A 72,089-nucleotide genomic window follows, 5' to 3' on the forward strand; every position below is an offset into this window, starting at 1 on the left:
GGGGCGAGGCTGGCAGATGCGAGTCGTCATGTATCTTGTTGTATCACTAAAAATCCAAGGAGGCGGTCAGAATGTAATGGTCCGAAACACCGCTGCTACCAAATGTAACTTGCAATACTTTGGTAATAGAAACTCCGTGTACAAACAGCTAGATAAGGAGTTTATTACAAGCTCACAGTAAAACAGTCTACCCGACCAGGCTGCCCGATATCAACTGATGCAATAACGCCGTCTTCAGGCGTGGGAGAGCATGCTGACCTAGCAAATTTAGTGGGGGCATGTATATATTGGGGGGGGACATATATACATCGGGGGTAGACATATTGTGGAGGGGGTACACTAAAAATTTCAGATATTACTGTGGGAAAAAAAAAAAAGTACATAATATTGTACCTGCAGCATTATCTATTTTCCGATAGTTCAATTTCTTTTATCGGCATAATCATCCATCGACCTATAAAAGATTTCATGGATATTTTTGGCCACCATTACCCATTGCATACCTCTCCCTCTGTACATTGTAAGATTTTAAGAAAGGCTTTTTTATTTATGCTCTGTGAGACTGAGTTTGTTGCATGTTACCTACATATATTTATATTTAAATAAGATTGGTTTCTCCTAGACTTTCAAAAATAAATCCATCCTAGTTTTTCCCTTTTATTTATTTGATCATAATTATATTACTTTGTATGTTTCCTGGCCAATCATGGCATTCCCTCTCTAAGAACTCTGCACCCTCCCTCTAGTTTCCATGACACTATCTACACCCTGTTTACTTTGTTGATATGTCACAAATTTTGAACCGTAGACTTGCATAGTCTACATTACTGTGGATTTTGGCTGAGAGCTTTGGACTGAGAATCACAGTACAATTTGTGATGAATTTCCTCTTGTAATTAAGGTATCTTTTAACAGGAAGTATGAGAGACATGAGAAGATTTTGCATTCTTCCTTCATTGTCCTTCCTGCCAGAAAAAAAAAAAAAATGTCTTGTTATGATGGAGAAGAGATCATGAGTGTCCTGCACACACACCACAAAGCCAGCCAGGAGACAGGACGTGTGTGCTGGGCAATCCCCAGGTCCTGTTCTCTCCCCGTACTGTTTTTTCACCAGTCCATACCCCACTGACCGGGTTAATGTATGGCCCGGCCTGCACTATAGGCGCAGGAAATCGTTAAACGAAACGAACGAATGAGTGTCCTGAACTGCTAACACTAGACAGTGGGATCATGTAGGTTTGCTTTCATGATGAATTTTTGAAAGATGTGCTCTGAACTGTAGATTTTAGGCAGTAGTGGTGTGCTGTCAAAACCACTGTTAGAGTTGATTAAAGGAGGGGTCTCACTGTATGTGTACCATATATATATATATATATATATATATATATATATATATATATATATCTATAGATATATATTGTTACATAGCCTATGATTTCATCATCCTTTGTGTAATTTTAACGCACAGTATGCTGCATGTTTGATCACGAGCGTGTTCTGCCTCAGTTCCCCCCTTCTACCGTTATAGTAGAGTAAGTCGTCCTTTCTGTTATTCAGTGCGGGATTTTCAGCTCTTTGTCCCCATGGCTTCATTTGCGCGTCCTTCTTACAAGTTGTATCAAGCTCTGCTGGCCCCTATATAATGAGCTCAGTCTCTGCATCATCGCCACTTAGATCTGCTCCTCATTTTGTTCACATCTCTGTCCTCCCCTGTACAGTTATTATTATTGTGAATTTCTCAGGAAGTCTCCAACCATCTAGCAGCTGTGTGATTTGAGTATGAGTGTTGTTGCATTTTGTTCTTGTACTGTGTAGCATAGGTTTAATTTGTAGGTCTAGTGAAGTTTTTGTAATTCATGTAGGGTTCTTTATGTCAGTCATTTTTGGTAATAGTTTGTATCTGTAATTATTTATCTCGCATTAACTGAGCATTACCCAGTGTTTTTCATTTTATCAGGGCTGACTTAGATAAATTTACTCTTGCTAATTTCGTGTTAATAGAGGCTATTGCAGTAAACCATATATTTAACCTGTTTTTTGCCATTACATTATCCTTATGAGTCCTGAATGTTTTGTTGTTAGTTTGAGCATTAAACTTTAACTTGTAATTTTACCTAACTCTTTTGTTTTGAACCCGGAACTTTACGGGACAGTAGTGATTTTTAGCATTCTCACTTAAAGTGTACATTATCTTTCTCTGTTCCGTAACATAAATTTGGCGACCTCTCATCAGGATATTCAGGATATTATCATAAGGATATTGTTTGATATTTTGTGACTGTTACTTATTCATGATGTCTACTATTACTACACTTGATGAAGCCAAAGATTTTTTGTCAAATGTGCAAACAGTGTGTGATGTAGAAAACAGAACAAAGAATGAACTTAAGCTTGTTGCTCAACAATTGGGAATTGCTGTTCGCTCTCATCATTCTAAAGATCAAATTGTTGACATGATTAATGAAAGCTTGTTTAATGTAATTCCTCCAAATGAGCAAACGCAGATTGAATTAGCTAAGTTACAGCTAGCCCTGCAGGAGGCTCTTGTGAAGGAAGCTGAATTTCAAGCACGTGCTAAGGAGGCTGATGTTAAGGAGGCTGAGTTTCACGCACAAGTTGAACTTGCTAGGATTCAGGCAGACCATGAGTATCGCATGAAACAAGGTGGAACTGGATCATCTAGCTCTGATGATTTTGATGTGGCTAAAAATGTTAAACTTGTCCCTCCTTTTAATGAATCTGATTTAACAAAGTATTTTCAGTTGTTTGAGAGGGTAGCTACAGGTTTTAATTGGCCCAAGGAGTATTGGCCAGTACTCCTTCAAACTGTTCTCACCGGTAAAGCTCAAGTAACTTATGCATCTTTGCCTCAGGATCAATCTGATAATTATGATGTAGTTAAGAGCTTGATTCTTAAGGCCTATGAGCTTGTTCCTGAAGCTTATAGAGTAAAATTTAGGACAACTTACAAGCAAGATAAGCAATCCCATGTTGAGTATGCAAAAATCAAAGATTTGATTTGTTGGAGCAGTGGTTAAATTCTAAGAATGTGGATTCTGATTTTGAAAAATTTAAGCAGATGATTTTGCTGGAGGACTTCAAAAGGTGTATTTATAAAGATGTAAGCCTATATCTTGATGAGAAAAGGATAGATAATTTGTCTGATGCTGCAGTTTTAACTGATGAGTATGTTCTCACTCACAAGAGATATTCTAGAGAAAAAGGGAAAGCTGAGAGTAAGTACGTTGCCTCTACTCAGAGTACAGGTAACAGGAAAGAGAATAAAGATGATGTTTCTCAGGCAGTAAATACCAGCTTCACCTCTAGATTTCAGAAAAGTAAATGTACTTATTGTAGTAAGCTTGGTCATACTACGGAGAAATGTTTCAGGAGACAGCGTGATTTGAACAAAAAGGAGTCTTTAAATATTCAGTCAATTGGTCTAGTGTCCACTCTTGAGAGTTCCCAGAATTCTTTAACTGAGTTAACTGAACCTGCTTTGAGGGGTAACTTAAATTCTCATGATGGAGCTCCTCTTTTGAGCAGTAACGTGGGTGACACTCTCAAGAGTTCATGTGCTAATTTCCTGTCTGATGGTTTTGTCAGTCCTCTGGACAGTAATGACAGGAAATCAGTTCAAATATATCGTGATACAGGTGCTTGCCAATCCCCTATGCTGACCAGTGTTCTAGGCTCTAATGTTAATTCCTCTGATGAAACTGTAATCTTACAAGGTGTAGGGAATAATTACTTCTCTGTCCCTCTGTGCAGAGTGAATTTAGAGTCTGGTTTTGTTAATGGTTCTGTTATGGTTGGGTTGGTTGAGACACTCCCAATGTCAGGTGTAACTTTCTTACTTGGAAATGATATTGGTGGAAGTCAAGTGTGTCCAGCTCCTCAGTTGTCTAGTGAACCAGTGGCTGCGTCCCAGGATTGTGATGTCCCTGATGTGTTCCCTGCATGTGCTGTCACTAGGGCTAAGTCTAAAGTTACTGGTGATTTAGAGGATAATGATGATGATGATGTTATCCTAGCTGACACTTTTCTTGCTAATTTGGACCACTCACCAGATGAGGCAGTACCCCGTAATGTTGATAATTTGTCTCGTCAAGAGTTGGTTGAGTTGCAGGTTGCTGACCCTGAGTTGAAAGGTCTAGCTAACTCTGCTTACAGTGAAGAAGAGTCAGCCGGTGCTTCTACTTGTTATTATGTAAAGTCAGGAGTACTTATGAGGAAGTGGAGACCCCCAACAGCATCAGCCGACTGTGAATGGGAGGTTGTACATCAAGTTGTCATCCCTCGTGTTTGTAGGCAGGATATCATTAGAGTGGCTCATGATTCCAGTTTGGCAGGACACCTTGGAGTGAGGAAGACTGTGGCACGCATTTTGAAGCACTTCTACTGGCCAGGTATCTTCAGGGATGTTTCCTGGTATTGTAAGTCTTGTCACACCTGTCAAGTTGTGGGGAAGTGTAATCAGACCGAAAAGGTTGCACCTCTAGTTCCCATTCCTCCTTTTGAGGCGCCTTTCACCCGTGTGTTGGTGGATATTGTGGGCCCTCTTCCTAAGATTTCTTCAGGATTTTCTTAAGTGTTGACCATGATTGATATGGCTACTCGTTATCCTGAAACCATCCCACTTAGAAATATCTCAGCAAAGAACGTGGTTAAGGAAATGCTAGGGTACTTCACAAAGTTTTGTCTGCCCAAGGAGGTACAGTCAGACCGAGGAAGTAATTTCATGTCAAACGTTTTCAAGCAGTCTCTGAAAGAGTTGGGCATCACCCAGATCACGTCTTCAGCTTACCATCCCCAGACCCAAGGAGCGTTGGAGAGATATCATCAAACACTCAAATCGATGCTCAAGAAATACTGTTTGGAACATCAGAAAGACTGGGATAAAGGTCTTCCATTCGTTGTGTTTGCTGCAAGAGAATCTCCAAATGAATCACTGGGCTTCTCACCTTTTGAACTACTGTTTGGGCATGAAGTAAGAGGACCCCTTAAGTTACTCAAGGAATGCTGGCTGTCGGAGGAAGATGACGTCAACCTGCTGGAGTATGTGATGAATTTCAAAGAACGGCTGTCCACTGCTTTACAGCTGGCGAGAGAGAATTTAGGAGCTGCTCAGGAGAAGATGAAGACTTGGTATGATAAGAAGTCCAGGTTACGCCACTTTCAGCCAGGAGATCAGGTTTTGATTCTGCTACCAGTGCATGGGCAACCTCTTCAAGCCAAGTTTAGTGGTCCTTATTTCGTGGAGAAGAAACTCAGTGATGTCAACTATGTCATCGCCACACCAGATCGTAGAAAGAGCAAGCAATTATGTCACATCAACATGCTAAAGTTATATCACAGGCGGAACGAAAATAATCCAGTCTGCACTGTAGCTGTTCCACCCGAGTCTGCAAGTGAAGCTCTCCCATGCAGTATGAGCCTGAGTGATAGTTTGGGGAAGAATCTTGATATCATGAATGATCTCCAGACTAAGCTTTCTCATCTACCTCCCATGGAAAGGCAGGAGTTTTCGGCATTACTGCAGGAGTACCCGCAAGTGTTCCGTGCTACTCCAGGAAGAACCACTGTGTTGATGCATGATGTCGATGTTGGAGACGCAAAGCCAATTAAATTGCCTCCTTACCGTGTGAACTCAGTGAAAGTTCCTCTTATCCAGCAGGAGCTTGGCTACCTGTTGGACCACAAGATGATTGAGCCCTGTCAGAGCGAGTGGAGTTCTCCTGTCACTCTGGTCCCTAAGCCGGGTGGGTCACAGCGGCTTTGCATCGACTACAGACGTGTTAATCAGATAACCAAAACAGACACTTACCCTCTCCCTCGCGTGGATGATTGCATAGACAAGATCGGAAAGGCTAGGTACATAAGTAAGTTTGATTTGTTAAAGGGATACTGGCAAGTACCTATGACTGAACGTGCTAGGGAGATCTCATGTTTTGTAACACTAGGAAAGACTTTTGCATGTTCTGTAATGCCATATGGCATGAAGAATGCACCAGCCACATTTCAGAAGCTCATGAATGTTGTAACAGAGGGTTTGGCAGGGTGTGTTGTTTATATTGATGATGTATTAATCTTCAGTGACAACTGGAAAGATCACCTATGCCATGTCAGTAAATTTCTTGACCGTTTAGTTCATGCTAATCTTGTAGCTAATTTATCAAAGTGTGAGTTTGGTCAAGCTAAAGTTCAGTACCTTGGGTATGTAATTGGTGATGGACATGTTGCACCACCAGGAGCTAAGGTTCAGGTTATAAGTGATCTTTCCAGACCTAAAAGTAGGAAAGAGCTACAAAGATTTTTGGGAATGGTAGGTTATTACAGGAGATTTGTTCTTAACTTTTCTATTCTTGTATCACCACTTACAGACCTACTGAAAAAGGGAGTTAAATTTGTCTGGACCGATAACTGTGAATCCTCTTTCAACAAACTTAAAGCTATTCTATTAAGTCAGCCAGTGCTCGCTACTCCAAATTTTGCTAAGCCTTTTAAGATGTCTGTTGATGCAAGTGATACAGGAGCTGGGGCTGTTTTGCTGCAAGAGGATGATCAGGGTATTGAACACCCTGTATCTTATTACAGTAAGAAGTTCACTCCACCTCAAAAGAACTACTCCACTATTGAGAAAGAGCTTTTGGCCTTGATTTTGGGTTTACAGCATTTTTCATTTTATTTGTGTTCTGGTTTTGACCCCATAGTCATTTATACCGATCATAACCCACTGAAATTTCTTAGTAAGTTTAAAGATAAAAATCAGAGATTGACAAGATGGAGTCTACTTCTTCAGGAGTTTTCATTAGACATACAACATGTCAAGGGGAAAGAAAATGTTATTGCAGATTGCTTATCTAGACTTTAGACAGATTGTTTTAGAGTAATAAGAAATTTCCTTTGTAAATTTCTTTTTCTTTGTGGGGAGGTGTTACATAGCCTATGATTTCATCATCCTTTGTGTAATTTTAACGCACAGTATGCTGCATGTTTGATCACGAGCGTGTTCTGCCTCAGTTCCCCCCTTCTACCGTTATAGTAGAGTAAGTCGTCCTTTCTGTTATTCAGTGCGGGATTTTCAGCTCTTTGTCCCCATGGCTTCATTTGCGCGTCCTTCTTACAAGTTGTATCAAGCTCTGCTGGCCCCTATATAATGAGCTCAGTCTCTGCATCATCGCCACTTAGATCTGCTCCTCATTTTGTTCACATCTCTGTCCTCCCCTGTACAGTTATTATTATTGTGAATTTCTCAGGAAGTCTCCAACCATCTAGCAGCTGTGTGATTTGAGTATGAGTGTTGTTGCATTTTGTTCTTGTACTGTGTAGCATAGGTTTAATTTGTAGGTCTAGTGAAGTTTTTGTAATTCATGTAAGGTTCTTTATGTCAGTCATTTTTGATAATAGTTTGTATCTGTAATTATTTATCTTGCATTAACTGAGCATTACCCAGTGTTTTTCATTTTATCAGGGCTGACTTAGATAAATTTACTCTTGCTAATTTCGTGTTAATAGAGGCTATTGCAGTTAACCATATATTTAACCTGTTTTTTGCCATTACATTATCCTTATGAGTCCTGAATGTTTTGTTGTTAGTTTGAGCATTAAACTTTAACTTGTAATTTTACCTAACTCTTTTGTTTTGAACCTGGAACTTTACGGGACAGTAGTGATTTTTAGCATTCTCACTTAAAGTGTACATTATCTTTCTCTGTTCCGTAACAATATATATAGTATTCAGAGTAGCAGATTATTCAGAGTACAGTTATGAAAGCAGAATCAAATTAATCAGAGTTAAATGTCAGATATCTGCTAGAATTTTGTTTCTGTTTCGTAATGTGACAGATGCCTCACTGCCTAGCTAAAATCAAGTTTTTCGTAGCAGTAGTGACTGTGATGATAAACTACACTGTGTCAGGCTTTACCACTCAGTAGTACCTAGCTCAAACATCACAGAAACATGTGTTAAAAATAAGAGTGCTAGATGTTGCCACTACCTAACTTAGCCAAGTATTTTTGTAGAGTGAAACTGGATAATCATTGGACTCCCCAAACTAATTATTAATATCAAATCCAGGAGGTGATAGGTGGGGGCGCCCATCATCCACTCACTTAGTGTAGTGGTACTCTGTTTTTTTAGGGTACCTCTATATTGAGTGGCAAGCCAAATGATTTCCTTAATATCCTTTAAACCAGGAAATCATTTACAACGCTGGGTGGTAAGCTTATAATCAACTGATACGTGTTCCTTACGTGACAGCAAGTGGGTTGGCGGAGGGTTAGTGCCCCTCCCCGGTGACGACTAAGGACCGAACAAAGGACATGATACGGATGGCGACGTGGAATGTAAGGGGTGCGATTGATGAGGTGAAAGAGAGAGAGATTGTCCAGGTGCCTGAGGGTGCGAAAGGGATGTATGTGGATTAAATGAAACTTAATGTGGAGGAGAGAGTGTGAGAGAATGGGATTATGGATGTGGTATATGTGCAGGAGTACGTGAGAATGAGAGGGCAAAAGAAGGAGTGTGTGTTGTTGTGAATAACAATGGAAGGAGAATATAAGAGAGTGTGGATCAGTTGGCTCAAGGAATGTGTAGATACGATTGAAAGTTTGACTACAAATGTGGGCGATTGTGTGTGTGTGTGTGTGTGTGTGTGTGTGTGTGTGTGTGTGTGTGTGTGTGTGTGTGTGTGTGTGTGTGTGTGTGTGTGTGTGTATGCGCCAATGCAAGCTCGTGCAAGCAGAGTGAGAGATGAGTTCTGGACAAATATGGAAGTGTGCATGGAAAAGTTTGAAAGGAATGAGTGTTTTTGATTGGTGATATGAATGGTAAAGTAGGGAATGTGAAGGTGGATGGAGTAGTTGGTGAGTGAGGTGTGCCTGCTGAGATAGATGAGAATGGCAGTGCTTTAGTGGACATTTGTGCTGGGAAGAGGTTGCTGGTAGCTAATACCCTCTTCAGGCACAAAATAATCCACAGGTATACATGACGAGTGATGAGAAGGGTGGGTGGTGAGCCAAATGAAAGGAAGGCAATGATTGATTATGTGTGTGTGGATGAAAGGATGCGAAGATGTGTAATGGATGCCACTTTGTGGCGGTCAGAATCATGATCGAAATAAAGTGGAGAAATAGACGAAGGGAATGACAGGATGAAGGAGTAGTTGCAAGGAGAGTGGAAAGGTTACAAGAGGATGAGAAAAAGGTAGAATATAAGAGAGAAGTGGAGGTACGATTGGGTAAATATGAACTGGAGCAGATGGGGGATGTGGAAAGTGTGTCCAAGATATTCGCAGAAGAAATATGTGCAGCATGTGAGGTGGTGTGTGGGGTGAAGAGAAGACGAAAGGGGGTGCAAGGAACGGCATAGTGGAATGAAGAGGTGAGACACGTTGTGGCACAAAAGAAGAAAACATATAATGAATGGATGAGAAATAGGGGCGTGGAAGAAGTTGAGACACGGAAGAGTGATATGCCGACTCCATTCCTTCTTTACCCCTGCACAATTGTTGACTCTATAGACGGGTTTTATCCGCCCCTGTGTGAAGTACAACTCTCATATGTGGGGAGGTTCCCCACATACAGCTCTTCTCAATAGGGTGGAGTCAAAAGGCTTTCCATCTCATTAACTCTTTTCTTATTGACTCCCTTCAACCTCTGTCTCTTCGCTGCACTGTTGCATCTTTACCTCTTTTCTATAGCTACTTCAATGGTCGCTGCTCCTCTGAACTGTCTGCATGCATTCCTCCACCTCTACGACGGGAGCGTAGCATCCATCTAGCAGTAAACTCTCATCCCTATTCTGTCCAACTCTCTAATGCAAGAGTTAACCGTTACTCCCAGTCCTTAATTTCTGCAACAGGTCACCTCTGGAACTGTCTCCCTCTGTCTCTATTTCATGCTCCCTATGATCTCCAGTCTTTCAAACGCAGTGTGTCCAGGCATCTCAAAATGATCAGCTCTTGAATTTGGTTCTCTCTTGTATCTTGTTTTTCTCTTGGAGGGAACAGTTATTGTGGGCTCATAGCCTTTGGTTCCTTCTTCCTCATATAAAAAAAAAATGTAGAAAGGAAGTGAGAGGTGAAATAATTAGTGAGCGAGAGTAAGAAGAGAGTGGATGAGGAATTTGGAAGGAAGTTCAGTGTAAAGTGGAGGGACTGTAAGAAAATGTTCTGGAAAGTGGTAAAGAGAGTTAGAAAGGGTGGCAAAGAAGTCAGTAGGGGAGAGAAAGATAAAAATGGTAGATTACTAGTGGCGAATGGAGAAAAAGTGAGCAGATGGAGAGAACACTTTAAGGAACTGTTGAACATCGAGAATGAAAGTAAAGCGAGTATAAGTGGATAAGGAATGGCTGGAAGGAGGGAGGTGAGATGACATGAAGAAATCAGTAGGATGGAAGTTGTGGAAGCAATGAAGAAAGTTAAAATGGGAAAAGCCCCAGGAATTGATGGAGTGTGTGGTGAAATGCTGAAGCATGGGGGAGAGATAGTAGTAGAATGGATGTGGAAGATGTGCAGATTGGCCTGGGAGGAAGGTAGAGTCCCTGAGGATTGGAAGTCAGGTATAATTATTCCCTTGTACAAAGAGAAAGGGGAAAAAGAAGTGTGTGGTAGTCATAGGGGCATTTGTCTTCTTAGTGTAATAGGAAAAGTATATAGTAGGATACTTATTGACAGAGTTAGGGAAATAACAGGAATTAGTTCGAGAAGAACAGGGAGGTTTTAGGAAAAGAAGAGGTTGTGTAGATCAGATATTCATTCTCAGACCTTTCGTGGAAAAGTTTCTAGAGAAGGGAAAGAAATTGTATGTGGCCTTCATGGATTTGGGAAATGCATATGACAGGGTGGATAGACAAGGACTGTGGAAAATCTTAAGATTATGGATTAGATGGGAAGTTGTTGAATGCTGTGAAGAGTATGTATGAGGGTGCTAAGGCTGCAGTGCGTGTGGATAGTGAACTGAGTGAATGTTTGTGTTTGAAGGTTGGGTTGAAACAGGGATGTGTCATGTCTCCATGGTTGTTCAATCTGTACATGGATGGGGTAATAAAAGAGGTACAAGGTAGGGTAGTGGATGTTGGCGTGGCCCTAGTGAGAAAGGGTAGTGTTTGGAAACTCCCTGTACTATTGTTTGCAGATGATACTGTGTTGTTGAGTGAAGACGAAGGGGAGCTGCAAGGCTTGGTGGATGAGTTTTGGAGAGTGTGTAAGAAACGGAATCTAAAGGTGAATGTAGGGAAGAGTAAAGCTATGGTCTTTGAGAGAAGTCAGTGAATGTATAATGATGTTGGGTGATGAGGAAATGGAAAATGTGAGTACGTTTAAGTACTTGGGTAGTGTGATGAGTAAGGATGGAAGTTTGGAGAGTGACGTGCTTGAAAGGGTACAACAAGGAAGAAAGGTTGCTGGTTCCTTGAAAACAGTGATAAGAAACAAGGAAGTGAGCATGGAAGTGAAAAAGTTACTACATGACAGTATTGTGATACCAACTCTAACGTATGGAAGAGAAGCTTGAATATTGTTGGAGGAACACAAGTCTAGAGTGAAAGCAGTGGAAATGAGTTATTTGAGAGGAGCCTGCGGAGTCATATGGAGAGCCAGACTGACAAATGAGGATATAAAGGAGCGTTGTGGTGTGGATGTGGATGTGATAGGAAGCGTTAGGAGAAATACATTGAGGTGGTTTGGCCATGTGGAGAGGATGGAGGGTGAGAGACTGACGACGAGAGTGTATGTGGGTGAGGTGGAGGGGGAGAGAGAGAGGAGGAGGCCAAAGATGAGACGGAGGGATGGAGTGGAGAGGTATAGGAGTGAGAGGGGTTTGAGTTGGGAGCAGGGCATTGAAATGGTCGGGAACAGGGCGACGTGGAGGCGATTTGTTTGTGGCCACCCTGTATGGGATTGAGGCGCCTGGCAACAGATATATAGATAACATTTTAAGGCTTTCGGGCTGACTGACAGTTTAATTTCTCAGGTATATATTAATTTTCATCCCTAAAGCCTTGTATTCCATTGCCACTCACTAAATGTGGATATTGTTTTACTTACGTTCATCGTCCACTGATGTTTTATTGTCATATTTGTCGATCCTGGGAGCTTCGTGTGAGGAATTTACCAGATCCAGTTAGACAGGAATAAAGTACAGTATTTCTCCTGTCCATCACTTCCAAGTTTTGTTCTGCGCTCCCTTACTACAACAACAACTTATATTTTTTCTCAAGGTACACCAGGAGATTATTTTTAATTTAAGAAGGACCTTAAGTGAGCTGGTGTGTTGAGTATTAGTGCCTGGAATTATTAGGAATTTTATAAAACTACTTCATCCGGCTGATGGACTTAAGCAGTATTTATATTTATCTTCATACTTCACAGGATCTGTATGTGTGTTTGGTTCAGCTTGCACTACAGTGTTCCTACAAATTGTTTAGCAATGTAACAGTAATAGCACTTGATATTTTACAGCAAAGGTCACCACTACTGCTTGTTGCACCTGGCGACCTCTTGCCTTCCCACTCACCTTTTCCATTAAATAAGTAAGGCTAAAATTCCAGCCTGATTGTATAATTAAACACGAATTAAGATGCCGTGGGAAATATCAGACGTTCCCTGCCCTCACAAAACCAAACTCATATCACTCTTATTCCTATGCTCGTTTTCTCAATGGTTAAGAAAGCACCCTAACACCACTTCCTTAGCGATTTATTTATGGATACGAATGGTTAATATCCTTTTGTGCATTGTTGATACGGAGTATGGCGACATAAGAAGGATTTATATAACGCAGAAGAGAAGAGTAAGGTGTAATAAAATAAACCGCTCAAGAAAAGGTGTTACGGAGCTTCCTTAACCGCCTTCAGGTTTGGAATGTTGTTATTTAGTGATTCACTGAGGTTTGTTTTATCAGCAGTGTTACGGAACAGAGAAAGATAATGTACACTTTAAGTGAGAATACTAAAAATCACTAGTGTCCCGTAAAGTTCCAGGTTCAAAACAAAAGAGTTAGGTAAAATTACAAGTTAAAGTTTAATGCTCAAACTAACAACAAAACATTCAGGACTCATAAGGATAATGTAATGACAAATAAACAGGTTAAATATATGGTTAACTGCAATAGCCTCTATTAACACGAAATTAGCAAGAGCAAATTTACCTAAGTCAGCCCTGATAAAATGAGATACCAGATAATACTCAGTGAATGCCAGATAAATTATTACAGATACAAACTATTATCAAAAATGACTGACATAAAACCCAACATTAATAAAAAACCTCACTAGGCCTAAGAATTAACCTTATGCTACACAGCACAAGAAAAAAGCAATAACACTTATACTCAAATTACACACAGCTGCTAGATGTTTGGAGATTTCTTGAGCACTCACAATAATAATATCTGTACAGGGGAGGACAGAGATGTGAACAAAATGAGGAGCAGATCTAAGTGGCAATGATGCAGAGACTGAGCTCATTATATAGGGGCCAGGAGAGCTTAATACAACTTGTAAGAAGGACGCGCAAATGAAGCCATGGGGACAAAGAGTTGACAATCCCGCTCTGAATAACAGAGAGAACGACTTACTCTACTATAACGGTAGAAGGGAGGGACTGAGGCAGAACACGCTCGTGATCAAACATGCAGCACACTGCGCGTCAAAATCACACAAAGGATGATGGAATCATAGGCTATGTAACACCTCCCCACAAAGAAAAAAGAAATTTACAAAGGAAATTTCTTATTACTCTAAAACAATCTGTATATGGCATTTCAGAACATGCAAAAGTCTTTCCTAATGTTACAAAACATGAGATCTCCCTTGCACGTTCAGTCATAGGTACTTGCCAGTATCCCTTTAACAAATCAAACTTACTTATGTACCTAGCCTTTCCGATCTTGTCTATGCAATCTTCCACACGAGGGAGAGGGTAAGTGTCTGTTTTAGTTATCTGATTAACACGTCTGTAGTCGATGCAAAGCCGCTGTGACCCACCTGGCTTAGGGACTAGAGTGACAGGAGAACTCCACTCGCTCTGACAGGGCTCAATCATCTTGTGGTCCAACAGGTAGCCAAGCTCCTTCTGGATGAGAGGAACTTTCACTGGGTTCACACGGTAAGGAGGCAATTTAATTGGCTTTGCGTCTCCAACATCGACATCATGCATCAACACAGTGGTTCTTCCTGGAGTAGCACGGAACACTTGCGGGTACTCCTGCAGTAATGCCGAAAACTCCTGCCTTTCCATGGGAGGTAGATGAGAAAGCTTAGTCTGGAGATCATTCATGATATCAGGATTCTTCCCCAAACTATCACTCAGGCTCATACTGCATGGGAGAGCTTCACTTGCAGACTCGGGTGGAACAGCTACAGTGCAGACTGGATTATTTTCGTCCCGCCTGTGATATAACTTTAGCATGTTGATGTGACATAGTTGCTTGTTCTTTCTACGATCTGGTGTGGCGATGACATAGTTGACATCACTGAGTTTCTTCTCCACGAAATAAGGACCACTAAACTTGGCTTGAAGAGGTTGCCCATGAACTGGTAGCAGAATCAAAACCTGATCTCCTGGCTGAAAGTGGCGTAACCTGGACTTCTTATCATACCAAGTCTTCATCTTCTGAGCAGCTCCTAAATTCTCTCTCGCCAGCTGTAAAGCAGTGGACAGCCGTTCTTTGAACTTCATCACATACTCCAGCAGGTTGACGTCATCTTCCTCCGACAGCCAGCATTCCTTGAGTAACTTAAGGGGTCCTCTTACTTCATGGCCAAACAGTAGTTCAAAAGGTGAGAAGCCCAGTGATTCATTTGGAGATTCTCTTGCGGCAAACACAACGAATGGAAGACCTTTATCCCAGTCTTTCTGATGTTCCAAACAGTATTTCTTGAGCATCGATTTGAGTGTTTGATGATATCTCTCCAACGCTCCCTGGGTCTGGGGATGGTAAGCTGAAGACTTGATCTGGGTGATGTCCAACTCTTTCAGAGACTGCTTGAAAACATTTGACATGAAATTACTTCCCCGGTCTGACTGTACCTCCTTGGGCAGACCAAACTTTGTGAAGAACCCTAGCATTTCCTTAACCACGTTCTTTGCTGAGATATTTCTAAGTGGAATGGCTTCAGGATAACGAGTAGCCATATCAATCAGGGTCAACACATAAGAAAATCCTGAAGAAGTCTTAGGAAGAGGGCCCACAATATCCACCAACACACGGGTGAAAGGCGCCTCAAAAGGAGGAATGGGAACTAGAGGTGCAACCTTTTCGGTCTGATTACACTTCCCCACAACTTGACAGGTGTGACAAGACTTACAATACCAGGAAACATCCCTGAAGATACCTGGCCAGTAGAAGTGTTTCAAAATGCGTGCCACAGTCTTCCTCACTCCAAGGTGTCCTGCCAAACTGGTATCATAAGCCACTCGAATGATATCCTGCCTACAAACACGAGGGATGACAACTTGATGTACAACCTCCCATTCACAGTCGGCTGATGCTGTTGGGGGTCTCCACTTCCTCATAAGTACTCCTGACTTTACATAATAACAAGTAGAAGCACCGGCTGACTCTTCTTCACTGTAAGCAGAGTTAGCTAGACCTTTCAACTCAGGGTCAGCAACCTGCAACTCAACCAACTCTTGACGAGACAAATTATCAACACTACGGGGTACTGCCTCATCTGGTGAGTGGTCCAAATTAGCAAGAAAAGTGTCAGCTAGGATAACATCATCATCATCATTATCCTCTAAATCACCAGTAACTTTAGACTTAGCCCTAGTGACAGCACATGCAGGGAACACATCAGGGACATCACAATCCTGGGTCGCAGCCACTGGCTCACTAGACAACTGAGGAGCTGGACACACTTGACTTCCACCAATATCATTTCCAAGTAAGAAAGTTACACCTGACATTGAGAGTGTCTCAACCAACCCAACCATAACGGAACCATTAACAAAACCAGACTCTAAATTCACTCTGTACAGAGGGACAGAGAAATAATTATTCCCTACACCTTGTAAGATTACAGTTTCATCAGAGGAATTAACATTAGAGCCTAGAACACTGGTCAGCATAAGGGATTGGCAAGCACCTGTATCACGATATATTTTAACTGATTTCCTGTCATTACTGTCCAGAGGACTGACAAAACCATCAGACAGGAAATTAGCACATGAACTCTTGAGAGTGTCACCCACGTTACTGTGTGGTAGGAACCCATATTATATTTACAAATCATAATAGATAGATAGATAAATAGATAGATAGAAGCAGGGAGTCAGATGATGAGAGGTGTTGTGTCTGCGAGAATCGAGCAGTGCTAAACATGCTTACACACTCTGACGCGAGGAATGCTTGAGACAGCGTCTAGTGGCCATATACACACATACACATATGCTCACACACAGGCTACGGGAACTTTCCATCCACGAGGTACACACGTGACACACCCCTGCTATACCAGAATTTAGGAAAGAGAGCTCAGACGGAGATTAGCCACCGAACAGGCAAGAGAGCAGTAGACAGGCCTCAGAGGAGACAGGTGACGGGAGAAGGGCTTGGCAATTTGAGAGAGAGACAGATAACGAGACAGGGAGGTAGCTACCCGGGACTTATACTCGTCCGTGTGAGAGACTTGTTAATATTTCCAAGACAAATAAAAATAGTCCCATACTATTCTTTACCTCTCCTGTCACTACATGACATTTGGTGGGGAAGCTACCACAAGATATAAAAGCCGCTCGACCACAAGTCTAAAATATACTTCTCTACAAGTAACTACAAAGTCTTTATGACATTTGGTAGCAGCGAACGTATACGAACCTCGTCTACGAATCAACATTAAATTCCTACAAAATATCAAGATTGAAAACAAGAATATCTCTCTCAACCAACAACAAAACCAGCTCCTGACGCTTCTCTCCATTCAGCCCCCTCCGTCTCCCAGATCATCATGCTGATGCAGAGGTCAAGAGATCACACGACGCCTTGCAAGTAGCTTAACGACAAACCAGCAAATCTGCGGACATCGTCTCCGAATTAAAAGCAAATTTCTACAAAAGCAACCAAGACTCTACAAGATTAGCTTCAGTTCTACGGTGACTCACTACAAAATACAGCCTACAGTGCAAATAGTCTACAAGTCTTCATCCTACAACGAGTAAATCACAAGAAAAAAGGACCAAGAATACATCAAGAAAGAAAGAAAACTAACGCATAAACAAACAAACAAACGAAGAGTGAGAGACGACTCACAACTCATAACCACCAGACCTCACCCTCCTCTTTCTGCTACATCCACCCAACCCCCACCGCCTAAGCAGGTGTGAAGAGGTCAGGACGACGAAGCAAACACCAAGTCCATATTCACAACTCATCTTACTCACCCGTCTTCACTCAAGTTACTCATCGCTACTCATTCACTCACCACAGCTACCAGTGTGGGAAGCCGACGTCACCATGTGCTGAGACGACAGCACGCCAATCAACCCGTGAAGGACAACGCTATCACCACGTGCAACACCACTCACACCATTCTCACCACGGTAAAAATTAGTGAGTTACATAGTTACTTCATTTATACAATACACAGTGATAGACAGTAAGCTTCTGCACAAACATATAAAACGTGTTGTATAGTTACAACTTAAATTCATATACCTACTTCAATTATCTTCATAATTCAATCATTAAATACTTGCACCAACAATAAATATTCTACACAGTATATATATTCATTCATTTATTATAACAATTATTTACTACCAACGAGTGTTACCATTTATACCTACATAAAATACGTGTTTCATACATACAACTATACATTATTATATCTACAAAGTAATAAAGAAAATATACCATCACAGTTACTCAGTGAGCGATTAAAAGAACTGTATTAAACATTTATTAATTAAAGCTACCTAGTGGAAACATATAAATTAAGTTACAAGGTAAACTAGAGAGAAAAAAAAAAAGGCCAACACAAATGACGTTAGCAAGAGTGAACATCTTCAACACAATCGTGAAGACAATGATTTCCACACAGTGCTGACACACATATTACTCACGATAGGTACAGGTGAACAACAAATCAGTGTGTATAGTTAATACTGTATATATGTATATATATTTTTTTTATATAAAATAACAAAATATGGGACTATATAATATCATTTTCAGTAGTATCTGTGCAATATAAACTAAACTTTAAAAAAGTATCCCAAGGAAATTAACCAGTAATTATGCAACCATGAACAAAATGGAAAAAGCGTACACAAGCAAAGAAAAACAAACTATAGAAAATCAATACATAAAAAAAAAGAAAAAAAAAAGAAAAGGAAAGGAAAGAAAGAAAGAAGAGTGAGAAGGAAAAAAGAGAAATAGAGAAAGATCACATAACAAACAAATGAAAATAAGTGTAAGTGTTACTACATATGCCAAAATACCACATAAACTACAAACAAAAAAGCAAATTGTGTCTCCACAAACAAGTGGCATGACACATCATCACTATCATCGACCGCAGCATATGTTAGGACTGCAGTTATTACAATTATGTTACTCCATATTACAATAATGTAACTACAAACGATATGTAACAATTATGTAACGACAAACGATTACATTATGTTACACTTGTTACAATTATGTAACTACAAACAATATGTACCAATTAATGTAACAGTTGCAGTAACAAGATGTAACTTTTATGTAACTTTAACTACAATTTTGTAACTACAAACGATATGTAACAATTATGTAACGACAAACGATTGCATTATGTTACACTAACTACAATTATGTACCTACAAACGATATGTAACAATTATGTAACGACAAACGATTGCATTATGTTACACTTTGCCAATTAACAGTTGCATTAACAAGATGTAACTTTTATGTAACTTTAACTACAATTATAAGGCCAAGACACTTACGTAAGAGTTGCATTAACAAAATGTAACTACAATTATAAGGCCAACACAATTATGCATTAACACAATATTTTGTAACAATTCATAAAATGTTACAATTATGTAGTACCACAATGTTAGTACAATATTATGTCATACAATTATAGCACAATTCTGTATTACCAGTATCATCATACAAGTTAGGTGAAATATTAGACATTACTAAAGTGATAACTCTATGTAATGTATAACCTAGCAGTATTACCATTGCACAATTATATGCGTAATATTACTGAATAATCACTATTTACTATATTATATGTATACAATATTCATACAATTTACTTTTACAATATTATGTATTTCACTTAATTAGCTTATAAGTTCATTATAATGTGTATGTAGTATGTATTAATATATTATAACTATTAAATGTCGATGGTACGCCATTTTTGCGCGGCCGAGCAGTGTGGTAGGACCCCATATTATATTTACAAATCATAATAGATAGATAGATAAATAGATAGATAGAAGCAGGGAGTCAGATGATGAGAGGTGTTGTGTCTGCGAGAATCGAGCAGTGCTAAACATGCTTACACACTCTGACGCGAGGAATGCTTGAGACAGCGTCTAGTGGCCATATACACACATACACATATGCTCACACACAGGCTACGGGAACTTTCCATCCACGAGGAACACACGTGACACATCCCTGCTATACCAGAATTTAGGAAAGAGAGCTCAGACGGAGATTAGCCACCGAACAGGCAAGAGAGCAGTAGACAGGCCTCAGAGGAGACAGGTGACGGGAGAAGGGCTTGGCAATTTGAGAGAGAGACAGATAACGAGACAGGGAGGTAGCTACCCGGGACTTATACTCGTCCGTGTGAGAGACTTATTAATATTTCCAAGACAAATAAATATAGTCCCATACTATTCTTTACCTCTCCTGTCACTACATGACATTTGGTGGGGAAGCTACTACAAGATATAAAAGCCGCTCGACCACAAGTCTAAAATATACTTCTCTACAAGTAACTACAAAGTCTTTATGACAACTGCTCAAAAGAGGAGCTCCATCATGAGAATTTAAGTTACCCCTCAAAGCAGGTTCAGTTAACTCAGTTAAAGAATTCTGGGAACTCTCAAGAGTGGACACTAGACCAATTGACTGAATATTTAAAGACTCCTTTTTGTTCACATCACGCTGTCTCCTGAAACATCTCTCCGTAGTATGACCAAGCTTACTACAATAAGTACATTTACTTATCTGAAATCTAGAGGTGAAGCTGGTATTTACTTCCTGAGAAACATCATCTTTATTCTCTTTCCTGTTACCTGTACTCTGAGTAGAGGCAACGTACTTACTCTCAGCTTTCCCTTTTTCTTTAGAATATCTCTTGTGAGTGAGAACATATTCATCAGCTAAAACTGCAGCATCAGACAAATTATCTATTCTTTTCTCATCAAGATATAGGCTTACATCTTTACTAATACACCTTTTGAAGTCCTCCAGCAAAATCATCTGCTTAAATTTACCAAAATCAGAATCCACATTCTTAGAATTTAACCACTGCTCTAACAGATCTTCTTTGATTTTTGCATACTCAACATGGGATTGCTTATCTTGCTTGTAAGTTGTCCTAAATTTTACTCTATAGGCTTCAGGAACAAGCTCATAGGCCTTAAGAATCAAGCTCTTAACTACATCATAATTATCACATTGATCCTGAGGCAAAGATGCATAAGTTACTTGAGCTTTACCGGTGAGAACAGTTTGAAGGAGTACTGGCCAATACTCCTTAGGCCAATTAAAACCTGTAGCTACCCTCTCAAACAACTGAAAATACTTTGTTAAATCAGATTCATTAAAAGGAGGGACAAGTTTAACATTTTTAGCCACATCAAAATCATCAGAGCTAGATGATCCAGTTCCACCTTGTTTCATGCGATACTCATGGTCTGCCTGAATCCTGGCAAGTTCAATTTGTGCCTGAGCCTGTACCTGTGCCTCTTGAATACGAGCATTTGCCTCATTAACACGAGCCTCCGCCTCCTTAGCCTTAGCCTCCTGCAGGGCTAGCTGTAACTTAGCTAATTCAATCTGCGTTTGCTCATTTGGAGGAGCTACATTAAACAAGCTTTCATTAATCATGTCAACAATTTGATCTTTAGAATGATGAGAGCGAACAGCAATTCCCAATTGTTCTGTTTTCTACATCACACACTGTTTGCACATTTGACAAAAAATCTTTGGCTTCATCAAGTGTAGTAATAGTAGACATAATTAATAAGTAACAGTCACAAAATATCAAGCAATATCCTTATGATAATATCCTGAATATCCTGATAAGAGGTCGCCAAATTTATGTTACGGAACAGAGAAAGATAATGTACACTTTAAGTGAGAATACTAAAAATCACTACTGTCCCGTAAAGTTCCAGGTTCAAAACAAAAGAGTTAGGTAAAATTACAAGTTAAAGTTTAATGCTGAAACTAACAACAAAACATTCAGGACTCATAAGGATAATGTAATGGCAAATAAACAGGTTAAATATATGGTTAACTGCAATAGCCTCTATTAACACGAAATTAGCAAGAGTAAATTTATCTAAGTCAGCCCTGATAAAATGAGATACCAGATAATACTCAGTGAATGCCAGATAAATTATTACAGATACAAACTATTATCAAAAATGACTGACATAAAACCCAACATTAATAAAAAACCTCACTAGGCCTAAGAATTAACCTTATGCTACACAGCACAAGAAAAAAGCAATAACACTTATACTCAAATTACACACAGCTGCTAGATGTTTGGAGATTTCTTGAGCACTCACAATAATAATATCTGTACAGGGGAGGACAGAGATGTGAACAAAATGAGGAGCAGATCTGAGTGGCAATGATGCAGAGACTGAGCTCATTATATAGGGGCCAGGAGAGCTTGATACAACTTGTAAGAAGGACGTGCAAATGAAGCCATGGGGACAAAGAGTTGACAATCCCGCTCTGAATAACAGAGAGAACGACTTACTCTACTATAACGGTAGAAGGGGGGGACTGAGGCAGAACACGCTCGTGATCAAACATGCAGCACACTGCGCGTCAAAATCACACAAAGGATGATGAAATCATAGGCTATGTAACAGCAGTTACAGACTTTCAGTTTTATGGTGACTCCAGCTAAGATATTCAATTTTAGGGTGACTCCATCGAGGTCATAAAACATCAGATACAAAGTCTAATAATGTATAAGAAAAGACATTCTTAACACATTTGTATCCCAAAAGCAAAACACACACATCAAATTTCCTGCTTGTTACCTCCGCCCAGGGGGTTGTTTTCACCCCCGTCCGTTTGTTTGTTTGTTGGTTGGTGTGTGAGCAAGATTACACAAGAACTACTGGACGGATTTCCACGAAACTTGGTAGAAGACTGGACCTTGGCTCAGAATACTCTCCATTAAATTTTGGTGCGGATCCGGATAAAGATGCGGATCCAGATTTTTTTTTTTTTTTCACTTTCTTTAACATTGCAAGATAGGGCGTTGGCGGAGGTATGCAGTCTACTGTGTGCCATTCTAGTATGTGTCCTGCGTAGGATGCAAAGAGAACATGTACCCTATTCCATTGTTCTGAATAAAGACAATTTTTTCCCCACTCTAGACAATGATTAGCAGGAATTTAATGTAGTGTCTTTATGCATGTGTTGGAGAACCTGTTTGTTTACATCTCACTAATATATTGTATCATTATAATGGTATAGTTAATAAAGATTATTTTTTCCTTTCTTGAAATGCACTCGTTTTTAAAGGCTCAGAAAAAATAAAAAATAAGATTGCGAAGGGCACGTATCAGGTTTATATAATTTCACTAAAATTATTTTTTTTTTTATTTTTTTTTTTTATGTGTCCGACTCTGGGCATAGGCTTCGCAGTCTGCTATCAAGGCCCAGCAGTCCTCCTACATACCATACACCTCTACATGTCACCACTTCGGCGCTAACACCCATCGTCCATATTGAATACATGCTAGGGCTGTCTCATACAGGACTGGTGTATTGGTATTAGCGGGGGTATTTTTACTACATGTCGACGGGTCTTCTGGTAGATCAGTAAAGCCTGATTTAATGAAATTCAAATCCTTAAACTGTTCCCTGCCCCAGCCGGGATTCGAACCTACGTCCGTTAGGACTGCAGGCCACCTCTCTACCGATTGAGCCACCGATTTACAGCATGCCTGGAGAGTAGTTTCAGAAAGCTAGACTGGGAAAACAAAGGAGCAAACATAGATGGAGAAAAGCTAAACCATTTAAGATGTGCAGATGACATTGTCCTAATGTGAGAAACAGCAGAGACATTGCAAGAAATAGTAAATGACCTGAACAGAGAGAGTTTCAAAGTAGGGCTAAAGATGAACCAGAGCAGAACTAAAGTAATGTTTTATCCAAATACACCAAAGACTGTCATCAGAATATGTGAAGAAATTCTTGAAGAAGTTGAGGAGTACAAATACTTGGGGCAAATACTAAACCTAACGAAAGACCATGATAACGAATTAAGAATACGCATTGCAGTTGGATGGAAAGCTCCCGGTAAACACAGAGACATCTTGAAAAGCAGCTTGCCATTATGCATGAAATGAAAAGCATATTACGAATGCATAATTGCAGCTATGACGTATGGTTGTCAGATCTGGAAACTGACAAAATTGATGGAAAATCAACTAATCCGAGCTCAAAGAGCAATGGAAAGGTGAATGTTTGGAATATCGTTAAGAGAAAGGAGATCAGCTTGAGTGAAAGAGCAGACTAAAGTCAATGACATTATAAAAGTTGTAAAAGAACAGAAATGTAGGTAGACAGGTCATGTAGCAAGAATAAGGGATAACTGATGAAGCAAGAGGCTGACTGGTTGGACTAGGGATTGTAAGTATAGTAGGAAAAGGTCAGACAGGAGGTGGAGAGATGAGATAGGGAAGTTTGCTGGCAATACATGGCAGTGAGTGACTCAGTCAAGAATTCGTGGAGAAGGATGGGGGAGGTCTTTGTTCAGGAGGGGACTTGTAATGGCTAATGATATATATATATATATATATATATATATATATATATATATATATATATATATATATATATATATATATATATATATATATATATATATATATATATATATATATATATATATACTGTGTATCATCAGCCATTACAAGTCCCCTGCTGAACAAAGGCCTCCCCAAACCTTTTCCACGAATTCCCTGACTGAGACAATCTCTGCTATGTTTTACCTGCAAGCTTCTGTATCTCATCTCTTCATCTCCAGTCTAACCTTCTTCTGCTATGCCTACATACAATCTTTTGCACTCCAGTCAGTCAGCCTCTTGGTCCATTCGTTATCCCTTTTTCTTGCTATATAACCTGCCCGCCTCCATTCCTGTTCTTTTATAACAACCGTTATGTTTTTGACTTTATTCTGCTCTCTCACCCAAGTGGATCTTTTCCTGTCACTTAAACATATTTCCAACTTCTACCTTTCCATTGCTCTTTGAGAACGGATTAATTGATTTTCCTTCTATTTGGTCAGTTTCCAGGTCTCACAACTGTACATCATAGCTGGAATTATACATTCGTTATGTACTTTTCACTCCATACGTATTGGCATGCTACTTTTCATGATGTCTCTAGGTTTACCGAAAGCTTTTCATCCAGTTGAAATGTGTCTTTTTATTTCACTATCATGGTCTTACATATATATCTATATCTACGTCTATATCTATCTATCTATTTGTATGCAGTACATATACTGTTAAGAAGTGGGATTTGCCAGTTAGGTGCTCGAGAAGCTTCTCGGTGTTTCCCATACGGTAGTTCCGGTACCGGTACGAGTCAAAGTTGCCAGTTTGCCTGCTGTTGGTGAGCGTAGTTATTTCGTAATTTGTACATTAATTTTTGTGCTCATTTTCCTTATGTTTTATTGACTGGTATGTGGTTGTTTCTTAAATGATGTAACTGAAATTAAGTTTGTTTGGTAAATAATTTACAGTGTTATGTAATGTAAGAAAACTCTTGCATGTTCTGGTTGTCTGTGAGTTGGTAACTGTGCTCTCTCTCTGGAATACACCAGAACTGTAGAAAAATGTAGATAATTCTAGAACAATGCAAGCTTATATAAGGATGGGGAAGAGACTAGAGCAGGATTAGTTGTTTTTCAGTTCAGTTTGAGTGTAGTGCCAGTGTCAGTGCAGTGAAGTTTGTATATATATATTCGGTACTTGTGAAAACAGTGAAGTGTTTATTGAAGTTTGTACATCATCGGTACTTGTGAAAAATAGTGAACGTTGTCAAGCATAAAGTGTAACTGCGGTTAGTAAAGTGTGTATAGCTGCAGTGCTTGTGAGAATAGTGAAGTTGGAAAGCACTCAAAGTAATAATTTGGAAATTAAAGACAGTGAACTTAAGAAGCCAGTGTTTATTTACGACGCCTGGGCTGATCTTATGTGCAGTACACCTAAAGGCTGACCATAGGAAGAACAACTCACTGGGCAACGTACTTCCTGTACTGTAGTACTGCTGTTGGAGCCTGTGGCAGCGTGGGACGGGGACGTAACAATACCTTCCACTGGCAGGGGTATGCGCTCTCTGAGAATCTGCGGCAGAGTAGTCTAACACTATGAAATTAATTTCTTCTTTCAGCAAAGTGTGACAAAGGTTAATTTATGAAGCATATTTTATATATGTGTTGGCAGAGGCATGCACCTTCTGGGTGTTTCCTGCTTAACTTACTCTCACTGAGTCTACAACCACGTCGCATACACTGGTAATGATAGCAGTGTCATAATTACTGTATGAACAGAGTAATATATATATATATATATATATATATATATATATATATATATATATATATATATATATATATATATATATATATATATATGATCAGAACTTTGCTCTCCCACATCAGTTTTAGGCTAAAATTCTCAGAGATCATCAGTTCCCTCAGACCTTGATACTGGACAAGACTGAAATACTGTCTAACTTTTTCTCTAGTTTGTTTACTGTTCCCCTTACTCTAATGTGAATCGTCACTTTACCCAGATTCACAGTTTCATTACGCTTGTTTTTAATCTCAATATAGCTTCATCATGGCTCTGTATCTTCACTTTGCCCTCCTTCCTTCATTATATTACCCGTTTTCACTGTGCTACCGTGTTTCTCTACATTCATAGTGCCTGCCATCCTTTCCTAGACTCCCTAGCATTAGTTAATATCTCTGCCTTCATTGTAGTGCTTTATCACTGTACTTCTCAGCCTCCTCTGTGCTTCCTGAACTTTACTAAACTTCGAGCTTTCCTGTCTTCACCCTTCCTCAAAAACACGAGGCACTACTAAGCAACCCCTTGAGAACCACGTATAAAACCTTACCTAAAGTAAAGGTGAAAGACAGATAGATGGAAAGGAATGACCCTTTCCTCTTGATGTAGTGACACTGTACTGACGCCCAGTCCCATTATGAACACTGTAAACAAATGTATGTGAACCAAACCTACTGACCATATGGTACATCTCTCTCTCTCTCTCTCTCTCTCTCTCTCTCTCTCTCTCTCTCTCTCTCTCTCTCTCATGCACGCAAATTATAGTATGTATAAACTCTTCTCAGAAATTTTTCCAGGGGACAATTTGCTCCCCCACTGGCTACTCCAGTGATTGCAGCGGCTGACCTCCCGGCTGACAGAGGGCCTGGAGGGCGTGCGGGCGTGCATGGATGACCTGGTGGTGTTTTGAGTGACATAGGAACAGCATATCCACTCACTGCATCACCCGTTGAAGAGACTCCCCCAGACCCGTCTTACCATCACCCTGGCATAGTGTGTTGGAGCAGCATATCCACTCACTGCATCACCTGTTGAAGAGATTCCCCCAGGCCCGTCTTACCATCACCCTGGCATAGTGTGTTGGAACAGCATATCCACTCACTGCATCACCTGTTGAAGAGACTCCCCCAGGCCCGTCTTACCATCACCCTGGCATACTGTGTTAATACTGTGTGTTCACCCCATCCTGGCACAGTGTGTTCACCCCATCCTGGCACAGTGTGTTCACCCCATCCTGGCACAGTGTGTTCACCCCATCCTGGCACAGTGGGTTCACCCCATCCTGGCACACTGGGTTCACCTTAATGAGGTATTAGTCTACCCTGGTTCACTGCAACATTTGTAAACTTGTTTGCTGCGACAGCCATGTACTTACTAACAGCTTCAGTTCATGTGTATAAAACCTGAAATCATGTAACGTTTCCCATGACAAATACAGAGTTAATAATTCAGGTAAAAAGAAACTCATTTTGAACGGTATGGTATATTTTGTGGCAATGCAGAACACACACCAATTAAATTAGTCTTGTTTTGAAATAAAATGCTAGTCTGATATTAATACACCATACATCAAGCACAATAATATCCAATTATAAGCCCCTATTATTAAACATATTATGCTATAAAATCCATCACAAATTACATTAATTACCATACATCAAACACAATAATATCCAATTATAAGCCTCAGTTATTAAACATATTATGCTATAAAATCCATCAAACATTACATTAACTACTTTCCAATTCATTGGTATTGTCACACTTTTTTTCTTCAGCAATGGCAAATTCCTACCCCTGAAAGTCCTAAAATGTCATTCTTTACACTTTGTCATAACCTATAAACTATGACAAATATTCCAGTGAAGGATTAAGCTGTTATACTGTTTTATACTGTTCAACAGGGTAAACACAAATGTCATAAGATTGAAAACTTTGCCGTATTAAGCAATATAATAAGGACAAAATGGAAGCAGTCACTAGGCATATATTCTGCAACGGCTGGATATTACCACATAAATTTACCACATTATGCATACAACTGTCCAGGTCATTATGTCTGGCACCAGACTTGCCTATTAAAGACATTGTGTAGACAATCATTAAGAACAGTATGTTCAGAAAAGATTGGATATTATCACTTAAAATATCACATCATGCATAAAACCGTCCAATGACATAGTGTAAGCAATTACTAAGCATATTACATGTATGTTAAGGTTGGATATTACCACTTAGAATTATCATATCATCCATAAAAGTGTCCAGGGACATAATGTAAGCAGTCACTAAGCACACTATATGTACATTAACCCTCCTCAGGTAACCCCAAAATTTTACCCTACCCCATGTAACCTGGGGTACAAAAGACCCTAATCTTTAAAAACTTCACCAAAAATATTTACAACCTTTTTTGAAACAACCAGGTATACTCAAGTTCTGTAGCCGTTTTTCTTCAATTTGGTGCAAAATGTATGAAAATATACGGTAAGTGAAGAAATAATTGAAAATTACAAAGAAAGACATTGAAAATGGTTATACCTGAAATTATTGGTTGCCAGACCAAAACTGAAATGTCCCACCAGTTTTCTATCATTGCCTGCTGTAGACCAATGGCCAGAGTATCTCTAAAAAAGCTAGAGAGAGAGAGAGGGAGAGAGAGAGAGAGAGAGAGAAGTACATGTCATCACTGATAACTTTAGGTATGGAAGACATATAGGACAAAAAAAGTTACACAGATAAGGTAACCTCCGGTCCAGTGGCCCCAAAGCCCCTTAGCACGAAAAATAGAGCCAGATCCCGAAATGAGCCGATCACCTCCCTAAACTACTCTACTAGTCAGGAAGGTAGAGGGAAAACCAGATCCCAAGACCTTATAGTAATATATAAAAAACACTAAGAAAAGTAGCTTGGGGTCTGAGGGACACCAAGTTACCTACGGAGGGTTAGGGTTGAATATTACCACTTAAAATGATCATATCATGAATATAAATGTCCAGGGACATAATGTAGGCAGTCACTAAACACATTATATTAAGACTGGATATTACCACCTAACATTATCATATCATGTATAAAACTGTCCAGGAACATAATGTACGCAATCACTAAGCACATCATATTATGGCTGAATATTACAACTTAAAATTATCTTATCATATATTAAACTGTCCAAGGACATAAAGTAAGCAATCACTAAGCATAATACATGTATATTAAGGTTGAATATTACCACTTAAAGTTATCACATGATGCATAAACCTGTCCAGGGCCTGGATATACTAAACTTCCGTAGTGAAGATACGGACAATTCTTCCGTATCTCACCCAGGTATGGAAACTTTCGCTACAGTGGAATTTACTACTCGTAAACACTCTCCTGCCAGCTATGACGATCGTGGCCCACGGTGGGTCGCAGGCATCCTTAAACTCACCTGTAACTCTATGCAGGGTAATATTTCATAGTATTTATTTCAGAGTGTGCTTTATAAATGACGTACTTGCATAAAATATTGTTGCATTTAACCACCAATACCCTTTGATTTTTTGGGAAGGAATGTAACATATTGTGAAGCTTCTGGCTGATGCCTAAGAGTCTGATCGTTTTTTTTTTTTTTTTTTTTTTTTTTTTTTTTTAATAGCTTATTTTGTGCTGTGAATTTGCGTTCAAAGATAGTTTACATCGATTTGAATGGAATTTTGAACACTATTTTTAAATGCTGACTATTTTGGAAAAACTGAGTGAGACCATTATCCAGTATCATTGAAGCCAAAAAGTACATACAGAATACTTAGCTCAGATTATGCTTGAGTTACATATATATTCTAACTGAACACTTAAATATTGTATGAATGTGTTACTAAAGTTTATTTTTTACCCAGATTCTTCCAACAGGAAATATTTAGCCTATGTAATGAACTATGGCTGGTAAATTGAGATGGTGAAGAAAAGTGTAGCTTGGTAGCTGACATGAATGGGCCAGTCACAGCTCACCTCACTAAGCCTTATTTCATTATACTTAAACACACTTTAGGTACTCTGATTTACTAACAGCCAAACTACTAGAGTATCCTCATACATGATAAATTATGTCATATCATAAATTAGATAAGAATCAAGGCAGCCATGTCTCCATCATATAGTATAAGGGACACCCCTTTGTCCCATATGTAAACAAGTCAGCCGCCCTGCCAAGTGTTTGGTGATTGGTCGCTGCCACTCACCTCAAATAACCGACACAGTGACTGACTACAGACGTCTGTGAGGACACAGTGACGTTAACTCAGCCCATGATAATCCATAGCACACAAAGGCCTCAGAGCTATGAGAAAATACCATTGTTGAGAATTCATATAACTTCATAGTATGTTGGCCATACGAATGTCCGTATCAAGGTGGCATTAGTAAATATGGGCCCAGGTCAAGTGTCTGGCGCCAGGCTTGCCATATTAAAGACATAATGTAAGAAATATCGAAGCATATTATACTCTGAAAAGGCTGGATATTACAGTACCACTTAAAATTATCATATCTTGCATAAAAGTCTGCAGGGATATAGTTTATGCAATCACTAAGCATATTTTTTTTGTTTATTAAGGTTGGATATTACCACTTAAATTAGCACACCATGCAAAAACCTGTCCAGGGACATAATGTAAGCAAACACTAAAATAAAACTGTCCGGGGACATACAGTAATGTAAACAGTCAGTAAGCACTATATATTCTGAATAGGCTGGATATTACCACTTAAAGTTATATCTTGCATACAACTGTGAAGATCATCAGGTGTAGCTCCAGACCTGCCATATAAGACATGTCAATGTACTGTCAATCTCTACACATCGAATCCAATCAAGACACCCATATTCTGCAATGGTGGAAGTTGTAAAAGTTTTGGTATCTGGATGGCAACTTGCATGCCAGGAGTTTTCCAGATTAGTAGGCAATTTACTGCATTGCCAGACCCAAGTTAGGGAGTATAATGTATGTGTTTCTATGATACATACAGGTACTGTAAACAAGTACTTATCATGTGTTGCCTAGGTGATAAAGGGAGTGTAATGTGTGTTTTTATGATACATACTGGTACTGTAAACAAGTAAGTACTTATGTGTTGCCTGGGTGATAAAAGGAGTGTAATGTGTATTTTTATGATACGTACAGGTACTGTAAACAAGTAAGAACTTATCATGTGTTGCCTGGGAGATAACTGATACAACTTTGCTAAGGTGTGTGGATGCAGTGCAGGGTTGGGGAAAAGGAGAAGGTTTGTTAATGAACAACTGGGAAGGAAAGTTTAACAATTAGCTTAAGTACCACTGATGTAGAATATGCCACAACGTTCATCTTGTCCGATTATTATCAGTGCCACTCCTTCCTTCCCTCCTCCAATGGTGCAAGTGGCCGCTCAGAAAGGGTGTCCATCACCAACTTCTTTCATATTTGGAATTGCCTGATCCAGATGGCCGTAGATTTACTGTGCAAGTATTGTTGTATTGAGCAGTGTCTGTAATAATCTCTAGTTACATTTGATTACTTGACATGTATGATGCTAATGTACAGTAAGCAACAATAATCGTGTCGTGAAATTTGGTGAAAACATAAGCTAACGGGCTAAGCGTCTGGTACAATCCGCCGTCTGTCGTACGGACGGTTCATAATGTTTCACGAGTTACATTTAATCTTCGGACAAAACCGCGACACGACTACTGTTGCTCACTGTACATTAACACCAACATATAATAATATTATATTTGTTCTTGCATGATGCAGGAGCACGATGCAAGGCTCCTGCAGTCCACAATACTTAAAAGTGGGTGACCAGCCTACACCCCTGATATTACAGGATCAAAATAACGCAACAGTCCAGTTCACAGTTACTTTCCCATCGTCAGTGTGATCACTCAAATATCAAAATATTCAGATGAGATTTTGCTACTGGTGCAGCACTTGTATATTTGACTTAGGATAACATCAGACCATATGGATCAGCTGAGTGAAATCCCGGCAGCCAAAAACACAAAAACAATATGACGTAACATCACTATTGCTGGTGCATGTAGCAATATTATTTAGGAAAACAAATGATTATATTCCATGAGGATATATAGTAGCATTCAAAAGTTAACAGAATCCTTCACGCTTCAACCAAACTCATTTGCAAATACAACAAAGGTTTTTTCTTACAATCATTCAGAGTAAAATCCGAAGGAACGCGTTGGTGGTGATGTGCAGTGGGGAAGTGCTGCTGTGGCTGCACACTCTCCCGCGCTTACACCGACAACATTAGGCCTCCCAACGACTGAGGTCGTCCCTGTCCAAGAGAGTGTGGCGTTAGTGTGATGGTGGCTGTGGTGGTGGTGGTGATGAGATGCAGGTGATTGTGATGATGGGATGCACGTGATTGTGATGATGGGATGCACGTGATTGTCTTGATGGGATGGTGGTGATTGTGGTGATGGGATGCTGGTGATTGTGGTGATGGGATGCTGGTGATTGTGGTAATGGGATGCTGGTGATTGTGGTGATAGGATGCTGGTGATCGTGGTGATGGGATGCTGGTGATTGTGGTGATGGGATGCTGGTGATTGTGGTGATGGGATGCTGGTGATTGTGGTGATGGGATGCTGGTGATTGTGATGATGGGATGAGGGTGATTGTGATGATGGGATGAGGGTGATTGTGATTATGGGATGCGGGTGATTGTGATGATGGGATGATGATGATTGTCTTGATGGGATGCTGGTGATTGTGATCATGGGATGCACGTGGTTGTGATAATGGGATGATGATGATTGTGATGATGGGATGCTAGTGATTGTGGTGATGGGATGCTGGTGATTGTGGTGATGGGATGCTGGTGATTGTGGTGATGGGATGCTGGTGATTGTGGTGATGGGATGCTGGTGATTGTGGTAGTGATTGCAATGAAGGGATGCAAATGACTGTGATAGTGATTGTGGTGACTGGATAGGGGTAACTGTGGTAGTGACTGTGGTGACGGCAAAGAGGCGATTGTAACAGTGATTGCGATGATTGGATGGAAGCAATTTTGATAGTGCTTGTGGTGCTACGAAAGATGCATTGTGTTAGTGACCGTGGTGATAGGATAGATGCACTGTGTTAGGGACTGTGGTGATAGGATGGATGCACTGTGTTAGGGACTGTGGTGATAGGATGGATGCACTGTGTTAGGGACTGTGGTGATAGGATGGATGCACTGTGTTAGGGACTGTGGTGATAGGATGGATGCATTGTGGTAGTGACTGTGGTGATACAGTAGGAGAGATGCATTGTGGTAGTGATTCTTGTGATAGGATAGATTCATTGTGGTAGTGATTGTGGTGATAGGATAGATGCATTGTGGTAGAGACTGTGGTGATAGGATAGATACATTGTGGTAGTGACTGGTGATAGAGGAGTAGACTGTAGCACTAACCAAGCAGGGCAGTACTCCCAAGGTGGATGGAAAGGTGATGACAGGGAGAGCTGGAGCTCCCATTTCATCAGCCCTCGAGGCTAGTTCCTGACCATCTTCTTTTGTTGAAGTTTTTCAGTGTTTCAGTAACACAGAGAGTAGGCCAGCATGCTCTCCAATACAATTTTCTCTGTCAACACCAGTCTACATGCACAGTACACACTACATTTCCTTTTCAATTAAAAAAAAAAAAAATGGCACAGAATAACCAGGCTTTGGAGTCCCTGGGGGGGGGGGCCATAAATGTCCCCACCATCCCCCCCTCTCCCGGTGACGACTCAGCGAGATGCCTGGAACCACCATTTGACTCACTTCTTAATTTCTGCAACATTCGCGGCCTTTCCTCTAAATTTCTCTCTGTCGAACACTGCCTCTCCTCCTCTAAACCTCACTTTCTCGTCCGGACAGAGACTCAGCAGTCTGAGGCAACTGACAGCAAACCCTTTTCTGTTACCTCCTACTTTCTCTATACTCATTTCAAAACCAAAGGTGGCTGTTGTGTATACAGTATGTACACAACGACTTATCTTGCTCTCGTGTTCCATAACTTGATTCTTCTGAATTCTCTACTCTCTGGCTTCGGCTTTCCTGTCATTCTCTGACCAAATATATCTGTGATGTTTACTTATCTCCTAATTTTACTGACTATGAAAAATTCTTCGACTATCTTACTTCTACGATGGAACACACTCTTTCCACTTCTCCTTTCTCTGAAATCTCCAGTCTAGGATATTTCAATGTTCACCACCACCTTTGGCTCTCCTCTCCTTTCACTGATATACCTGGTGAACAAGCCTACTTCTCTTCTAACCTTAATGACCTAGAGCAGCTTGTACAGCACCCTACCTGTATCCCTGAACGCCTTGGAGAGAACTCCGACATACTTGACCTCTTCCTTACAACTAATCCTTCTGCTTATGCTGTTAATCTTTTCTCTCCGTTGTGCTCGTCCAATCACAACCTCATTACCCAGACCTGTCCTATCACTCTGGTACGGCCTGTGGACCCCCCGAAGAAACGTCGACTGTGGCACTTTGGAGCTGGGGGTTGGGAGGCCCTCAGGCAGTACTTCTTTGACTTTCCCTGGAATGATTATTGCTTCCATGGCCGGAAGCCATCTGAGTGTGCTATGTGCATTACGGAGGCTATTCTCTCGGGCATGGAAGCATACATTCCTTTCTCATATCTTTTGACTAATGCAAGAAAGCCTTGGTTTAAACACGCTTGTTCTAATGCTGTCCACAACAAGGAGAGGGCCTATAAAAGGTACCAGAGCCAACCCACCCCTGAATCACATCTTTTTTATGTTTCTGCCCGGAATCGTGCTAAGTCTGTTCTTCACTTTGCTTAAAATAAATTCATCCATACTAAATGCTCTCAACTCTCCAACTCGAACTCTTCCCGGTCCTTCTGGCACCTTGCCAAAAACCTTTCTAACATCTTTACCTCATCATCCTTCCCTCCTCTTTTCTACTCTGATGGCTCTGTGGCTATTTCTTCTACTGATAAAGTAGATCTCTTTGCTCAGACTTTCTCCTCCAATTCCACCTTAGACAATTCCGGTGCTGTTCCTCCATCACTTCCCCCCCTCTGACTTCCTCATGGCTGACATTAAAATATCTTCAGCTGATGTATTTTCTGCCATCACTGGCTTTAATACTGTCAAGGCATATGGGCCTGATGGAGCCCTTCCTGTTGTCCTCAAGAACTGTGCTTCTGTGCTTACATCCTGCCTAGGTAAACTCTTTCACCTCTGTCTTTCAATTTGTACCTTTCCTTCTTGCTAGAAGTTTGCTCTCATTCAGCCAGTCCCAAAGAAAGGTGACCATTCCCAACACTCCAACTACCGTCCAATTGTTTAACATCATGTGTCTGAAAAGTTTTTGAGTCAATTCTTAACAGGAAAATTTAAAAGCATCTTTCCTATCACAACCTTCTTTCTGATCTTCAGTATGGGTTCCATCAGGGACGCTCCACTGGAGATCTTCTCACCTACCTTTCAGATTCCTGGTCATCCTCCTTTCGGGACTTTGGCGAAAGCTTTGCCATTGCATTCGACATCTCAAGGGCTTTCGATCGATCTGGCATAAATCTTTATTTCCAAACTGCCCTCTTACGGTTTCTATCCTTCTATCTGTGCCTTCATCTATAGCTTCCTTTCTGGTCATTCTATAGCCGCTCTTGTAGACGGCCATTGTTCTTCTCCTAGATCTATCATCAGGGGTGTTCCTCAGGGCTATGTCTTGTCACCAACTCTCCTCCTTTTATTCATCAATGACCTTGTAAACTGTACATCTAACCCTATCCATTCGTATGCTGATGATTCCACCCTTCACCTTTCCATTCGGTTCCCGCAACGTCCGTCTCAGCAGTTACTTCAACAAACAAGGGATGAGGCTATGGCACACCTACTGACTGACTTGGCTCGTATCTCTGGTATAAAAATAATCTTGTTTTTAATGCATCAAAAACTCAGTTTTTACACCTATCAATCCGACACAATCTTGCACAGGAGTAACCACTAACGATTAATAATATCCAGCTCGATCTTGCATCACCCTTGAACATGCTTGGGGTTTCATTCACTTGGGGCTTACCTTGGAAAGATCATATTGCATCTCCTGTAAAATCTGCTTCCAAGAGATTGGGTGTGCTATGCCGACTCCCTACCTTCTTTACCCCTACACAGTTGTTGGCTTTATACACGGGTTTTATTTGCCCCTGTATAGAGTACGACTCTCATGTGTGGGGAGGCTCCCCACATACAGCTCTTCTCAACAGGGTGGAGTCAAAGGCTTTTCGCCTCATTAACTCTCCTTCTTTACTAGCTCCCTTCAACCTCTGTCTCTTTGCTGCACTGTTGCATCTTTGTTTCTTATCTATCGCTACTTCAATGGTCACTGCTCTTCTGAACTATCAGCTTTCCTCCCTCCACGTATACAATGGGTGCGTAGCACCCGTCTAGCAACAAACTCTCACCCCTTTTCTGTCCAACTCTCTAATGCAAGAGTTAACCGTTACTCCCAGTCTTTCATTTATGCAGCAGGTCAGCTCTGGAACTGTCTTCCTCTGTCTGTATTTCCTACTTCCTATGATCTCCAGTATTTCAAACGCAGTGTGTCCAGGCATCTCGAAATGAACGGATGTTGAATTTGGCTCTTTTGTATTGTTTTTCTTTTTTTCTTGGAAGGAACGATTTGTAGGCTCTTGGTATTTCGTTCCTTCTTTCCTGCATAAAAAAAAAAAAAAAAAAAAAAGGATTGAAGCACATTGTGGTAGAGACTGTGGTAAAGGATGATGTTGACTGTGATGGAGAATGTGGTGATGGAATGAAGGTCATGGAGGTGGGAAATTATCCTCTGTGATGGTAGTAGTGGGTGTGGTCAACTACAACACTGTCTGCCACTAAACCACCGCTACCATTTAATTCTACTATCATGGTGCTGCTGCCATACAAATAACTACTGAAATACTGGAGTTTATCATAGCCTATCTATCTGTCTATGTATTACCAGACCCATTAATCCCGTAAGAGGTAGTCACAAACATATCGCATTCATGTCGACCTGTCCCCCGCCATTTCACTTCCCTGCTCCCAGCGCACACCCCCCTCTCTCATATACCTCTCCACTCCATCTCTCCATCTCATCCTTGGCCTCCCCCTCCCTCTCCCCCTCTTTACCTCACTCACATACACTCTCCTCGTTAGTCTCTCACTCTATCCTCTCCACATAGCTAAACCACCTCAGTGTATTTCTCCTAACACTTCCTATCATATCCACATCCACACCACAATGATCCTTCACTTCCTCATTTGTCAACCTGTCTCTCCATGTGACTCCACATGCTCCTCTCAATTAACTCATTTCCACAGCTCTCACTCTTGACTTCTGTCCCTCCAACAACGTCCAAGCTTCACTTCCATACGTTAGAGTTGGTATCACTATACTGTCATGTAGAAACTTTTTCACTTCCATGCTCACTTCCCTGTTGCTCATCACTGCTTTCAAAGAACCAGCAACCTTTCTTCCTTGTTTTACCCATTCAAGCACTTCACCCTCTAAATCTCCATCCTTACTCATCACACTAACCAAGTACTTAAACGCACTCACATTTTCCATTTCCTCCTCATCCAGCCTCACTGTACATTCACTGACTTCACCTCTCTCGAAGACCATAACTTTACTCTTCCCTACATTCACCTTTAGATTCTGTTTCTTACATACTCTCCCAAACTCATCCACCAAGCCTTGCAGCTCCCCTTCGTCTTCACTTAATAACACAGTACCATCTGCAAACAACAGTACAGGGGAGTTTCCAAATACTGCCCTCTTTCATTAGGGCCGCTCGAACATCCACTGCCCTACCTTGTGTCTCTTTTATAACCTCATCCGTGTATAGAATGAACAACCACGGACACATGACACATCCCTGTTTTAACCCAACTTTCAAAGAGAAAAATTCACTTAGTTCACCATCCACACGCACTGCAGCCTTCGCACCATCGTACATACTCTTCACAGCATTCAACAACTTCCCATCTACTCCATATATTCTTAACACTTTCCACAATCCTTGTCTATCCACCCTGTCATATGCTTTCTCCAAATCCATGAAAGCTGCATACAACTTCTTTCCTTTCTCTAGAAACTTTTTCACTAAAGATCTAAGAATGAATATCTGATCTACACAACCTCTTCCCTTCCTAAAGCCTCCCTGTTCTTCTCCAACTAATTTCTCTGTTCTTTCTCTAACTCTGTCAATAAGTATCCTACCATACACTTTTCCTATTATACTAAGAAGACAAATGCCCCTATGATTACCACACACTTCTTTTTCCCCTTTTCCTTTGTACAAGGGAATAATTATACCTGACTTCCAATCCTCCGGGACTCTACCTTCCTCCCAGGCTAATCTGCACATCTTCCACATCCATTCTACTACTATCTCTCCCCCATGCTTCAGCATTTCACCACACACTCCATCAATTCCTGGGGCTTTCCCAGATTTAACTTTCTTCATTGCTTCAACAACTTCTATCCTACTTATTTCTTCCTGTCTTCTCACCTCCCTCCTTCTCCCAGCCATTCCCCAGCCACTTATACTCGCATTACTTCCATCCTCTACGTTAAACAATTCCTTAAAATGTTCTCTCCATCTGCTCACTTTTTCTCCCTTCTCCACTAGTAATCTACCATTTTTATCTTTCACTCCCCTGCTAACTTCACTTCCACCCTGTCTTACTCTTTTCACCTCTTTCCAAAACATTTTCTTACAGTCCCTCCACTTTTCACTCACATAATGCAACTCAGAGATGAGTGAGGCTGGTCACTCTCATCTCAAATGCCGGGACCAAAATGCCTAGTCTCGGGCTCCTATGCTCTTCGTGGAGCGACATAGGATTGGAAGATGGATAGATGGGTTTCAATAACTGCATGATTATAAGATTGCCAAAATAAAGTATTATACATAGTTATTTGCACAGATTAATTTAAAAGCAATGTTGGGTCTGGTTAGTACTTGGATGGGTGACCGCCTGGGAACACCAGATGCTGTTGGCATCCCTACGTGTCAACTGGGGTTGGTGGAGGATTAGTGCCCCTCCCTGTAAAAACAAATAACTCTAAGCCCTTGGCCACCCCGTTTGGGATACATGGCGTCCGGCAATGAATGAATGAATTAAAAAATGGGGCCTTACTAAGTTTATCAGATGGCCTAGATACGTGCAAAATTTTGAATTCCATTAACAAAACAAAACACGTTCAGGTAAAGTTTTACGAGTACAAACGCCCAAAGAAGTGAGGACCTGATTCCCAGCATCTTTCGCTCAGAAAGTGGTATCTGGCAATTGCTGCCGCCCAGTTATATGTCCTACATTGCACACCGGAAAGAGCAGTATTTAGGTGAACACCAAAAAGCAATATATCAATGTCCTTACCTTGTATATCTCGCATTACGGACGAGTAAACCACAATTTACTAAAGTTGAGGCTTAGCCATACGAAAGAATGTGAAACGCACAGCCTATCGCTCAACGGCTTCAGGCTAAGTCTACTAATACCAAGTCGGATCACTTCCATCTAAAACGGGTCCAAGCTGGCGCAGGGAGTGGAGCATCGGAGTGACGTCAGCTTGCACGAAACCCAAGTTCAGTTGACGCCTGACCGTGGTGGTGAGTGGGTGTATGCTGAACTCTCCAGATCATGACGCATTTTCAGTCCGAAGTGAGGGAAGGGACTGAAATGTGTGAAGGAAGGCGTACGGGTGTGAGGGAACCTACTGCAATGTTATACGGTTAAACGAGTCCACACTTCTTCCCCTTCTTCGTTTTCCTTTATTATAAATGTTTAATTTGAGTCTGCCCTTTTATACATTTTCTGTTACTTAATCCGACTGACGTCACACACAAGCCACGCCTCCCTGCGCACTGAGGGAAAGTGAACCGACTTGGTATTACTAGACTTTGGGGTTCAGGGTTAAAATGCGGAGAAACTCTCGTAATACTTATTTTACATCCTAAATCAACAATACTGAAGGAAAAATGTCCCACAAAATAAAACACACAGAAAATGGTAATGTCGAAATCACGAGTGCCACAAAATCAGAAAAATAAACACCTAAAAATACATAATTATCCACGTTTAATGCCTGATGATATTTACGCGGGAAAACCCGTGAACGCAGTAAGCAAGATGAATCAACATGATACTACAGCCTGTCAGTGCAAGCAGATTATTGCTCTGTATTTAGCAAATATTCCAGCAAGACAGATATCCCAGAAGCTTAACATCAAGTAGAGGACACTTAATAGACAGATAAGTGATATAGAGAGGTAAAACACTGAAAAACTGCCAAATGAAGCCCCTCGTAGCACAAGACCAAGACAGACAAATTATTGCATGTGCCCAAGAACAACCCCTAACCACCAGTGTTGCTGTCAAGAAGCAAATTGATCTGCCGGTATTAAGTTAAGTTAGTGAAACCAGTGCAACTTTTGGGAGAAAACTGGTCATTTTATTCACACGACATCTAACATGTAATAAAATATGTAGAGCAGTTTCATGAAAGAACTAAACACGAAGAGGATAATCAAAAGCAACAGTGCGACAATGCAGAGAAGACGAAAAGGATTGTTGGGGTGGGTGGGTGGGGGGGGATCGCGACAAAGGCCGAGACACCCACCCATAACCATGGCATGATACAGACTGCCTGACGTAATGCCTTCCGTGCAGTGTTGCCAAAGGAAAACCATAGATATCCGCTAGATTGGTCTCAAAAGTAATAAAAATCCGCATAGCAGGGAAATTAAGGAGAGCAGTGCTAGACAGGCCTTTAAAAGAATGCCATATACACAGAAAATATATACATTTTTACCAGCTTGATTGCTTTTATCCATCCATCCATCATCCAATCCTACATTGCCCCATGAGGAGCGTAGGAGCCCGGGGATAGGCAGTTGGTCTCGACATTTAAGATGAGAGTGACCAGCCTCACTCATCCCTGAGTGGCATTACATGAGCAATCAACCCCAACCACCCCTTGGATATAAACCTTCACCGGTTCAATCCGATTGGAGCGCAATAATTACCCACTAAACCACCAGGTGCCAAAATTTGGGTATATGGTTACCACCCAGCGTAGTAAATGGTTTCCTTGTGTACAGGAAACCATTTGGCTTGTCACTCAGTGTAGAGTCACCCACAGGCAGAAGGAAAAGGAAAGAATGAAGGAAAGAAAGACAGAAGAGGGAGTGCAAAGTCACCTGTTGGCAGAAGGACAAGGAAAGAATGAAGGAAAGACAGAAGAGAATGGAAGGAAAGAAGGATGGAAGAGAGGAAAGGGCAGACACCCGAGAGCAGCACTACATCGAGTGAGTGGATGGTGAGCGCCCCCACCTACCACATAGATTGCTTTTAAAAACTTTAAATTTAGCGATAAAATTGCTGCATTGGTAACACTGCTGGCATGACTCGTGACGACGAGCGAAAACGTGCCAGATGTCGCTTTTTACTTAATTATTGTTATTGGCCTAAAAAGAAATAAACGCTAAACTTAACTAATATTTTCGCATCATTAGTTTTTTTTTACACCATAAATAATGTTTGCAGGGCAGGCAAATACTGTTTCTGTCTCCTAACTCCCAATCAAGTGAATGTTGCCAGACCCTGGGAGTTTGTCCGAAACTTAAGCGAGACATCACTTGTTTGGGCGATACCTTAATTTTTTCCCCCATGTTCAGGCAAATTAAGGTAAATTATGTCATTACTTCAACATCCTGTCAAATTTAACCTAGTAAAACTGAAATGCGTGGCTTTGACCGATACGATTCTCCGGAATATTCCGGAGAATACCGCAGTATCCCCGACATCGAGGCGGACCAGGAGCAGTGGAGTCCGCCCTCAAGAATGCCGACACCCCCACTCGGACCCCCCGGGGTAGCCGCCGCCAGCCACCACCACTCCGGGCAACAGCGGCGTACGTCAGCCCGGGCCGTGCGCCCTTGTGACACTCAACCACCACGCCGCCGCCACCGTAGGCGAAAGACACTACCTTCGTGTGGCGGAATCACCGAGTTAGCTAGGGGTGGAGTCAGAAACTATACTCCAGTCAGCGCCCCTAAGGTAGAGACGATCTATGGTCGCTCTAATAGTGTCAAGGTAGAGACGATCTATGGTCGCTCCCATCAAAACCCGGTAGAGACGATCAATGGTCGCTCCCATAAAAACAAGGTAGAGACGATCTATGGTCGCTCCCATAAAAATCAGGTAGAGACGATCAATGGTCGCTCCCTGAAAGCTCAGGTAGAGACGATCGACGGTCGCTCCCTCAGCACTCCGGTAGAGACGATCAATGGTCGCTCCCATAAAAAAAAGATAGAGACGATCTATGGTCGCTCGCATAAAAATCAGGAAGAGACGATCAATGGTCGCTCCCTGAAAGCTCAGGTAGAGACGATCAACGGTCGCTCCCTCAGCACTCCGGTAGAGACGATCAATGGTCGCTCCCATAAAAACAAGGTAGAGACGATCTATGGTCGCTCCCATAAAAATCAGGTAGAGACGATCAATGGTCGCTCCCTGAAAGCTAAGGTAGAGACGATCCACGGTCGCTCCCTCAGCACTCCGGTAGAGACGATCGATGGTTGCTCCCAGGGTATAGTAAGGAGGAAAGACCTCCCTGTTTCCCCCGGCCTCTGTTCCCTGCGCGAGGCCCTTGAGAAGACCCACCTGTTGGGCCCCCGTGACAGCCGCTGCCGCAGTCCTCCCCTGTCGGCGCCCCTGCTCATAGGAGACCGCAGTCCGTCGCCTCTTCCGGCCCGCCCCTGGACACCCGGGCGAGACCTCACCACGCCCCCGCGACGCCGGGACCTAACCCAGAGGTTCCTAGCCCTCTTCGGCCCCAGTCCCAAGGGCCTTACACCGGAGCCCAGTCCGGAAACCCCCAGACGTGAGAGGACGCCCTAGCGAGTCGCCCCGTGCCCTCCCGGCTCGCCCTACCCTGACGACGCCCCCAGTCCGACCGGATCATCACTGAGGTAACCGTGTTTCTCTCCACGAGAAATACGAGTGATCCTGTAATAATCGTGAAGTAGGTTAAGTGTGACTCTCTTAGAATAAGACTAGTGCAGTAATTTCATGTAATTTCCATTGGGGTAAACCAGGACATAATACTCCGTTAACGGGCGAGAATGTGGGTAGAGACCTCAAGTGAAGATACGTGCGAGTGTCATCCCGAAGTTTTCTAAGGACTTCTCTCTAGAGCCCGAAGAAAGACTAACACATTATTGGAGTGCTATTGGCTAAGCTCTGAGTAATATAATGGAATAGAATTTACGAGGGTTCCGACTTTGTTACGCATTGGGAAGTGCGAGTCTACATAACCTACCGGGGAGATGTGTAATATATAAGTTGTGCCGACAGAAACCTAGTGTCCCCAAAACAACGAGGACAGCGAGTAATAACTATATTCCCTTGTTCCGCACGCTATCCCTAAAAACTCTCTCCATTTCCTCACCCCCGCTCTTAAAGTCCAAATAAGAACCAGAGTTAATTGTCAAAGAATTCTTGCCAACAGAAAACACCTAAACTCCCTTGTTAATATCGGGCCTCATTAAATATTACCATAATTTCCCCCTCGCCGTTCTAAGTCACTCTCCGTGTCTCCCTACTTCCCCCCCTCCTGGTAGATCACAAACCCTCCCCCCTCTCCCCTCACGCGCTCCGCGCGCACGGGTATTTACTGTACTCCTAGTACTAAGATTTGTTGTATTGTCATTAATATCTAGGAAGCTAGTATCCTGCGAGATACACAATATTTTAGATAAGGTTTTGTATTGCTCTATATTGTGATGTAATGTCTGCTGAAATGTCTTGTGTCTAACTGAAATAATACACGTGTATGGTGTTGCCGAAAGTTTTTAAGTCCTGCATCTCTTCATTGCACTAGCTCCAGTCTCGAAAGAGGACCCCGCTCCGTGTTGAGTTGATTTGGGACGAGAAGTCGAGCCAAATTCTACTCAGCATTACACTGGTGGCCAGCGGTGGTTCTAGATCCGAGCGTAGAAGAGAGGTAAATAGGAAATATTTGGAAAAATGGCAACTAAACCGCACGTCCAGTTATCCAAGTTTGACCCTGACCAGTATGACATACATACATATCTTGCAATAGTTAAACCCTTATTGGATATTGGCTTCGATAATGACCAACAAAAAATTGCAGTCACACTACCACTACTGGGTAAAGCCGCAGCGAACATTGCGCCAAAAATTGTCCCAGAACTCACCTGGCAGAACTTTACCAAGTTCGCAGTCCAAGCCATCACCCCATCATTAGGGAAAGTGGTGGCTCTATCCAAATTGGATAGCTTTACTTATGACGGGGATTTAGATAATACCCTGTTGCAGGCAAGAAGCCTGATTACTGCTGCCTACCCGGAATCAGACGAAGAAACCCGGGACCAGCACACCTTCAATACTCTGCTCCGAGTACTCCCAAGTGTTGTGAAGCAACACTTTACTATCCACGATCCGACAGGAGACATGGATAGGATATACAGCTGATACGGCGCCTCCTGACCGCCTGCCCTCCTCCACAACAAATTAATGTTGTCAAGAAATTCCCCACTCGGCCCCCGGCTCCCCCAGCCGCACCACGTCCGCCTCTGCCCCACACCAGCCCGACCCCGACGCCTAGCCCACCCAGGGCGTACCCCTCTCGTCGGCGCCCCGCCCCGCGAGAACACCCAAACTTAATTCTCATCAACCCGTGGGATTTCACAGCCTGCCACTCCCGTTGCCCCCTTCATGACATACGGGACCAGCTGAAAGCTGCTCACCGCAAAAGCACAACCCCGGGTTCGCGTAAGGTCTCCGCCCTAGAAGGCGAAGCCCCAGGGGACGAGCTGGCGCCAGCGGACGATCCCTCACCAGGAGACTTAGAGCAGGAATAGGAACACGAGAGCCCTAGCCAGCTGGATTTTTAGGCCCGCCCCCGCACCAACCCACGGTGGCGGGGGCCATCACCCCTAAGTATCGCCCCCCAGTGTACCACAAAATGAAAATCAACAACGTGAAGGCCAGACTACTAGTCGATACAGGAGCAGCCAGATCCTGTCTTTACAGCCATTATTTCTCCCGCTACAAATCACGGTTTGGCCCGCTCCGCCCCACTACCACCCACCTTATAGATGCGGGGGATGGCCCCCTGCCCATCCGTGGGGAAACTCGGGCCCTACGGGTCGACACCCATCAACCAGTATCTACCCAGCACCCCTTCATCATTTTTCATTCCTCCTGCCGGAGCTATGACGGATATTTAGGGTTGGACTTACTTCAAAAACTCGGAGCCACTATCGACTGTCGCAACCGACAACTCCAGTTCCACCCCCCACCCCGCTCCGCCCCAGCCGTTTGTACCTGCGCGCTGCAGCCCCGGCCGGAGGACACACACAAAAACCCCCCCCCGCACTCTTTCTTTTCCCCTTCTTCGCCTCCCCCCTCCCCCGCGCCACCCCACCCCACTCTTGCCCCCTCCTTCCCTGCCACCATTTCCGCCGCTGTTACCATCCCCTCACGCCACGAGGCCTGGGTGCCCCTGAACAGGCCCTCGGGCCCATCCGTTTTGTTCTCCCCCCTCCTCCCTGCCGGACCCCTCTCCGCCTGCCTCGTTTCCCCTACCTTTCTCCCCCCCCCCACCGCGCTGCCATTCGCATCACCAATCTCGCACCATCCCCTCTCACCCTTCCCAAAGGGCTTATCATCGGAGAGATGGAAGAAGCCGAGCCCTGCGTCCCGTCCCCCCCCCAATGCCCCGCCCCCCTCCCCCCCATCCCTGACCACCTCTCCGACCAACAGTCAGACGCCTTACGCCGCCTCCTCCTGGAGTTCCAGGATTTGTTTGCGGCAGGGCCCGCAGATATAGGACACACTACGTACCTGTCTCACGAGATCCATACGACAGGCCCTCCGATACGACAGCCTTCCCGACGGAAGAACCCCCGACAGAGAGAAGAAGAAGACCGCCAAGTGCGCGAAATGGAAGAGGCGGGTGTTATTTCCCCCTCCACCAGCCCGTGGTCCTCCCCCGTCGTTCTAGTGAAAAAAAAAGACGGCACGATGCGGTTTTGCATCGATTACCGCCGCGTGAACGACGTCACAATTAAGGATGCTACTCCCCTTCCCCGCATCGACGATTCCCTAGACTCCCTATACGGGGCGTCTTGGTTTTCTACCCTGACCTCCAGTCTGGATATTGGCAGGTCCCAGTCCACCCGGATCATTGAGGCAAAACGGCCTTCTCTACCAGTAATGGCCGCCATTATGAGTTTAATGTCCTGCCATTCGGCCTCTGCAATGCCCCTGCCACGTTTTCCAGGCTGATGGAATCTGTTTTAAGCGGCCTCTTTTGGGAGATATGTTTGGCCTATCTTGATGATGTCATCGTTTTTAGCCAGACCTGGGCCGATCATTTGCAGCGCCTCCGCCGAGTTTTTACCTGAATTCGCCAGGCAGGCCTCAAGTTACATCCAGCCAAATGTGTCCTGGCCGCAAAAACCATCGCGTTTCTAGGCCATACCATTTCCCAAGCAGGAATTTCCCCAGACCCCGATAAGCTGCGGCCATAGCGGACATACCACCTCCGCAAGATGTTCACGGCATTCGTGCCTTTTTGGGGCTCGCATCCTACTACCGCCGCTTCGTGAAGGGGTTTGCACAGATTGCTAAACCTCTTCACGATCTGACAAGGAAAGGAGAACCTTTCCTCTGGACAGAGGACCGACGAACCGCTTTCCAGCAGCTGAAAGACAAACTTATCTCGGCCCCCATCGTGGCCTTCCCCGACTATGCCCTCCCTTTTCGCCTCTACACGGACGTCTCCCTGGACGCCATTGGCGCTGTTCTAGCCCAGGTACAGGCCGGTCGGGAACACATTATTGCTTGTGCCAGCCGCACACTGAACCCGGCAGAGAAAAATTATGCCGCCACCAAGCGAGAATGCCTCGGCATAATCTGGTCCCTCCAATATTTTAGAGCTTACCTTTCTGGGACCCAAGTCACTATAATAACCGACCACCAATCACTCCAGTGGCTGCGACAATCAGACTCCCAGAACGCCCAAACCGTCCGATGGCGTGACACCCTAGAGGAATTTCAATACGAAATCTCGTACAGACCCGGGAAGCTCCACACCAATGCAGATGCCCTCTCCCGCCTTCCCATCCGCGCAATCCAACCAGATCAGGACCTGCTAGAACTCTGGCACCACAAAGAACGCCCCCCCTGGATTCCAGCCTACCTGTTTCCCAAATTGTGCCGACAGGGCGACCACCTTTTAACCCCGTCTGGACACATCCTCTTGGCCCCCGATGCGGCACGTGACACCCTGCGCCAGTTACACGCCCACAACGGCATCCATTTGGGCACCAAAAAATTGCTACAGGTGTTTAATGACGTCTACTGGGCCCCGAACCCCTCCACCCTCGCCAAGGAAATTATTCAAGCTTGCCGCGCCTGCGCGCTCGGGAAAGACATTACCCGGACCGCCGGGCCTTCTGGCCATATCACCGCCCACAAACCCTGGCAGCTCCTAGCAGTCGACGTGGTAGGACCTCTCCCTCCTAAATCGGGATATAAGTACGTGATCACTTTTGTTGACACGTACTCCAAGTTCGTAATAGCCTGCCCCGCTAAAGAACATCACGCCGTCGCGGTCGCCGATGCCTTACTCCGACACGTTTTTCCCTACTTTGGCATTCCCCAGGCCATCCATTCCGACAATGCCCCCGAATTCTCCGGGAAAGTCTGGGAAGAGCTGGCCAGGATTTTTGGATACGAAATCTCCCACTCTTCACCATATTGGCCTCAAGGGAACGCGGTGTGTGAACGCAGCCATCGTACCTTGGCAAATCAGCTACGGACCAGAATCGAGGCTACAAAAGACAACGATTGGCCAGCACACATCAAAATCGTCCAGTGGGGCATGAATTCCTGCCCCCGAGAGGACGGGGTTTCCCCCCACGAGAGGATCTTTGGCGAAACCCCCCTCCTACTACCTTTACGCCATCACTTGCAGCCGCCCACCTCCGCCCCTGCAACAGACCCGCTACACTTGCTAAAAAGGAGGGTATACCACCTACAGTGAAACTTAGATCTTGGACCCGACACAGCCACCAACCCCTACAAGCAGGGTGACACCGTAGTCATCGCCCAACTCCCCACCCCCCACAAACTTGCCCCCCGTTTCACGGGCCCCCACACCATCACCAAGATCCCCAACCCTTACCAGGTGGTCGTGGACTACCACGGCACTCCCCGTACCCTCCGAAACCGACACGTGCGCCCTTTCTGCACGCCCATTCCCTCCGCCACGACCCCGCCCCCCCAACCCCCCACGGCTCCCGCCCCACCCTCTACAACCACATTTGAGTGTTACATTTCCTCCTCCCCTTCCCCCTCTCCCCCCCTACCACCTCCACCTCTCCTGCCCCAGGCACCTCACCTGACGTCTCCCCCGACACCCCCCCTCCCCCTCGCCCCACCCATCCGTGGCCTGCCCCTCAGCCCTCACTCCCCCATCTCCGGCCCCTGCCGCCACCCCCGTCCCCCAGCCCATCACCACCCCTTCCGCCCACACCACCACCCCTTCACCACAACCCTCTTCCACTCCCCTCCCCCTGCCCACCACCCGGACGCCCACTCCACCAATACCACGTCCTACCACGCCCATGGCACGAAAGACAACACTCCCACACCTAACGCCCCCCCCCCCCACCCCTGCCCGCACCACCGCTACCCCTTCACCAACACCCCCTTCTTCCCCCCCTCCCCTGCCCACCACCCGTATGCCCACTCCACCAATACCACATGCTACCACGCCTGCGGCACGAAAAACAACCCACCCACGCCCCCCTCCCCCCCACCCCTACCCTCACCACCACCACTACCCGCTCGGGCCGCCTCTCACGCCCACCCGCCCGATATTCCCACACCCCTACACCCCCCACCTCCCCGCGACTTCACACTGTCCAGCTACATCGGGCCCAAATCCCTCCTACCTGTACTCCCCAGAGACTCAACGCCGCATTACTACCGCACAAAACCCGGCCTTCACCCACTCTGTCCGGCATTCCACCTCCAACCACACCGACAACCACACCAAGCAACATGAGGATTAAGCGAGCTGTATGGGCCCCTTCCTTTGCCAAGAACCACCGGCTCCGCGGACCCCACCACCTGTTAAATATCCTCAAGCACACCACCACCCCCTCCGCCCTCTTCCTCACCTATGACCAAGCACAAGAGGAAAATTCTTATACTGCCGCCTGGCAGCACACACTCCGACACCTCCAGCCCGTCTACACCACCTCCAACACTCTAGCGTTCCACCTCCAGCCACAGGGACGTGACTTTTTTCAAGAACACGGTGGTGAAATGCGTGGCTTTGACTGATACGATTCTCCAGAATATTCCGGAGAATACCGCAGTATCCCCGACATCGAGGTGGACAAGGAGCAGTGGAGTCTGCCCTCAAGAATGCCGACACCCCCACTCGGACCCCCCGGGGTACCCGCCGCCAGCCACCACCACTCCGGGCAACAGCGGCGTACGTCAGCCCAGACCGTGCGCCCTTGTGACACTCAACCACCACGCCGCCGCCACCGTAGGCGAAAGACACTACCTTCGTGTGGCGGAATCACCGAGTTAGCTAGGGGTGGAGTCAGAAACTATACTCCAGTCAGCGCCCCTAAGGTAGAGACGATCTATGGTCGCTCTAATAGTGTCAAGGTAGAGACGATCTATGGTCGCTCCCATCAAAACCCGGTAGAGACGATCAATGGTCGCTCCCATAAAAACAAGGTAGAGACGATCTATGGTCGCTCCCATAAAAATCAGGTAGAGACGATCAATGGTCGCTCCCTGAAAGCTCAGGTAGAGACGATCGATGGTCGCTCCCTCAGCACTCCGGTAGAGACGATCAATGGTCGCTCCCATAAAAACAAGGTAGAGATGATCTATGGTCACTCCCATAAAAATCAGGTAGAGACGATCAATGGTCGCTCCCTGAAAGCTCAGGTAGAGACGATCCACGGTCGCTCCCTCAGCACTCCGGTAGAGACGATCGATGGTCGCTCCCAGGGTATAGTAAGGAGGAAAGACCTCCCTGTTTCCCCTGGCCTCTGTTCCCTGCGCGAGGCCCTTGAGAAGACCCACCTGTCGGGCCCCCATGACAGCCGCTGCCGCAGTCCTCCCCTGTCGGCGCCCCTGCTCATAGGAGACCAGCAGTCCGTCGCCTCTTCCGGCCCGCCCCAGGACACCCGGGCGAGACCTCACCACGCCCCCGCGACGCCGGTGTAGCGTTATGATCTGTCCCCCTGTCCGCCCCCTACGGCGCATGCGTGAGAGTTGCCAGAGGCCGCCACAAATATGCCATTTGTCCTCTGATCTCTGTAGGGGTAACGTGATCGGAGCCTCTCGCCCTTTGTTTACAAACGGCAAATGGTCATTCCGGCGTCTCATATCATTCGTCTTAAAGCTTTCTCGAGTAGTTTTCGCCCTTAAATTAAATTAGGTTAGGCGGAAAGCAGTAAAAATTCGAATTTCTAAGGTATGAATGAGTTAGGTTGGATAAACATAGTTATAATTAATCATCTGGGGACGAGTTATCTAATCTGTTAGGCGTGAGGATTGCCTTAGCTTTGAATCTTTACAGGAATGAGTCAAGCTCGTATTGTCCCGTGTATTAAACCATTTTTATCATACATATCCTTAAAATTATAAATAGTTTTGGCACACACTACCTCATTCGGTTGTGCATTCCACTGATCAGTTGTCCTATTAGGGAAACTGAATTTCCTTACATCTTTATCACCTCTCTTTTTATGCTGTATTTTGCAATGTTCTCTTGCTGATGCTTCACACATATGATATATGTTCATTTAAGTCTATTTTCTGTTCCCCTGATATGCATTTATATAGCATAATCATGTCTCCTCCTCCTCTCCTGCAGCGTTGGTAAATTCAATCTTTCCAGTCTTTCTCAGTAACTTAAATCCCTTAAGCTTGGTACCCATCTTGTAGTGGCCCGTTGTACTTTTTCAATCTTATCTGTGTTTTTTGAGATGAGGATTCCAGACTACTGTGATGCATACTCCAGAGTTGGTCTGATGAATATGTTCCTCAGCATATCTTCATTTATATATGTGAATGCTATTCTCATATTAGCAAGCAATGTATACATGTTTCGTACCTTCTCACTGATGTGATCATCAGGAGATAGTCTGTTACTGATAATTACTCCTAGGTCCTTCTCCTTTTCTGATATGTGTAGGGTTGATCTTCCTAACTTATAATACCAATCTGGTCTTTTCTCACTTTTACCAAAATTTATTACATGACACTTATCCACATTAAATTCCATTTGCCATTTATTGCTCCATTCATGCAGCTCTTTGCAAGAATCTACGTTAGTAATTTTCTTTTGAATTTTTGCATCATCTGCAAACATATTTAGATAGCTTCCTCTCTGCGTTATATATTCACTTTAATACCCACCCAACCCCTTTTAAATGCCATAGAGGCAATAAGTGGCTTGGTGCTAGCTTTTCCTTTTCCTTTTTTTTCCAATTATCCAATCCAATCCCTTTAGTTTTGAGAAATCTTACATCTCCCTTTAGTTTTGAGAAATCTCACATAAGAGTGTTAGGCAAGTCCAGTATAGTTCAAGTTCATTGTGAAATAAAAATTAGGCTCTAAATTTCATTTATGGAAAAGTACTTTTAACTCCAAACACTATGAAAACAGTATGCACTCCAGTAGGGTATGCTTAGTGAAGTTTCCTGTTCACACTGTTACAGCACTGCTACTGATTCAATGGATAATGATAAAGTAAAAACCCTTATCAGTTACCTTACTGAGATCACTTCAGATACTAGTTGTTATGGGAAAAAAAAAATCCTAAGTTAGGTTATTTAGCACATTGGGTACATTACTACACATCACTGATTGGCATATTTTAATACCAATCGTTTATTTAAATCTGCACACATGTGCAGTAACATAAACCCTGTCGTGTCCAGTAGCACAGGATATATTTATATACTGTACCATCAGTGGAAACGCATTGAATACAGTAATAAAAAAAAAAAGAGCAAAAGTTAGCACCAAGCCAATGAAAATATGACACTGAGGTGGAAGGGGGTTGGGTGGTTATTAAAGTGAAAATATAAGGCTGAGAGATAAGACACATGAAGTACAAGAGGAGGTGAATAATAAGCGCCAGTACCAAGCTAAAACAATGACTACATGGCACTATAATGGAAGAGGGTTTGGTGGGTATTAAAGTGAAAATGTAAGGCAGAGAGGTAAGACAGATAAAGTACAGGAGCAGAGTGGGAAGAGGGGAAGGATGGAGATTAAAGTGACCCTTTTGCCACAAGCAGGGATACTGAGGAAGTATTCTGTCCCCCCTCCCCAGAGGGGTACTATCAATGGAAACTAAGCCAGCTCCCAGTCACGGTTATCTCACGAATCCTTTCCCTTCGGGGAGGGGGGGATAGAATACTTCCTCAGTATCCCTGCTTGTCGTAAAAGCCCACTAAAAATCCTTCCTTTTCCTTCTCTGCTTCTTGTACTTTATCTGTTCCACCTCTCTGCCATATATTTTCAATACCCACCCAAGTTAGTGCCATATAACTTAGTCAATGAATGGAATGGAACATTAAAAAAAAAAGAAAAAAAAAGGAAAGCGAGCACCAAGCCACTCAATGACTATATGGCACTACAATAGGAGTTGGGTGGGTATTAAAGTGAAAATATAAGGCAGAGAGGTGGGACAGATAAAGTACAAGAAGCAGAGGGGGAAAAGAGGAAGGATGAAGATTAAAGTGTCCCTTTTAGACGGTTTTTATGACAAGCAGGGATACTGAGGAGGTATTCTATCCCCCCCCTCCCCAGGGGGAAACTTAGTCATTGAGTGGCTTGGTGCTCGCTTTCCTTTTTTTTTTTTTTTATTATTCCATTCCACTTCATTCCATTCCATTCATGAGTCCTTTACTCATCCCTCTTAACCATCTGTGAGGTCTACAAATACCTGTACACTAGTCAAATTTAACACAATGAGAACTACTCAGCTACAGACCAGTATCACTGACCAGTGTTGTAAGATACTAGAAAAGCTGATAAGGGAAGTTTGGGTAAAACATCTAGAACATGATGTGATAAAAGAGAGGCAGTTCGGTTTTAGGAAGGGAAAATCATGTGTTACTAATCTTCTAAGCAATTATGATGGAGTTACAGAAACATTACAGAAAAGAGAAGGATGAGTGGACAATATCTATTTAGATTTTACGAAAGCATTTGACAGAGTACCGCACCAAAGACTTTTATGGAAACTATACCATCAAGGAGGTATCCAAGGTAATCTCCACTGTTGGATGCAGGATTTTCTCAGAAAAAGGGAAATGAGAACAATATTAAGGGGAACTTACTCATCATGGAGGGAAGTGACCAGCGGAGTTCCACAGGTCTCAGTTATGTTTTTAGTATATATAAATGGCATAGATAGTAATATTGGAAATGGAAGCTATCTAAATATGTTTGCAGATGATGCAAAAATTCAAAAGAAAATTACTAACATAGATTCTTGCAAAGAGCTGCAAGAGGAATTGAACAAGCTTCATTATTGGAGCAATAAATGGCAAATGGAATTTAATGTGGATAAGTGTCATGTAATAAAATTTGGTAAAAGTGAGAAAAGACCAGATTGGTATTATAAGTTAGGAAGATCAACCCTACACATATCAGAAAAGGAGAAGGACCTAGGAGTAATTATCAGTAACAGACTATCTCCTGATGATCACATCAGTGAGAAGGTACGAAACATGTATACATTGCTTGCTAATATGAGAATAGCATTCACATATATAAATGAAGATATGCTGAGGAAGATATTCATCAGACCAACTCTGGCGTATGCATCACAGTAGTCTGGAATCCTCATCTCAAAAAACACAGATAAGATTGAAAAAGTACAACGGGCCACTACAAGATGGGTACCAAGCTTAAGGGATTTAAGTTACTGAGAAAGACTGGAAAGATTGAATTTACCAACGCTGCAGGAGAGGAGGGGGAGACATGATTATGCTATATAAATGCATATCAGGGGAACAGAAAGTAGACTTAAATGAATATATATCATATGTGTGAAGCATCAGCAAGAGGACATTGCAAAATACAGCATAAAAAGAGAGGTGATAAAGATGTAAGGAAATTCAGTTTCCCTAATAGGACAACTGATCAGTGGAATGCACAACCGAATGAGGTAGTGTGTGCCAAAACTATTTATAATTTCAAGGATATGTATGATAAAAATGGTTTAATACACGGGACAGTACGAGCTTGACTCATTCCTGTAAAGATTCAAAGCTAAGGCAATCCTCACGCCTAACAGATTAGATAACTCGTCCCCAGATGATTAATTATAACTATGTTTATCCAACCTAACTCATTCATACCTTAGAAATTCGAATTTTTACTGCTTTCCGCCTAACCTAATTTAATTTAAGGGCGAAAACTACCCGAGAAAGCTTTAAGACGAATGATATGAGACGCCGGAATGACCATTTGCCGTTTGTAAACAAAGGGCAAGAGGCTCCGATCACGTTACCCCTACAGAGATCAGAGGACAAATGGCATATTTGTGGCGGCCTCTGGCAACTCTCACGCATGCGCCGTAGGGGGCGGACAGGGGGACAGATCATAACGCTACACCGGGACCTGACCCAGAGGTTCCTAGCCCTCTTCGGCCCCAGTCCCAAGGGCCTTACACCAGAGCCCAGTCCGGAAATCCCCGGACGTGAGAGGACGCCCTAGCGAGTCGCCCCGTGCCCTCCCGGCTCGCCCTACCCTGACGACGCCCCCAGTCCGACCGGATCATCACTGAGGTAACCGTGTTTCTCTCCACGAGAAATACGAGTGATCCTGTAATAATCGTGAAGTAGGTTAAGTGTGACTCTCTTAGAATAAGACTAGTGCAGTAATTTCATGTAATTTCCATTGGGGTAAACCAGGACATAATACTCCGTTAACGGGCGAGAATGTGGGTAGAGACCTCAAGTGAAGATACGTGCGAGTGTCATCCCGAAGTTTTCTAAGGACTTCTCTCTAGAGCCCGAAGAAAGACTAACACATTATTGGAGTGCTATTGGCTAAGCTCTGAGTAATATAATGGAATAGAATTTACGAGGGTTCCGACTTTGTTACGCGTTGGGAAGTGCGAGTCTACATAACCTACCGGGGAGATGTGTAATATATAAATTGTGCCGACAGAAACCTAGTGTCCCCAAAACAACGAGGACAGCGAGTAATAACTATATTCCCCTGTTCCGCACGCTATCCCTAAAAACTCTCTCCATTTCCTCACCCCCGCTCTTAAAGTCCAAATAAGAACCAGAGTTAATTGTCAAAGAATTCTTGCCAACAGAAAACACCTAAACTCCCTTGTTAATATCGGGCCTCATTAAATATTACCATAACTTCCCCCTCGCCGTTCTAAGTCACTCTCCGTGTCTCCCTACTTCCCCCCCCTCCTGGTAGATCACAAACCCCCCCCCTCTCCCCTCACGCGCTCCGCGCGCACGGGTATTTACTGTACTCCTAGTACTAAGATTTGTTGTATTGTCATTAATATCTAGGAAGCTAGTATCCTGCGAGATACACAATATTTTAGATAAGGTTTTGTATTGCTATATATTGTGATGTAATGTCTGTTGAAATGTCTTGTGTCTAACTGAAATAATACACGTGTATGGTGTTGCCGAAAGTTTTTAAGTCCTGCCTCTCTTCATTGCACTAGCTCCGGTCTCGAAAGAGGACCCCGCTCCGTGTTGAGTTGATTTGGGACGAGAAGTCGAGCCAAATTCTACTCAGCATTACAAAAACCTCGGAATTCCAATGACAAATGACGTCAACGGGTGAAGAAGCTGTATGTCACCGTCGCTTTTAAATATCCGGCAGCCCATACCTTGTCACAGCCCTGTTGTAAGTTGTAAGTAGATGTTCGAAACTAATAAGATAGAAAACTTACTGATGATGCGAAAGTAGAAAGCATAATGCAAACTGACGTGACAGCAAAACACTCTCACGTAAATCTGAATATTGGTCTGCTTGGTCAATAGGACATTCCATGAGCGGCTTACCCCCTCCCCCGTCCCCCTCCGTCTATCATTCATCAAGATTCAGGGAATATGTTACATATCATTGCAATTCCGATGTTTTACTAGGTCATATTATACAAACTATCGCAGTAATGCATTACTTCAGTTTACTTGAACATGGGGAAAAAAAATTCGAGGTACTCGTAAAATTTACCTGGACGTGTTTTGTTCCGGGAATTCAAAATTTCACACGTATCTAGGCCATCTGATAAACTTAGTAAGGCCCCGTTTTTAAATTAATCTTTGCAAATAACTATGTATAACATTTTATTTAGCAATCTTTTTGTCAAACGGTTATTGAAACCCATACGATAAAAATAATTTACAAGGCGTCGTTAATAATGAATGCACTCGGACAGCCAGTCAGCTGCCAGCTTTCAAAAGCTTAAGACTCGTCTCTTCTCACAGCTGATTAAATTAGCTATAGTAGTAGTAGTAGTAGTAGTAGTAGTGATACTAGTAGTAGTAGTAGTAGTGATACTAGTAGTAGTAGTAGTAGTGGTAGTAGTAGTAATGCTAGGAGCAGTAGTAGTAGTAGTAGTAATGCTAGGAGCAGTAGTAGTAGTAGGTATACTACTAGTAGTAGTTGTTGTAACAGTAGTAGACTAGTTGTAGTAGTTGTAATACTACTACTACTAGTAGTAATAGTAGTCACTGTAGCAGTGGCAGTTGTAATAGTAGCAGTAGTAGCTATACTAGTAGTTGTAGCAGTACTAGTTATTGTAGTAATTGTACAAGAGGTGGTGGTGGTGATAGCGGTAGTGGTAGTTGTAGTAGATTTAGTGGTAGTAATTCTAGTAGTAGTACTAGTACCAGTAGTAGTAGCAGTAGTAATAGTAGTCGAGGTATTAGTAGTAGTAGTAGTAGTAGTAGTAGTAGTTGTTGTTGTTGTTATTGTTGTTGCTGTTGCTGTTGGTTGATGATTAATAACGATGATGAAAATTATCATAATGATGATGTTAATGATAATGATAATGATGATGATAATGATGATCATAATGAAAATAATGATGATAATGATGATCATAATGATAATAATGATGATCATAATGATAACAATGATGATACTGATGATAATGATCATGATGATGATGATAATTACAACAATGATGATAATAATGATTATGATGATAATGACAACAATGATGATAATGATTATAATGATGATAATAATAGTAACGATGATAATGATAATGATGATAATGATGATAACGATGATCATGATAATATAGATAATGATGATAATGATGATAATGATGATTATGATGATGATGATAATGATGATAATGATGATTATGATGATGATGATGATAATGATGATGATAATGATGATTATGATGATGATGATGATGATGATGATAATGATGATGATAATGATGATTATGATGATTATAATGATGGTACAGCGTCGAAATAATTATGTACCAAAATAATTAACCTAACCATACTATAAATACAAGATGGAGATAGAGGAGAGGAGGAGGAAAGGAGTGAGGGAGGAGAGGAGACAGGGAAGAGGGGGAGGGAGGGAGGAGATGAAAGGAAGGGAGAGTCAGGGAGAAGGAAGTATCGAAGAGAGAGAGAGAGAGAGAGAGAGAGAGAGAGAGAGTGGTGTGGGTATGGAGGAAGGGGGGGAATGGTCGGAGTATGGAGGGAGGGAGGGAATGGTCAGGCATGGAGGAAAGGAGAGAATGATGGTGGGGTGGGTGTGAGGGTGAGGTAGTGAGGCAGCAACACAACACTTACCTGGCAAACCCCGTCCCCAGCCTGGTGTAGGTGAGGGATTCCAGCTGCTTCCACTCTGTGTCAGTGATGATGGTGGTGTCAGGGACCAACACTATCTCCACCCTGATCCCAACCGCAGCCAGGGCCTCCACCAGCCACACGTACCCGCCATAACCCAACCTGCTCCTGGGCAACTCGATGGCATAGTACCTGGTGGTGGCGGCGGAGGGTTAGGGGGTGCCAGGGGTATGCCAAGGGGGTAGGGGATGAAGGGGCAGTAGGGGAAGGAGTTGGACTGGCGCTATACCTGTGTGTGTGTGTGTGTGTGTGTGTGTGTGTGTGTGTGTGTGTGTGTGTGTTTTTACCTTCTTACCTAATTGTTCTTACCTAATTGTATCTTTACAGGAATGAGTCAAGCTCGTATTGTCCCGTGTCTTAGACCATATTTATCGTACATATCCTTAAATTTGTGAATTGTTTTGGCACACACTATTTCATTCGGTAGTGCATTCCATTGATCAATTGCTCTGTTTGGGAAACTGAATTTCCTTACGTCTTTATCACCTCTCTTCTTATGCAGTTTTTTGCAGTGTCCTCTTGCTGATGCTTCTCCATATGTTAAGTAATCATTTATGTCTATTTTCTCCTTTCCTGATATGCACTTATATAGCATTATCATGTCACCTCTTTTCCTTCTCTCCTGTAGTGTTGGTAGATTCAGTTTATTTAGTCTTTCTTCGTAGCTTAGGTCCCTTAAGCTTGGTATCCATCTTGTAGCGGCCCTTTGAACTTTTTCAATCTTGTCTATATGCTTTTTGAGATGAGGACTCCAGACTATTGATGCATATTCCAGGGTTGGTCTAATGAATGATGTTATTATCCTTCTTAGCATGTCTTCATTTATGTATGTGAATGCTATTCTCATATTTGCAGGCAGTGTATACATGTTCCATACCTTCTCGGTGATGTGGTCAGCCGGAGATAGTCTGTTATTGATAATCACACCTAGGTCTTTCTCTCTTTCTGATGTGTATAGGGTTTTATTTCCTAACTTATAATCCCAATCAGGTCTTTTTCCACTTTTACCAAACTTGATTACATGACACTTGTCCACATTGAATTCCATTTGCCATGTACTACTCCATTCATGAAGTTTATTTAATTCTTCTTGTAGCTCCCTACAAGAGTCTGTGCTAGTAATTCTCCTTTGTATTTTTGCATCATCTGCAAACATATTCAGATAGCTCTCATTTCCAGTGTTACTGTTTATATCATTTATGTACACTAGAAACATGATTGGTGCCAGCACCGAACCCTGTGGTACTCCACTAGTCACTTCTTTCCATGATGAGTAGTTTCCTCTTAGTACTGTCCTCATTTCTCTTTTTATGAGAAAGTCTTGCATCCAACAAAACAGTTTGCCTCGAATTCCTCCTTGATGGTACAGCTTCCATAAAAGTCTTTGGTGTGGTACTGTGTCAAAAGCTTTCTTGAAATCTAAATAGATACTGTCCACCCATCCTTCCCTTTCCTGTATTGTGTTTGTTACTCTGTCATAGTAGCTCAACAGATTAGTAACACATGATTTTCCTTTTCTGAAGCCAAACTGTCTTTCTGTTATCATACTGTGTTCTTCTAGATGATTTACCCAAGCTTTTCTTATAAGTTTTTCTAATACCTTGCTTACAACACTGGTCAGTGATACTGGTCGGTAGTTGAGAGGATTTTGTCTATTTCCTTTCTTGAATAAGGGGACTATATTTGCTTTTTTTTTCCAAATATCAGGTAGTTTCCCTTGACTCAAGGATTTCTTGAAAATTAAAAATAATGGTTTACTTAACTCCTTTGCACATTCTCGTAACACCCAACATGAAATTTCATCAGGACCACTTGCTTTTCCTCTGTCTAATCTACTTAATTCCTCCTGTATTACTTTTTCTGCTATTTGTATATCTGGTAGTATGTGTGGACATGCGTGTTCCACATATTCCCTCTCAAAATTTTTTCTTCTGTAAAAACTAATTGGAAATTCTTATTTAGTGCTTCACAAATATCTTTCTCTTGTGTATAAGTGATTCCCTCGTCCGTAATGGATTGTATTATATCTTTTACTTTGGTTTAGCTTCTGATATAGCTGTAAAACAGCTTTGGTTGATCACTACTTTTATTTATTATATCCTCCTCAAACTGTTTTTGGGCTTCCCTCCTTATTCTTGTATAGTCGTTTCTTGCCTGTTTGTAATTATTATACGCCCTTTCACTATTGTGTCTTCTGTATCTATTCCACAACAAATCTCTTCATTCTTTTGATTTTTTACATTCTGTATTGAACCATTTCTGTATTTTCTTATCTGCTTCTTTGTGCTGTGGGATGTACTTCTGGACTCCTATTTCATAAAATTCACAAAATTTTTTATATACAGCATTTAAATCTTGTCCTCTAAGCTCATTTTCCCAATCAACTTCTAAGAAATACTTCTTTAGGTCTTGATAATTTCCCTTTTTATAGTTTATGTTCGTTTTGTAACTGTCATTGCTGTTTACTATGTCATATGCTATCCTGAAGTTATAATTTAGTACTGCATGATCGCTTTTGCCGAGTGGAGGGTGATATATTAAACTGTCAATGTCATTTTCTTGCCTAGTAAATATTAGATCTAGCACTGAAGGTACATAAAGTCCTCTTTTTCTAGTGGTTTCCCTCACATGTTGCGTTAAGAAAAACTCTTGTACGAGATCCAGGAGCTTTTGGTCCCAACAGCTTTCTTGGCTATTTATATCTAGAGTATTCCAATTTATATTTGTATTGAAATCCCCAGTTAGTATAATTCTTTCCGATTTCTCTTCCATTTTATGTAGCAAGGATCTTATACTCTGAATTGTACTCTCTGCCAGGTCCTCGTATTCGTCTCTTTCCCATGTGTTTGATCTGGTTGGCATATACAAATTGGCTACAATTACTTTACCTTCAGATGTGTCGATCTCTACTGCAATCAGTTCTACTTGTGATGGTATATCTAGGTTTATTTCCTTGACTTTTAGATTTTTCTTAGTTAATATTATAATTCCTCCTCCTTTTTTTAAGTTTCTGTCTCTTCTCCATATATTGTATTCCTCTAAGTTTAGTATGTCATTGGATATCCTTGGTGTTAATTTTGTCTCAGTTAGGCATAATATTTGTGGTTCATTTTCTCTGACATAATCATTCATCTCTAGTAATTTAGATACCATTCCATCCACATTTGAGTACGTCAACTTTATCATCTTGTTTATATACTTGTCATGACATGGTTCTACTAACTTCCTCCTTTTTCTTCCATCCTGTTTGTGTACCACTTTCGTACCTGCAATCCTATTACTTTGTAAAAAAATTTCTTCTTGTCCTCTTCTGATCTTCCCTCATTTTTTGTTTTTGCTTCCTCCCTTTTCTCTTTCAGTAATTCCAGTTCCTCTTGTGTTAGGCATCTTTTTATCCATACATTTTTGAACTCCTCTTTTTCCATAAGATTCTTTGCATTTTTTAGTATCTCTTCCACAGTGTTTACACTCTGGAAAGTCACCTTTAGAGGTCTTGTCTTGCTTTTCTCGTATTTCCCTAACCTTTTGTGTTCCTCTATGTCTTTACTACAGATTTCCTCTGATACTTCTTTCAGTAAGCTCATTACATTTGCCATCTCCTTTTTGTCTCTAGTGATTTTGTTTTTAATTTCTTCCTCTTCTATACCAGTGATTACTATTGATTTATTTATTTCTACTGAATCTCTGACTAACTTTGGATTGTTTTGGATTGTTCTTTTCACTTCCTTTTTAATGTTTTTTTTTTCCTCCACCCTTGTTTCTAAGTCTTTCTTTACTTTCACCATTTCAGCATACGTGGTTTCTACATCATTTTTGTAGCTTTGCACAGCTTCATTCACCTGTGTTATCTTCTCCTCAATATCACTGCTCTGGTCCATAAGACTGCTTGCTTGTCTAATTGTCTCTGTGTCATTTTTTAACTCTTCCATAACACTCTCGTGATTAACTACTGTACTTCTCATTTCACTCACTTTCTTCCTAAGCGTATTCAATTCCACTGTTAGTTCACTGATGGTTGTGTCTTTCTTATTGGCCTCCCTTCCCAGTTTTTCTATCTCTTCCTTTTGCAAGTGCATTTGCTTCTTTATTTCATCAATTTCATTTTTGAAAGCCATTTCTAGTTTGTGTACACGTTCAACCAGTCTATTGTGAGTCTCCACTTCAACCAGTTCTTGGTAGAAATCATCATTTTGCTTTTTACTTATATCCCTTTTCTTTTCCAAATTGGTTTTACTGAAGTATGTATCCATTTTGTAATACTAAATGAAGCGTATGTACTCACACTTTCCGCGTGTTGCTGTAGTAAAAACAAACCCAGCTGACTCAACGCATCGTGGTTCTTTGTTGTTTAAACCAGTCTTATTTAAACTTATTATTTCTTTTCCTTTTAATAATGAAAAATCATTTAGTCTAATCTGGTACAGAGCTTGACTCATTCAAAGATACTTATTTAGGTAATGCCTCTGGCCGTGTTGAGCTGGTATGGAGCGCCGGTAAAGGACGTCTTCCTCCGACGATGCCGTGTGTGTGTGTGTGTGTGTGTGTGTGTTTGTGTGTGTGTCTGTCTGTCTCTCTGTCTGTGTCTGTGTGTGTGTCATTAATCTACCTGTGTGTGTTCTTACCTAATTGTATCTTTACAGGAATGAGTCAAGCTCGTATTGTCCCATGTCTTAGACCATATTTATCGTACATATCCTTAAATTTGTGAATTGTTTTGGCACACACTTTTTCATTCGGTAGTGCATTCCATTGATCAATTGCTCTGTTTGGGAAACTGAATTTCCTTACGTCTTTATCACCTCTCTTCTTATGCAGTTTTTTGCAGTGTCCTCTTGCTGATGCTTCTCCATATGTTAAGTAATCATTTATGTCTATTTTCTCCTTTCCTGATATGCACTTATATAGCATTATCATGTCACCTCTTTTCCTTCTCTCCTGTAGTGTTGGTAGATTCAGTTTATTTAGTCTTTCTTCGTAGCTTAGGTCCCTTAAGCTTGGTATCCATCTTGTAGCGGCCCTTTGAACTTTTTCAATCTTGTCTATATGCTTTTTGAGATGAGGACTCCAGACTATTGATGCATATTCCAGGGTTGGTCTAATGAATGATGTTATTATCCTTCTTAGCATGTCTTCATTTATGTATGTGAATGCTATTCTCATATTTGCAAGCAGTGTATACATGTTCCATACCTTCTCGCTGATGTGGTCAGCCGGAGATAGTCTGTTATTGATAATCACACCTAGGTCTTTCTCTCTTTCTGATGTGTATAGGGTTTTATTTCCTAACTTATAATCCCAATCAGGTCTTTTTCCACTTTTACCAAACTTGATTACATGACACTTGTCCACATTGAATTCCATTTGCCATGTACTACTCCATTCATGAAGTTTATTTAATTCTTCTTGTAGCTCCCTACAAGAGTCTGTGCTAGTAATTCTCCTTTGTATTTTTGCATCATCTGCAAACATATTCAGATAGCTCTCATTTCCAGTGTTACTGTTTATATCATTTATGTACACTAGAAACATGATTGGTGCCAGCACCGAACCCTGTGGTACTCCACTAGTCACTTCTTTCCATGATGAGTAGTTTCCTCTTAGTACTGTCCTCATTTCTCTTTTTATGAGAAAGTCTTGCATCCAACAAAACAGTTTGCCTCGAATTCCTCCTTGATGGTACAGCTTCCATAAAAGTCTTTGGTGTGGTACTGTGTCAAAAGCTTTCTTGAAATCTAAATAGATACTGTCCACCCATCCTTCCCTTTCCTGTATTGTGTTTGTTACTCTGTCATAGTAGCTCAACAGATTAGTAACACATGATTTTCCTTTTCTGAAACCAAACTGTCTTTCTGTTATCATACTGTGTTCTTCTAGATGATTTACCCAAGCTTTTCTTATAAGTTTTTCTAATACCTTGCTTACAACACTGGTCAGTGATACTGGTCGGTAGTTGAGAGGATTTTGTCTATTTCCTTTCTTGAATAAGGGGACTATATTTGCTTTTTTTTTTTTTTTTTTCCAAATATCAGGTAGTTTCCCTTGACTCAAGGATTTCTTGAAAATTAAAAATAATGGTTTACTTAACTCCTTTGCACATTCTCGTAACACCCAACATGAAATTTCATCAGGACCACTTGCTTTTCCTCTGTCTAATCTACTTAACTCCTCCTGTATTACTTTTTCTGCTATTTGTATATCTGGTAGTATGTGTGGACATGCGTGTTCCACATAGTCCCTCTCAAAAATTTTTTCTTCTGTAAAAACTAATTGGAAATTCTTATTTAGTGCTTCACAAATATCTTTCTCTTGTGTATAAGTGATTCCCTCGTCCGTAATGGATTGTATTATATCTTTTACTTTGGTTTTGCTTCTGATATAGCTGTAAAACAGCTTTGGTTGATCACTACTTTTATTTATTATATCCTCCTCAAACTGTTTTTGGGCTTCCCTCCTTATTCTTGTATAGTCGTTTCTTGCCTGTTTGTAATTATTATACGCCCTTTCACTATTGTGTCTTCTGTATCTATTCCACAACAAATCTCTTCTTTCTTTTGATTTTTTACATTCTGTATTGAACCATTTCTGTATTTTCTTATCTGCTTCTTTGTGCTGTGGGATGTACTTCTGGACTCCTATTTCATAAAATTCACAAAATTTTTTATATACAGCATTTAAATCTTGTCCTCTAAGCTCATTATCCCAATCAACTTCTAAGAAATACTTCTTTAGGTCTTGATTATTTCCCTTTTTATAGTTTATGCTCTTTTTGTAACTCTCATTGCTGTTTACTATGTCATATGCTATCCTGAAGTTATAGTTTAGTACTGCATGATCGCTTTTGCCGAGTGGAGGGTGATATATTAAACTGTAAATATCATTTTCTTGCCTTGTAAATATTAGATCTAGCACTGAAGGTACATCAAGTCCTCTTTTTCTAGTGGTTTCCCTCACATGTTGCGTTAAGAAAAACTCTTCTACGAGATCCAGGAGCTTTTGGTCCCAACAGCTGTCTTGGCTATTTATATCTAGAGTATTCCAATTTATATTTGTATTGAAATCCCCAGTTAGCATAATTCTTTCCGATTTCTCTTCCATTTTATGTAGCAAGGATCTTATACTCTGAATTGTACTCTCTGCCAGGTCCTCATATTCGTCTCTTTCCCATGTGTTTGATCTGGTTGGCATATACAAATTGGCTACAATTACTTTACCTTCAGATATGTCGATCTCTACTGCAATCAGTTCTACTTGTGATGGTATATCTAGGTTTATTTCCTTGACTTTTAGATTTTTCTTAGTTAATATTATAATTCCTCCTCCTTTTTTTAAATTTCTGTCTCTTCTCCATATATTGTATTCCTCTAAGTTTAGTATGTCATTGGATATCCTTGGTGTTAATTTTGTCTCAGTTAGGCATATTATTTGTGGTTCATTTTCTCTGACATAATCATTCATCTCTAGTAATTTAGATACCATTCCATCCACATTTGAGTACATCAACTTTATCATCTTGTTTATATACTTGTCATGACATGGTTCTACTAACTTCCTCCTTTTTCTTCCATCCTGTTTGTGTACCACTTTCGTACCTGCAATCCTATTACTTTGTAAAAAAAAAAATTTCTTCTTCTCCTCTTCTGATCTTCCCTCATTTTTTGTTTTTGCTTCCTCCCTTTTCTCTTTCAGTAATTCCGGTTCCTCTTGTGTTAGGCATCTTTTTATCCATACATTTTTGAACTCCTCTTTTTCCATAAGATTCTTTGCATTTTTTAGTATCTCTTCCACAGTGTTTACACTCTGGAAAGTCACCTTTAGAGGTCTTGTCTTGCTTTTCTCGTATTTCCCTAACCTTTTGTGTTCCTCTATATCTTTACTAGAGATTTCCTCTGATACTTCTTTCAGTAAGCTCATTACATTTGCCATCTCCTTTTTGTCTCTAGTGATCTTGTTTTTAATTTCTTCCTCTTCTATACCAGTGATTACTATTGATTTATTTATTTCTACTGAATCTCTGACTAACTTTGGATTGTTTTGGATTATTCTTTTCACGTCCTTTTTATTGCTGTTTTTCCTCCACCCTTGTTTCTAAGTCTTTCTTTACTTTCACCATTTCAGCATACATGGTTTCTACATCATTTTTGTAGCTTTGCACAGCTTCATTCACCTGTGTTATCTTCTCAATATCACTGCTCTGGTCCATAAGACTGCTTGCTTGTCTAATTGTCTCTGTGTCATTTTTTAACTCTTCCATAACACTCTCGTGATTAACTACTGTACTTACCATTTCACTCACTTTCTTCCTAAGCGTATTCAATTCTACTGTTAGTTCACTGATGGTTGTGTCTTTCTTATTGGCCTCCCTTCCCAGTTTTTCTATCTCTTCCTTTTGCAAGTGCATTTGCTTCTTTATTTCATCAATTTCATTTTTGAAAGCCATTTCTAGTTTGTGTACACGTTCAACCAGTCTATTGTGAGTCTCCACTTCAACCAGTTCTTGGTAGAAATCATCATTTTGCTTTTTACTTTTATCCCTTTTCTTTTCCAAATTGGTTTTACTGAAGTATGGATCCATTTTGTAATACTAAATGAACAGAGTGTGTACTTAGGTACAAAGTATGCACGCTTTCCGCGTGTTGCTGTAGTATAAACAAACCCAGCTGACTCAACGCATCGTGGTTCTTTGTTGTTTGAACCAGTCTTATTTAAACTTATTATTTCTTTTCCTTTTAATAATGAAAAATCATTTAGTCTAACCTGGTACAGAGCTTGACTCATTCAAAGATACTTATTTAGGTAATGCCTCTGGCCGTGTTGAGCTGGTATGGAGCGCCGGTAACGGACGTCTTCCTCCGACGATGCCGTGTGTGTGTGTGTGTGTGTGTGTGTGTGTGTGTGTGTGTGTGTGTATGTGTCTGTCTGTCTGTCTGTCTGTCTGTCTATGTCTGTGTGTGTGTCATTAAGATACCTGTGTGTGTGTCATTAATATACTTGTGTGTGTGTGTGTGTGTGTGTGTGTCATTAATATACTTGTGTGTGTGTGTGTGTGTGTGTGTGTGTGTGTGACATTAATATACTTGTGTGTGTGTGTGTGTGTGTGTCATTAATATACTTGTGTGTGTGTGTGTGTGTGTGTGTGTGTGTGTGTGTGTGTGTGTGTGTGTGTGTTTTTACCTTCTTACCTAATTGTTCTTACCTAATTGTATCTTTACAGGAATGAGTCAAGCTCGTATTGTCCCGTGTCTTAGACCATATTTATCGTACATATCCTTAAATTTGTGAATTGTTTTGGCACACACTATTTCATTCGGTAGTGCATTCCATTGATCAATTGCTCTGTTTGGGAAACTGAATTTCCTTACGTCTTTATCACCTCTCTTCTTATGCAGTTTTTTGCAGTGTCCTCTTGCTGATGCTTCTCCATATGTTAAGTAATCATTTATGTCTATTTTCTCCTTTCCTGATATGCACTTATATAGCATTATCATGTCACCTCTTTTCCTTCTCTCCTGTAGTGTTGGTAGATTCAGTTTATTTAGTCTTTCTTCGTAGCTTAGGTCCCTTAAGCTTGGTATCCATCTTGTAGCGGCCCTTTGAACTTTTTCAATCTTGTCTATATGCTTTTTGAGATGAGGACTCCAGACTATTGATGCATATTCCAGGGTTGGTCTAATGAATGATGTTATTATCCTTCTTAGCATGTCTTCATTTATGTATGTGAATGCTATTCTCATATTTGCAAGCAGTGTATACATGTTCCATACCTTCTCGCTGATGTGGTCAGCCGGAGATAGTCTGTTATTGATAATCACACCTAGGTCTTTCTCTCTCTCTGATGTGTATAGGGTTTTATTTCCTAACTTATAATCCCAATCAGGTCTTTTTCCACTTTTACCAAACTTGATTACATGACACTTGTCCACATTGAATTCCATTTGCCATGTACTACTCCATTCATGAAGTTTATTTAATTCTTCTTGTAGCTCCCTACAAGAGTCTGTGCTAGTAATTCTCCTTTGTATTTTTGCATCATCTGCAAACATATTCAGATAGCTCTCATTTCCAGTGTTACTGTTTATATCATTTATGTACACTAGAAACATGATTGGTGCCAGCACCGAACCCTGTGGTACTCCACTAGTCACTTCTTTCCATGATGAGTAGTTTCCTCTTAGTACTGTCCTCATTTCCTCTTTTTATGAGAAAGTCTTGCATCCAACAAAACAGTTTGCCTCGAATTCCTCCTTGATGGTACAGCTTCCATAAAAGTCTTTGGTGTGGTACTGTGTCAAAAGCTTTCTTGAAATCTAAATAGATACTGTCCACCCATCCTTCCCTTTCCTGTATTGTGTTTGTTACTCTGTCATAGTAGCTCAACAGATTAGTAACACATGATTTTCCTTTTCTGAAACCAAACTGTCTTTCTGTTATCATACTGTGTTCTTCTAGATGATTTACCCAAGCTTTTCTTATAAGTTTTTCTAATACCTTGCTTACAACACTAATCAGTGATACTGGTCGGTAGTTGAGAGGATTTTGTCTATTTCCTTTCTTGAATAGGGGGACTATATTTGCTTTTTTCCAAATATCAGGTAGTTTCCCTTGACTCAAAGATTTCTTGTGTGTGTGTGTGTGTGTGTGTGTGTGTGTGCGTGTCATTAATCTACCTGTGTGTGTGTGTGTGTGTGTGTGTGTGTGTGTGTGTGTGTGTGTGTGTGTCTGTCTGTCTGTCTGTCTGTCTGTGTCTGTGTGTGTGTCATTAAGATACCTGTGTGTGTGTGTGTGTGTGTGTGTGTGTGTGTGTGTGTGTTTTTACCTTCTTACCTAATTGTTCTTACCTAATTGTATCTTTACAGGAATGAGTCAAGCTCGTATTGTCCCGTGTCTTAGACCATATTTATCGTACATATCCTTAAATTTGTGAATTGTTTTGGCACACACTATTTCATTCGGTAGTGCATTCCATTGATCAATTGCTCTGTTTGGGAAACTGAATTTCCTTACGTCTTTATCACCTCTCTTCTTATACAGTTTTTTGCAGTGTCCTCTTGCTGATGCTTCTCCATATGTTAAGTAATCATTTATGTCTATTTTCTCCTTTCCTGATATGCACTTATATAGCATTATCATGTCACCTCTTTTCCTTCTCTCCTGTAGTGTTGGTAGATTCAGTTTATTTAGTCTTTCTTCGTAGCTTAGGTCCCTTAAGCTTGGTATCCATCTTGTAGCGGCCCTTTGAACTTTTTCAATCTTGTCTATATGCTTTTTGAGATGAGGACTCCAGACTATTGATGCATATTCCAGGGTTGGTCTAATGAATGATGTTATTATCCTTCTTAGCATGTCTTCATTTATGTATGTGAATGCTATTCTCATATTTGCAAGCAGTGTATACATGTTCCCTACCTTCTCGCTGATGTGGTCAGCCGGAGATAGTCTGTTATTGATAATCACACCTAGGTCTTTCTCTCTTTCTGATGTGTATAGGGTTTTATTCCCTAACTTATAATACCAATCACTTCTTTTTCCACTTTTACCAAACTTGATTACATGACATTTGTCCACATTGAATTCCATTTGCCATGTACTACTCCATTCATGAAGTTTATTTAATTCTTCTTGTAGCTCCCTACAAGAGTCTGTGCTAGTAATTCTCCTTTGTATTTTTGCATCATCTGCAAACATATTCAGATAGCTCTCATTTCCAGTGTTACTGTTTACATCATTTATGTACACTAGAAACATGATTGGTGCCAGCACCGTACCCTGTGGTACTCCACTAGTCACTTCCTTCCATGATGAGTAGTTTCCTCTTAGTACTGTCCTCATTTCTCTTTTTATGAGAAAGTCTTGCATCCAACAAAACAGTTTGCCTCGAATTCCTCCTTGATGGTACAGCTTCCATAAAAGTCTTTGGTGTGGTACTGTGTCAAAAGCTTTCTTGAAATCTAAATAGATACTGTCCACCCATCCTTCCCTTTCCTGTATTGTGTTTGTTACTCTGTCATAGTAGCTCAACAGATTAGTAACACATGATTTTCCTTTTCTGAAACCAAACTGTCTTTCTGTTATCATACTGTGTTTTTCTAGATGATTTACCCAAGCTTTTCTTATAAGTTTTTCTAATACCTTGCTTACAACACTAGTCAGTGATACTGGTCGGTAGTTGAGAGGATTTTGTCTATTTCCTTTCTTGAATAGGGGGACTATATTTGCTTTTTTCCAAATATCAGGTAGTTTCCCTTGACTCAAAGATTTCTTGTGTGTGTGTGTGTGTGTGTGTGTGTGTGTGTGTGTGTGTGTGTGTGTGTGTGTGTGTGTGTGTGTGTGCGTGCGTGTCATTAATCTACCTGTGTGTGTGTGTGTGTGTGTGTGTGTGTGTGTTTCTGTCTGTCTGTCTGTCTGTCTGTGTCTGTGTGTGTGTCATTAAGATACCTGTGTGTGTGTGTGTGTGTGTGTGTGTGTGTGTGTGTGTGTGTGTTTTTACCTTCTTACCTAATTGTTCTTACCTAATTGTATCTTTACAGGAATGAGTCAAGCTCGTATTGTCCCGTGTCTTAGACCATATTTATCGTACATATCCTTAAATTTGTGAATTGTTTTGGCACACACTATTTCATTCGGTAGTGCATTCCATTGATCAATTGCTCTGTTTGGGAAACTGAATTTCCTTACGTCTTTATCACCTCTCTTCTTATACAGTTTTTTGCAGTGTCCTTTTGCTGATGCTTCTCCATATGTTAAGTAATCATTTATGTCTATTTTCTCCTTTCCTGATATGCACTAATATAGCATTATCATGTCACCTCTTTTCCTTCTCTCCTGTAGTGTTGGTAGATTCAGTTTATTTAGTCTTTCTTCGTAGCTTAGGTCCCTTAAGCTTGGTATCCATCTTGTAGCGGCCCTTTGAACTTTTTCAATCTTGTCTATATGCTTTTTGAGATGAGGACTCCAGACTATTGATGCATATTCCAGGGTTGGTCTAATGAATGATGTTATTATCCTTCTTAGCATGTCTTCATTTATGTATGTGAATGCTATTCTCATATTTGCAAGCAGTGTATACATGTTTCCTGATATGCACTTATATAGCATTATCATGTCACCTCTTTTCCTTCTCTCCTGTAGTGTTGGTAGATTCAGTTTATTTAGTCTTTCTTCGTAGCTTAGGTCCCTTAAGCTTGGTATCCATCTTGTAGCGGCCCTTTGAACTTTTTTAATCTTGTCTATATGCTTTTTGAGATGAGGACTCCAGACTATTGATGCATATTCCAGGGTTGGTCTAATGAATGATGTTATTATCCTTCTTAGCATGTCTTCATTTATGTATGTGAATGCTATTCTCATATTTGCAAGCAGTGTATACATGTTCCATACCTTCTCGTTGATGTGGTCAGCCGGAGATAGTCTGTTATTGATAATCACACCTAGGTCTTTCTCTCTTTCTGATGTGTATAGGGTTTTATTTCCTAACTTATAATCCCAATCAGGTCTTTTTCCACTTTTACCAAACTTGATTACATGACATTTGTCCACATTGAATTCCATTTGCCATGTACTACTGCATTTATGAAGTTTATTTAATTCTTCTTGTAGCTCCCTACAAGAGTCTGTGCTAGTAATTCTCCTTTGTATTTTTGCATCATCTGCAAACATATTCAGATAGCTCTCATTTCCAGTGTTACTGTTTATATCATTTATGTACACTAGAAACATGATTGGTGCCAGCACCGAACCCTGTGGTACTCCACTAGTCACTTCTTTCCATGATGAGTAGTTTCCTCTTAGTACTGTCCTCATTTCTCTTTTTATGAGAAAGTCTTGCATCCAACAAAACAGTTTGCCTCGAATTCCTCCTTGATGGTACAGCTTCCATAAAAGTCTTTGGTTTGGTAGTGTCAAAAGCTTTCTTGAAATCTAAATAGATACTGTCCACCCATCCTTCCCTTTCCTGTATTGTGTTTGTTACTCTGTCATAGTAGCTCAACAGATTAGTAACACATGATTTTCCTTTTCTGAAGCCAAACTGTCTTTCTGTTATCATACTGTGTTCTTCTAGATGATTTACCCAAGCTTTTCTTATAAGTTTTTCTAATACCTTGCTTACAACACTGGTCAGTGATACTGGTCGGTAGTTGAGAGGATTTTGTCTATTTTCTTTCTTGAATAAGAGGACTATATTTGCTTTTTTTTTCCAAATATCAGGTAGTTTCCCTTGACTCAAGGATTTCTTGAAAATTAAAAATAATGGTTTACTTAACTCCTTTGCACATTCTCGTAACACCCAACATGAAATTTCAT

Source organism: Coenobita brevimanus, chromosome 9 (genome assembly GCF_032717465.1).
Source record: "Coenobita brevimanus isolate Jiangsu-jjx chromosome 9, ASM3271746v2, whole genome shotgun sequence".
NCBI classification, from domain to species: Eukaryota; Metazoa; Arthropoda; class Malacostraca; order Decapoda; family Coenobitidae; genus Coenobita; species Coenobita brevimanus.